The 72089-nt window shown below is 45.6% G+C and overlaps 1 pseudogene; it reads left to right on the top strand.

Annotated features, from left to right (window-relative positions):
• Positions 1 to 25891: 25891 nt before the first annotated feature.
• On the top strand, positions 25892 to 44475 carry LOC138467236 (transformer-2 protein homolog beta-like; annotated as a pseudogene).
• The last annotated feature ends 27614 nt before the right edge of the window (positions 44476 to 72089 follow it).

Below are 72089 nucleotides of genomic sequence, written 5' to 3'. Positions count from 1 at the left end.
ATGTCCGAGAAGGTATGTGGCAGTGTTGGGGTAGGCTTGGCTTGGGGGGAAGAGAGGGAGAGATGAGATGAGAGGAGGGAGTGATCACTCCAGGAGAGAGGAGTGGTCAGAGGGATGGAGAGGGAGAGGTCAGAGGAGATCAAGACATCGAGTGTGTGCCCTGCAGAGTGAGTCGGCCAGAGAGGAGGATGGACAGGGAGAGGGAGTCGCAGAGGTCACGGAAGAGTACAGAGGAGGAGCAAGGAGAGTCTAAATGTATATTTAGGTCACAGAGGAGGAGGAGTTGAGTGGTAGAGGCCAGGAGGGAGGAGGAGAGGTCTGCCCACTAAGAGAGAAATGAGGTGATTTGACCAGGAGCCCGGTAGATGGTAACCACAGTAAGAGAATGGGTAGGTGAGAGAGAAAGCCTACAGACAAGGCATTCAAAAGAGGAGTAGGTCTTTGTGGGAATGATAGAGTCAGGAATCCATTCAGGAAAGATCAGGGCTACCCCCCCACTGGACCGGGAGGATCTGGGTTCTGAGAGGATCTTGTAGCCATCAGGGAGGAGAGTGTCCGAAGGGCTCTACAAGGAAGGTATCTAGTGAGAGAGAGTTGGATGTAGCGGGGTGCCAGGCCCCAGAAAGCCTTGTAGATGATGCAGAGGGTTTTGAACTTGATTCTTGCAGCAACTGGGAGCCAGTGGAGAGATTTTAATGCTGGAGAGATGCAGTCCTGGGCTTGAGAGCAAGGATAAGTCTTGCAGTCCTATTCTGGATTAGTTGTAGGGGGCGAAGGGGGGAGTTAGGCAGATTGAGTAAGAGGCTGTTGCAGAAGTCCATCCTGGCTCGGGATCAGAGCTCTGGAGGCATTGAGTTTCCAGGGAAGATGAGTAAATAGAGAATGCCTCTGAGGAGGTGCAGCTGAAAGTGGGCCTTCTTGGCAAGGTCTGTGATCTGAGGCGAGGAGTCGAAGATGACACAAGGGTTTTTTGCCTCACAGGAGGGTGAGGGGAGGGGGCACATGGAGGGCAGCCAGAGTGTGGAGGGAAAGAGGGAGCAGGGATCCCATGAGGTGGATCTCTGTCTTTCCTGCATTAAGACAGAGATCATTAGCCGTGCACCATGCCTGAATAGCACACAGACCATCAGGAATGAGAGAGGCAGAGGGGGGAAGCTTGAAGGAGAGCTGCGTGCGGTTCATCCTCATAACACTGGAAAGTTAGGAGAGTAGGTGGAGGGCTAATGGGCTGAAGGGGCCATGTAGATGTTGAAAAACCAAGGGGAGAAGATAGAGCCCAGAGGGACTCCGCAGGTGGAGAGTGAGATGGTGGAAAGAAAAGGGCCCAGTTGAACCTGGGAAGGTCAGGCCAAGAGGAAGGAGGTCAACCAGTCCAGACTCAGGTCTCTGATGCCAAGGGTATCATGGAGACGATTTATTAGGGTTGCATCATTGACCTATCAAAGCCAGAGGAAAGGTCAAGAAGGATGAGAACGGAAGGAGAGCTGGACTCAAGATTAGAGGTTAGGTTTTCACAGGTGTTCAGGAGAGCAGTGTATGTGCCTCTGGCAGCTCTGAAGCCAGAATGGTGGTTATGGAGACAAGCAATAGATGTGGTGTGCTGAACAAGGTGGGAGATGGCCAGCTCCTCCTAGAGTTTGCCCAGGAAGGGGGTAATGTGGATAGGGCAGTAGTTGCCGCAGAGGAAGGGTCGGCAGAAGGCTTTTTGAGGAGAGTATGCACAAGGGAGTGCTTGAGGAGTGAGGGGATGGATCCAGTGGCAAAGGAGTGATTGCAGAAATCGGCCAAGGCTGGAGCAAGGGAGACAATCTTGTCCTTGAAGGGTTTATTTAGTTCCAACATCTAAAGGGCTGCAGTCTCCCCTCATCCTCTGCCAGCCTCTAACTGTCAGACTTCATAACATAGCATTCCACACATGATCACATTCTGTGACCCCACTCCTTAAAGCAATGGTGAATTATGTACAATGTATGTGAGTATTTACAATATATAACACAAAAAATCGATATAGGAGGTCATTTCCAAGAGAAAATGGGGGATACCATGTCTCACCAGATGAAGCTATGACATCTCCCCTGAGGTTGTCTCCCTCCTTTTTGATCCTCCCTTATATAGTCACCCACAGGGTCAGGATCAGGTAGCGGCTGCTGTCCCCTAGCCACATGGGAGGAGATACTGCCTGGGAATTAGCGATGACTCCATCGGAATCATCACATCGCATTTTCATGGGTACATGACCTGTGGGTGCCTTCTTTAATATTATGGGTGGCCATAACACTACACATAAAACCTCTCTGCACACACGCTTCACCAGATTCAAGAGTAAGGACATCGGAAAATGCTTTCCCTCTATTGTAGTAGATTGAGTTGACAATGGAGGTGGTTATTGGTCTTTACTTTCTCTGCCATGGAGTAGTGCATTCAGTGTTCGAGGCATGGAATAGCTTTTGATTCTCACTCTGTAGACTATTCTATGTTTTGCAGATCAACCCATTTGTTGGCTATTGCAGCTGAGTCTTCAATGGTTCAAACAGAATGGCAAAAGAGAAAAAACAGTAGCAAGCTCACCTTCAGACCCCGGGCCAGGCACAACAGGCTTAATCCCGTCATCTACAATATTAAAATTCATAAAGCCCCAGGTGTTTCATCTTAGTGGGAAGACAAAAGTAGAAATAAGTTTAACCAGCATTAACCATGGAGTCAAGAGAGGGACATTTATTTATTTATTTTGGATGTATTTCAGCGCTCAAAGCCCTCAGGCATCTAGGACCTAGTTACAGTAAGTGTTTGTTATAGTTTGAAGGTACAAGGACACGCATTAGAATTATGTTGTAGTGGTGGTCAGTGGGTGCATACTCTTGACATGTCCCACCTCATGTTACAGGGGGTTACGTCAGGTATGCATGCATCAAAGGACAAAGTAGGTGCAAGTAAGCAGACTGGCAAAGCCTCACCTCATGTTACGGGGGGGCTACATCAAGGATGCATACATGAAAATGGCAGGATTGGTGCAGTATGCAGATTGTCAAGGTCTAACGTTGTGGTTCGTAGTATAGATGCAGAAGTGCTCGATGAACAGGTTTGGAAACATGGCTAGATTCCACTTTTTAGCAAAGCACAGGAAGGCGGCAGAGAGGAGAACATTCAACATTAAAGGAATAGTGCACTCAAAAATATTATTGTCCCGAGAGTTCGGGCATGTGTTTTTAAGCATACGTTGATCAATCGTGCAAACATTTCATATGCAGCTTACTGTAGTTTTCCTCACTTTCACACTTGCAAAATCAGGCAGCAGGGCACGGCCATCTTGTGCTAATCTTATCCGTTGCTGCATCGCCCTAATGTGTACTGCCTTGGTGGCACTAAATCATATCCCCACCCCTGAGGCTGACATCACTAGACACGTACGGCCCATTTCGCAATGCCAATGCACGTCTTGTGTCAACATTCTCTTTGCTCCAGCTAATGACGTGTCTCCATGGAAATGGCAGGACGCCTCTTTTCTCAATAAGTATAAACAGACTGCTTCTCATCAGACAACATCAGATTTGCTTTTCCAATCGTTTCACCATCTTTTTTTGTGTATCCTGTGGCTCGTTTCTGCTCTGTTCAGCTATCTTTGTTGCTCGCAGCCCGTACGAACAGATACTAGTACTATCATTACTATCTATTTTAATTTTGTCGCATTATGGCAACAATACAGCCCTACCAGTATGAGCCGGAGTATTCCGAGGCAGAATTACTCGAAAGAGAAAGATGTGGAAACGATGGGGCTTCGGACGACAGTTGGGAGGACGAATCACCAGATCAAGAGCCTGAGCCTAGTCGCATGGACGATGTCTCCACCTGGTGTACCTGCAATCGGTGCAAGGTAATGCCAACTGAGGAGGAGAACTGCTGCTGCCAAGAAAACTCTGGATGCTTGTCCTACATATCGGAAGACGAGACACGGCCTCAATGTGTTACCGAGCTGCATGACTTCAGGGCACCCTGCCTCACACTGTCCGTGTTGAGGATTATGATGGTGCTTATGCACGACCTTCGCGCAACAGTTCGCCCTCGCAATCCAAGTAACGAGTAAGTGCACTCTAGATGTGATGTCACCACTAGAGTTCAAGAGAGTGGACTCTATGAACCAAACAGTCTCCAAGTGGGAAGATTCCACTGGTGGATTGGCTGTCGGGCCGGTGGGTAGGCCTGTGGTACCCAGGGCCCTGATTGCTTCAGAACTTACTGGGGCAATGATGGCTATTAATACACTAAAGGATGGATTTAAATCACCTTCCTCCAAGAGAATGGTTGTACCACCCCCACCTTTAATCCCTACTATGGTTGGGAGGGAAGTGTATCCCCCTCTGGGAATTATTGAACCAATTGAGTCTGTCTGGGGACCCTGCAAGGGGGCCTCCACTTCGGCCGAAGCCCAGTACAATCATGGGATGGGTAGGTCCATGACTCTAGTCCAAAGTGAGGAGTCGGAGGGGCTCCCCCAGGTTTCAGGTATTGTTGGTGCACGTGAGGTTTGGTCACTCAAATCAAGTGAGGGATGTGGTGGGGGTAAACCAAGGTTCTTGGAGGTTGAGGCAGAGATTCCAGAGGCAGTATCACAGCCCCGAATCTTGGCCGTGGTAAAGGATATTCTACAATGACTCTACCACCCCTCTAAATATGTCCCCCTGCCCTAACAGGCAAACACGGGCAGATCAAAGAGGTTACCTGCTAACAGGGGTCGAGCAGGTATGGGGGCTTTAATCGGATGAGAACAAAAGTATGCCATATCGAATTCCAGATTAGCAGTAACCTGGATCCGACCATTAACCTATGTTTGAATTGTTCTAATATTCTGACCATCTTCTTAGAAGTCCCCCCACTTCCCTTGATGGTATTTAATGACATCCAAAGAGTCTCATTCCCAGTGAAGAGCCAACTGGGTTTTAGTATCATTGACCTGGCCTTTTCTCTAGTGGGGGTACTCATTCTTACCCAGACGGAGGCCTTATCTGCAATTGGGATTGATGTCCAGAGGGTAGAGGAAGAGAAGAGGGAAACTGCCCACCTTCCTATAAAGTCTATTCCATGCATCCCTGGTAAATCGGGGCTATCAAATAACATGGTAATGGGTGAAATGAAAGATGCAGACTGGGCAACGATAATCTCCTCCCTGTGGCAAAAATGGGTACCGTGATCAGAGTATTTTTGTGACAGCTGCCTGGGATGAGATCCACTTTATGGTAAAATCCTGGAACACCTGAGGTAATTTGCATATTTTCACTAATCAGATATGTGTGGATAACTTAAGATCAGCCAACTGCGTCTGTCTCCAGGAGACATGGCTTACCTCTGCCCCTATTCTAGATGGCTTCACGGTTTTTGTGCAACTAGGGAAAGAAAGTATAGGGGGTAGACCCTCAGGGGGATTGCTGACTGCAATTGACAGGGCTTAAGTGGGGAAAAAGTTGAAAACCTCCACATTGAGGCACTGGGAATTGAACTTTGCTCCTGTGATCACAAGGTTGCACTTTTGATTATTAATATATACTGGCACAAGGGGATTGCATCTTTAGATTACTTCCTTAGCAGTATAGGTGATACCATTGACATCTGGAGTGAGAAATATCTGAATGGCAAAGTCATTGTGCTAGCTGATTTCAATGCAGACTGTGACCCGCAGGATCCTTTATGGAACTTGGAAGATCTAACTGGTGGGGATTCAGCTAAGAGATCCCGGGGCAGTAAGTGGAGGCCAGGGCTTGAGGGTCATGGCCTTCAACCACTAGTAGGATGATAATCCAACAAAACTCTCCCATCAGACTGGCATACGTGGCATAGAGGCTTAAGCTCCTCCTTGATTGATTACATCTTTGTTGACTCTTTTCTTATGAACCACTGCCTGTCTTTTGAGGTACTGAAAACTGATTGAAGTGATCACTCTATTTTGACAACCTCATTCGATTTGCTGTTAAATACCAGGGAATTTTTCACTCATCCACTAGTAACAGCCAATGTAGCGCGGAATGTCGTTAAATGCACTAATCAGAATATCCTTTTGCTGAATGCAAGGGTAAGGAAGGCTCTTGACTAATCTTCCTATGACTGGAAGATTAGATGTTTTAACACTAATGAGTTCCAAAAACTTGTTGGGGGAATAGTGACAGGCATTAGGGCAGGTCAGGGGAGTAGATGTAATCAGCCACCTAGACATATCCATGGCTTCAGCAGTGAATCAGCTGAAGCAAAAAGAGACCTGAGAAGGGAAATCCACAGTATTAGGTCTAATAAACTTCATCAAGCTATCTGTAATGAACTTATTAGAAAAGCAAGACAGTCCTATAGGAATTTCTGGAAATCTCGCAAACATACTATCCTCCAGCAAGATGCAGAATTGATGCTTGGCATCTTGATCAAAGCTGATGTTAGTGCATTTTGGTACCTTATTAATGAGCAAGAACCTAACTAGAGAAGACTGCAGTCATTGGCAGTCAGTATACGAGGATATGAGAGGAGAGTCTTTTTTCACTGGGCGGAACATTTAAAACATTCAACTCCCGCGGAGCGGACGTGAAGTTGACTGCGGAGAAGACTGCAGTCATTGGCAGTCAGTATACGAGGATACGAGAGGAGAGTCTTTTTTCACTGTCTTCTGTTTTCACTGGGCGGAACATTTAAAACATTCAACTCCCCGGAGCAGACGGGGAGTTGACTGCGGAGAAGACTGCAGTTATTGGCAGTCGATGGCAGTGGGGGCAGAGTCTACAAACTGGGCAGAACAGTTGTCCGGACATTTACTAAGAAGTGCTGTACTGCGGTGTCCGGGACCCCGCTCAACCCAAGCCGGTGACACAACTTCAACGAAAGACGACTCGGTGATGCCACACTCCCCGAGTTGTACAAGTACAGGTAAGAGAAACTGGCTTAATTCCTGCACAATAGCTCCTATCTGTAAGCACAAAAATGATGGGTGGAAGGTTTTGAATGATTCTGAACCACTGGCATTGCTCTGGGCAACCTTCCACACCACCGTTTTTTAGCCCGTCTGTTGCAAAAGGGGTCCAGCCATATGCAAATCAGTGAGGTACTGCCACCAATGGTAGCAGCCCAGCCCAAACTGCTAGGCCAGGTCCCCTCTGCTCGGAAACACAAGCAACCCCAGACATGTTTCGGCCTTGTTGGGCTTCCTCAGTGAGGTGCAGCTTGGTTCCCTATGGCGCAGCGAGCAAGGGACCCATGTCTGGGCAAACCCTCTCTCACATAGTGAGACAAACTGTAAGCACAAAAATGATGGGGGGAAGGTTTTGAATGAATCTGAACCACTGGCATTGCTCTGGGCAACCTTCCACACCACCGTTTTTTAGCCCGTCTGTGCCATTGCACAAGGGGTCCAGCCATATGCAAATCAGTGAGGTACTGCCACCAATGGTAGCAGCCCAGCCCGAACTGCTAGGCAGGTCCCCTCTGCTCGGAAACACAAACAACCCCAGACATGTTTCGGCCTTGTTGGTCCTCTTCAGTGAGGTGCAGCTTGGTTCCCTATGGCGCAGCGAGCAAGGGGCCCACGTCTGGGGCATACCCTCTCTCACGTAGTGAGACAAACTCTAAGCACAAAAATGATGGGGGGAAGGTTTTGAATGAAAACCATTGGAGGCGGTACCAGACTGATTTGCATATGGCTGGACCCCTTTTGTAATGGCGCAGACGGGCTAAAAAAAGGTGCTGTGGAAGGTTGCCCAGAGCAACACCAGTGGTATAGATTCATTCAAAACCTTCCACCCATCACTTTTGTGGTCACAATAGCTCCTATCACCAGCACAATTTCATCAAAAATGGAGCGGTCCTCAAAATCTGGGGGGACTTTCCGCCCCCCAATGAAATTTCCTTTTACAGCTTAAACAACTGCCAGCGCCCCCGCGCTCACAGAACAGAACACAGTTTCCAACAGCTCGCACGTGTCCAAACCGACAGCATCCAACCCGGGCCATGCAGAGTGTCTGCGATCCAACAAATCTTTATGCAGACCTCATGGCCTTGCAAAATCATGAAAAATTCATCTTACCTGCTACCACGATCGAAAATCAACTTCTCACTGAGGCGGGGGCTCACCCTTCGAACACGACAAATCCTTTGATCTCTAGTTCTGCAATTCCGAATCCCCAACTAACCTCACAGGCTGAAATCCATCAAAACGCTGTTGACGACCCGGCCGACCTTGAATCGGAAGATGAGGTATCACATCTGTATCCCTCTGCATGGGAACATCTCCAAGAAATCCTTCAGATTGGCCCGATCAACACCGATCCCAACTGGGATCCCAAAGTATGCGTCGGGTGGATCATGGACAAATTAATTGAAGAGCTTCCACTCGATCCTCCAGAGGTTCTTTCAACTGATTTGTGTGAGTCAGATTCCAGATTGGGAAAACTCCCCAAAAAAAAGGCAGTAAAGCCAAATGGCAAAAAAACCTCTCTCACCCATAGACATTACATTAATGAAACGGCTAAAGTAATAAAATAAACAAAACAAGAACATAAAAAAGATAGATTATATCTAACTCAAAAAGAAGAAACAATATCTTGCAAATCACTCTTAAATTTATTTTTACAAAAAGGCCAAACATCTAGCAATCCTGCGGGTGAACTTTCAGATGTTGAAATTCTGGAAGGTCTCAATGTTCCAGCTAATCAGACTGAACTAAACTGTTCTGTAGGGATTTCCAAAGAAGGACCGTTTGACTCTCTGATCGGCACAATTATAAATAAACCTCAACAATCTCTCAGATGGCACTATGGAAGCCCAAGGCCTCCAATTCAAAAACATCATTCACAACATCAAGTTTTTGTATCGCAAGCCCCTCCCAAAACCTGTAAGGCAACAAAGGCAACCTCCTCACACATAAGTGATGAATCCACTATGAACACTGACCATTGGAGGTCTATTGACAGCGTGATTAATCTACTCGGTCAACAGGAAAAAATGTATAATGAAGAACCCACAATTTTCGGAGCTCCGGAGGGCTTTCTGGATATTCTTCAATGCCAACCAGAAGATTTGCAAAGAGACAAAAGATCACAAGTCCTTCCTCCTACAGAGACAAGATCCTCAAAACCTATTAATGCAACTCCGAGGACAGATTTATCCTTTTTTAGTCCTCCCCACAGCAGACGACTGTCAGAACTTCAACATTCCAAATCTAGAGATTCCCCAGGAAAAATAAACGGACCTCTTAACGATTATGTCATCTATCACAATTGCACTAGCTCCATTTTGCAAGGTGTACGGGACAATGGCTGAAACGCTAAAGGATCACACAAATTTAACAGAAACAATTAATTCTAAACTTTCGATGTTGGAAGGCTTTATTCTGCCTAAATCAAAAGAACCTTTGAACATGAAGGATCAATCGAGAGAAACCCGTTCTGTAAACATTCAGCCAATTCCTCAAAAAGCCAGTCAAAAAAACAATACCACATCGGTCAAGTCAGTAAGTTCACTGGGAACTCAAATTAACAAGTGCCCTAAAGATTCCTACATTCCCATTTTGGACTTAGACAACCGAAAAATAGACCTGACTGGTGATGGAGGTGAACGAAAACGACAAGCAACAAGATAAAAGGTAACTGCTCCTGTAATAACGCTACCTATTGATGAAAAAGGACAAAACAACAACACAAACAAACCCTCTTAGGGAGTTCCATTAAGGGATTGCTATATACACCAGTTCACCAGCTCAGAGATAAGACCTGAGCCTGACACAGAAAGGGACCCCACTGCAAAAATCTCTTCGAAAGGCCATTGGGTGAGGTGGCGTCCTTTGGCATCTTTTCAAAAAATGCTCTGAGAATCACAGACACTCGGCAGCAAATTCAATTATAAGTAAACAAACCATCGATAAAGCTCAAAAGAGCAACGGTAAGAGAGTAGTGCTCTGCTGAATATACAATAACCTAACTCTGCCTATCACAAACAAAAAAAAAGCTATGATAGGATCATTGGCGCCAACCTTCCTCACGATGGAAGATAAAAGAAAAATCCTAACTATCAACAAATCAAGAATCACTTTAAAGGAATTCAAATCAGACAAATCAAACGACCAAACCATAAGTCACAGATCAGGAAGATACCAAGAAACCTTGAACAAAAACGCTTATTCAAAATCTGAAACCAGCCACAATATACATCCCCATAAAAGGACCATTCAAAGGGCAAAGGGACTAGAGGATCATGGATCGAGACAATCACTACAAGAAAGGACTCCGTCTTCAGCAAAGCTCCATTCGCACGATCTTGAGCAAAATCACAATCGACCGCCGCCGCAAGTGAGAATAAAAAAGGTTGAGAAAACTTTTAAACTTGGACGAGTGTCGTCCAAAAGGGACAATCTGATTTTAAACAGAAGGACAGTGATGGAACTGTTCTCAAAAATTCTGCGTCTAAAACGGATGAGATTGGACGATTTAAAAATTGTAGAACCTGGCATCGATGGGCGAAACGACGCCGCTTTCCTGTTTATCGAATCGGCCTCTGTAAAGACATGGATAAGAAATGCTGCCGATGACCTATACGCTTGGGTCTACGTGCTTGAAAAACTCAGTAGTGGGAACAGAGAATGACCTCACACAAACATCTATGAAGGGAGATCATCCCAGAGACACTTCAGGTCACAATCCCACCCCAAGAACATTGAAAGAAAAAGGTCCTCTCCTCGCAAAACTGCTTCTTCTTCTGACTATCAAAATGACAAACGCAGCAGATTTGAAAAAAAAAATAAAAATAAGGACATCTCCTTTCACGAATCCGCGAGCATGCAAAGAAAATAATTTGTAAGAACCTCTGACCACTAGAAAAACAGACGGCAATTATCGCTCATATATTGGCGATCATGGTTCCTCAATAGAAGAAAGAGATATCGACCACTTTCCCAAAGGTCCCATCCCAACCATGAAAATTAAATTCAACCAAACCACAATTACATCCAACATTGGAATGAAAGTTGTGACGGAACCGGAACTAGATGGCGGACAGAGCGTGGGGAAGTGGTCTTGGTTGTCATCAGCCTTGGCAAACAACAACGTTTAGCAACCAAAAGACAAGACTCCAGAGCCCCATTTCAAGGAACCATCGAGAACTGAGAGCCAGGACCACATATTCATTATTTCTTGGAACACCAGAGGCTTTGTTCACCTGACCAAGGAAAGTGACGTCAATTTGGGGGACTATGACGTGATCATGTTACAAGAAACATGGCTCCTAAATAAACCATCTCTAGACGGATTTGATGTACATCTTTCACCGGCCTACAGAGGCCTCAAAGGTCGTCCAATTTCAGGCTTGTTAACAACCTTCCGCTCCAGCAGTGGTTTCCACCTGATTGCATCACTGCTCTCTACAAAATGTATACAAGCATCACTAGTTCGTGGAACTGTCAAACAACCTCATATGCACAACCGATAAAAAGAAAACTGAACTTCATTAACATATACTGGAACACAAACGCTATTAGCGATACAGATTTCTTAAATGAACTTGAAAATTTGATTGAAATGACAATGGAGAATAACGAAGCAGAACACATTCTGATCGGAAGTGACCTAAATGTAATCTGCAAAAGGGTAGGGGATCCTAAACCCCATAACATGCAATTTGCAGAATCATTAAAAAGAGGGAGGTTGTGGGACAAGCTGATGAAGAACTATGATCTCCACAATCTTCACCTAACATCAGACACGCCACTTAACAACATACCAACTTGGGAGAGAGATAACCAAGTTGGGACTATTAATCACATTTATGTCTCCAAAAACCTGCTCCCTGAAATAAAAACTTTTTAAGTAATCCAAACAATTCACAGTTATCGCAATTTACTGTTGACTTTATGGAAATCTCCAAAGCCACAGACACAAATCATCAATTTTGAAATAGAGGCAGGCTGCGGTGATATTCGCCTCAAATTGACAGAAGCAGGAATTGCCCAATTGACAAAAAGGTACGACAACATTGGCTGCGGAGATCTCAGAAATGGCAAAAAGACAATAGATTACTGCCCTCTTCTATTGGCTTTTAAGAAAACGGACTTAAGATCAGCCAAACCCGCTAAGCCAACCGCCCACAGTTATGATCAAGAGCTCGTCTGCAAATGAAGAAGGGTACGAAAACTGAAAAGACTAGCATATAAGTCAACTATAGTTGCGATAAAAATGAACGCTATTTAAGCAGAAAAGGAGTACAAAAATTGTGTAAGAAACCATAGAACCAAAATGCACAAAGAAGACTCTCAAGAAATGTTACAAACTATCAGCGGTAGAATACACGAACCTTCCGGGCCTTAATAAAATCTACTGCGAATTCAACAAACAAAGCTTTACAGAACAGCGTGGCTGAAGAAAAGTGGATCGACCACTTTGAATCATTGTACAAAACTCCAAAAAACAACTGTCCAAATAACATTGTGTTGGACGATGATCCATGGGACATTCCACACAATCCAAATCTAATATTAGCCAAAATGAAGACGCTAAACCATTTGCGTGCCCCAGGGCCGGACGGGGTGACAAACTTTGAACTGAAAAAAGAAGCAGTGGCCTGGTCTCTATTTATCAGCAAAGTTTTCTTAAACTGTCAGAGAACAAGATCAATTCCCGCATCGTGGAAATGTGGCAACATTGTGCCTATATTCAAGAAAGGAGCAAGGGACAAGCATTATCGTCCAATTGCATTACTCGACACCATAGGGAAGATTTTCGCCTCTTTTGTTCTGGATAAATTCCAGGACTGGACAACTACTGCTAAAGTTAATGATCCCTTCCAGACAGGCTTTGTTAAATCAACGGAGATAATTGCAAATATATTACTCCTTAGCATACTTAAAAACAAAGTTCTGGAAGGTAAACCGAGAGTCTTCTTGGGATTCGTTGACCTGGTCCAAGTCTTTGACCGGTCAACCGAACCAAACTGTGCAATAAACCGGCTTCCTGGAACTGTCCACCGCCAATATTGGCTCAGATAAAAGCTTTATACTCAGAAACATCAATTCAAGTGTGTCTCAGCCGAGCAGGACATCAGACGAAACCTATCCCCACTGCTCGGGGAGTAAAACAAGGTTGCCCCTTGGCCCCAGTGTTATACAATGCCTATATTGCAGACAATAAGACTTGTGACCTCGATGTAACAGCCTTTTCTCCGACCTTCGGCGGGAACCACTTTCTCGAATAATCTATGTGGACAACATCATCATTATAGATCAAACGCAAGTTGGCCTCCAGAGGAAATTAAACAACTTGTCTCAATTCATCAAGGAAAACGACCTGGAGATTAACAACTCAAAGACGAAAATAATGTCTTTTGAGATCAATTTAAAGAAAAACGAAAATCCAAAGTGGTTCATCGACGGAACTAGACTAGAAAAAGTCAAAAGCTTTAAATATCTCGGGGTCATTCTGAGGTCAAACCGAAGAGAATTACCGATGTAAGAAGCTCTACAGGAAAAATTAAAGTCGCTGATCACACAGACTAAAGCTGTAAACAGGAAATACAGAAGATTTTCCTTCATACCCGTGCTGAACTTCTATAAGGCTAAGGTTATACCTAGTCTAACATACGGGGTGAAAGCAATGCCTAACCTACCAAAATCCTTATGGGACAAGCTTGAAGGAAAGGTTTGGCGAAAGGTCCTGGTACTTCCCCAATCAACACCGATAGCGTCCATTCGGAGGGAACATCAGTCAATTTCATCAATCGTGACCCGTAATAAAATCATGCTATACAAGAAGGTAATCGACCAAACAAGTCCTCATATCTTTGGTCTTATCAGAAAGGAGCTGTAGGGAAAAAGCACAAAGATCATGTCAAGATGGATTGCTGATATCCACCGTTCACTGGAGTTGATCTGTTGCACAGCGGAAGACCTTCTAACCAATCCAATTAAAGTCAAGAATAAATTGCTGGTGCAAGACTGGATAACCACACAAGATCTGGCCAACAAAAACAAATTGACAAACAACATTCCTCCACTGATAAACAAAATAAACCAACCGCCAAAATACATCCAAAAATGTCCAAACAAAAGTTTGAGAGAAAACTTCATGATGACCAGACTAAACCTCTTAAGGACCAAGGAGCTGGTCGCAATAAGGAGCAAATCAAGCGACAATCAGTGTCGCTTCTGTAAAGTCAATGAATCAATTGAGACCTTAAAACATCTACTATTAAGGTGTCAAGTTCTAACCAGACAACGCCAGATCTACCTATGGCACATTCTTTCAGATCTTAACTTTTACGACGAAGATGAATGGTGGTCATGCCTGTTGAGTGGGGACAGGACCACATCGGTCATCGTGTCACAAAATGTTTTGAGAATCTGGAACTAGATCCTTTCAAGAAACAGTAGACAAATCTGAAAACTGTCCTATTCGTAACCGAATCAAAGGGGGGAGAAGGAGAAGGAGAACTGAATTTACAAGACTCGTGCATCAAGAAGATAAGTGGTCACGATGGAGTCCGGAATACAAGAACCGCTTAACAACAACTAGCCTCAGCCTAAGGCTCCCCCTTCTCGAAGATCCTGATTTTGATTTAAACCTCCACAGCTTTTAAGGAAAAAGAGTGAAACAAGTAATAATAAAAAAAATAATAATAATAGTGCCTAAATTGATCTGTGGCCTAGAATTAAGATCAGATAATCTCTGTAATGTCCTGAATAGAATTAAGGGGAAAATTTGGAGGCGTATTCTGGGTGTGCCTAATGCGATCCCGATCTCAGCTATTCGTTTTGAGCTGGGAGCGGTGTCGCTGTGGGCTCGGGTCCAATGGGCCTCGCTTGTCCTTTATTCAAAAATCATCTCCCCCATCCCTAACTCACTTTACCAACGAATGAGTCGAAACTTGGACAATTCATCTGTACTAAAGGCCTTCAGAGCCCGGGCAGAGCTCATCTTTAATGAGATAGGGATGACGGTGGAAACTTTGATATCAAACCCTGTGAGAACAAAGTGAGCCCTGTTTGACTACGATTGGTCGCAGAATACTGATGTATTTCATTCCTACTCGTCGATGAGCCATTTGGCTCATGAGCACAGACGAAGAGGAAGTTTGACTAAAATCTTGCTCCAATTCCCTAACCGCAACTACAGAGGTATACACTTGAGGGCGAGGTGGAATCTGCTTCCTACTAGAGAAATACAACTCAGTAGATCCCTTATTCTGGCGGAACAAGACTCATGTAGGTTCTGTATGATGAAATTGTAAACTCTAAGGCATCTGGTTCTTGAATGCCCCTCCTTACAGGGCCTTAGATGTAAGTTCCTGAAACCACTAGCAATGAATCCATATCTCTACAATGAAGATCTAATATGGAAAGACTGTCTTGCAAACTTTAATATTCGAGAAGGGCTGGCGCTGGCTGGTTTTATTAATTCCTTGCATTTGTAGGCTGGACTAATTCATATGCAGATTTTGGATATGCTACACCTATATGCGATATCTGGATGGTTTGTTACATTGTTCTCCTCTATGTTTTTTTCCTTTTCTTAAAACCTAATTAGATAGCTTGGGAGAAATTCTTTGTAGAACTTCTGAAAGTATTTTACCTGAATTATCACCGGTTTTATTTCCTAATTTTTTCTTTTATTTTGTTCCTTTATTACTGGTGGTATTCTTTTATTTGAAGTGAATGTATATGCAGTTTTTTTAATGTATTTTGACAATGTGGAATTTCTTTTGGTAAAGATTTTTGTAAAGGTTTGAATGAACCAAATACAAATAAAAATAAAAATAAATAAAAAAAAGATGTCACTTATGCAACTAACATTTCGTGTTGTTTCTCCTATATTGTCTTAACTTTGATCTATCACTGCCAAATGAACTTATCTGGCAATTCAATACAACTCTCGTGATTTGGGGAAATCATAGTGGTCATCTGATGTGTCTTTCACGTACAACCAAGAAACAATAAATGACGTACACATTTTACGAGGGTATTATGTAAGCGATGTGTGCCAGGAAAGAATTTGATTTGAAAAATGATTTCCTTTTTTTTAATGAATATTCTATTCAAGGGATGTATACAAGGTCGGGAATTGGAAGAGGAGGCACATGGATCAGAGGTGGCAGACCAACTTGCTGATGCGGTTGTTACAGTGAAGAACACGGTTTCACAGAAAATCAAGAAAACAAGGGTAACTAACAAACCATTTTGTTTACAAACAGTGGTTTGGGCTGGTGTTGTCTTCATAACATGTTTATCTAAAGTGCTATATACTGTATGTTGGATTTACATTGAATATGTTTTTACAACCCATCTCCTAGAGGCCCAGAAGAAAACGAAGTATGAAGACACAGACAACAAATGAAACCAAAGATGCTGCTTGCCAAACAGATATCACCATGGAGCAACTACTACTTGAGACGCGGCATAGTCCAATCAATAAACAGACTCCAGATGCTTATGCCCAATGGTCAGAAAATGAATGGAAGGTATCCGGCGAAGCAAGCAAAGTGTTTTTGGACCATTGCTACAATGTGAGAACTCGACAAGATGAAAAAGAAACTGAATATAAGGGAGATGCTTTTGAATTACACAGTGACCACTTCACACAATTTACACCCGCAAAAAAGGGCCACCCAATAGACAATTGACATTGATGATTTCTCCAATTTGTGTGCAAATAAGACAAGCTGAAATAACAGACTCTGAAGCCTCAATTCAATTGACTGAGGAAATAGCCAAAAATCTCGACTTCAGTGTGTCCTGTTCGGCCAATATGTCCACCACAGTTGAGTCACAAACCACATTCATGCAGGACGATCGTCTAATAAAGGAACAAAAATACATTGTTTTCGACAGCTGCCTGGTACAGATTATACTGATGCTGAAATGTGACCATCCAGTGAGGGGGAAAGTATGCGGGGAGCCATTAGTGAATGTGACTCGTGTATCACAAGGCACTAACCTGAAAATCCAAGCAACCTGTGCCCTGCTCCATGCTACATTTTCATGGTCAGCTCAACCGTCAGCCAAAATGCCAGCTGGAAATCTATCGTGTGCATCAGCTTTACTTTTCAGTGGCTCTACTTTTAGTAAGTTGTCCAGCTTCTGTCAATAAAACGCAGTACTACAAATATCAACGAGATTTTTTATTCCCTGCTATTAGTGAAGCCTGGAAAATTGAACAAATGTCAATTGAAAGGACATTCTCTGACAAACGGTTCAGGCTAGCGGGCGATGGACAGTGTGACAGCCCTGGATATTCAGCAAAGTACTGCACATACCACTTTCAGGACATGGAAACTAAAAGAATTGTGAGTTTGGTGGTCGTGCAGGTGTCTGAATTTAAATCCTCATTGGCCATGGAGAAACATGCTTTTATAAAATCCCTCAGAGATCTCCAATCAAGGGGAATGCAAATAGACCTCATAGCAACCGACAGACATGTTTCAATAGCCAAGGCCATGCGAGAGCAGTTTCCAAACATTCACCATCAATTTGATGTATGGCACGTTCCCAGATCAATCAATTAAAAAATCACACCTGCTGGTAAAAAAAAGGTTTGGAAAATATTTTACAGTGGTTCCAGTCTTTGAGCAACCATCTTTGGTGGAGCTCCAAAACTTGTGGTGGGTCTGTGGAAATTCTACTTGAAAAATGGTGCTCATTGATGCACCAGTGCTCCAACGTTCACTCATGGACAGAGAACCAACATTTTCACCAATGTGCACATGGACCTTTATCGGAGGAGCAGGAACGCAAGAAGAAGTGGTTGGTTCCATCTTCACCTCCACACAAAGCTCTTGAGAAGATCGTGTTTGATAAAACTCTATCAAGAAATCTGAAGGGACTCACAGAATTCTGTCACACAGGAGATTTGGAGGTGTTCCACAATATGTGCCTAAAGTACAGGCCCAAGAGATTGCATTTCTGCATAGACGGGATACAATATTGGACTTTAATAGCGGTCTTAGCGCATAACGAGAACGTGGGGAGAGAACAATCGAGGACTGCAGGAAACTTTGGGATGCTTCATTACACAATGTCCTTTTTTACGAAAAGAAGCAAAAAATGGGTGGTAAAGCCAATATACCAGGAAATGGAATTCTATTTTGTGAAAGATCTCACTTTGACTGTGTTGGACATACACATTCATGGAACTGCTCATGCTTTTGTTCCTAAAACTCATACATTGCCACATACATTGCCACAAAACATTGCAAACGTGCCTTGTCCACCGAAAGTCAACCCCGTGGAACAGTTCACTTCCCGGTACAAATGATTAGCAACTATTTATTTGTTCAACAATGTTTATATAAAGTGTCTAAATAAAGCATCAAATTTGTCTTTTGAAATGTATCCTCTCTGTCAATAGTTTTTGCAAGAAGTGCCTTTTGGAGGATGCCATACAGTGTAACGCTGTGCTTTCACACTTCCCGCTTTCGTCGAGCTCTTGTGGGTCCTTCATTGATCAGGGGACGGTCAGATGGATATCAGCATGAAACCAACTTTGGGGTTCTGCAGTTGCCTTACCATGCACGTGCCCAAATAGCTGAATAAATACTCGTCCCACAAAGGAATGAGACCTCGGCTACATAAGAAACTTGCAACGCAAAAACTACAGACTGTAAGCAAAACAACACATCAAAGGGGGTTGTTGGTGAGAAATAGGTGCATTCTGACCTATATTTTTATGGGGCATGTGTTAGGGGTTGTTGCTAGCGGATGCCTTATCAGAGGGGCCGATCTATGATTTGCAGCCCTCGAACTCTTACGATTTCAAACACAGTGGGGATACGTGTCAGGGTTACTAAAATATAGGATCACTCCTGATTAGGTATATGGGAAGTGAAGTTGAGGTGGTGCAGGGGTAGGGTCTAGGGACCAGATGCGTTCAAAGGGAACAGGGGCCATGGGTTCAGTGGACTGCAGCCTGGCAGGAGGGGGTTGGAGATGGCATGAGTCAGTGAGCAGAGACAGATTATGCACTAGGGTTGGAGCAGAGCCTGCTCTGACATTATCGTACTAGCACAATTTGTCAGGGCTCGAGACTCGCTACTTGCAAAAATGATTAGCGGATTTGCTTTGAGAACAGGAGACGGGCTGAGCTGACAGGTGTTTGGTGCTTGCTGTGCCAGGCGCTGTTCACCAGACGGACACTAAAAATAAGGCATTTGGAAGCAACATCCACATTGCAGCAGCACCTTGAGTGAGAAAAGGGCTGGAGCCCCTCTTCCACGCTCCACACAGCAACCCCTCAGGGTAAGAGTGTCATGGTTCACACTGAAAGCCCCTCGGATCTGGTGAGCCCCTCCCAGTCATCGACTCCCATGAGGGCCTTTCAAGCCCCCAGAGCCTCTTGGACTCAGTCCTGGCGCCTATGGCGCCAGGCTCATGATATGGGATGATTCATGTAGAAATACTTGCCCAGTCTAGGCAGGACTGGACCTTTCTGTTTCCTCAGGGTGTGGCTGAGGGACTATTTTGTTCAAGGACAGGGAGTGGTAAAGGGACTACTTTACCTGGGACTACTTGCGAGGCTATTTAAGCCACGCCCTGCATAAAGAACACGCTTCGCGTTAGTCTGCTCTTCTGCAGTGTAACGCTCACTGTGTCTGTTCTGTTCTTGAACTTCTACAGCCACGCCTGTCCTGGACTCCAACCATCGGCATCTGGAAGGGAAAAAGACAGAGAAAATACGAGACAGCACGGCGGCGAAACCTTACCTGCAGCATCCTTCAACCGGCAGCATCTTCGGCTTCTTTGGCCGCTCCCGGGCCCTCGCATCAGCTGACTCACTTCGTTCTGGCTGAAGAGCCATCAGCTGACTCACTTCGTTCTGGCTGAAGAGCCCTCTCGGGCCCAGTATCCTTCCGGAGCATCTTCGGAGTGTTCCTCCATTCTTCATTCCAGCGCTGCACCGCCTCTGCAAAAGAAGAATAGTGACAGGTTAGTCACGCACGGAAGGGAAAAGACTGCACTTCAGATAACAGCGCTTCATTCTTGAGCTACCACTTACCTGTAATACATCTGCTCGGCGTGCCAAATCCATCTGACTCCCCATGCATAATCCATTCGCAGCCGCGCCTGAAAAGAGAGAAAGACACTGATTAAAGGAGTTGGTGCAAAATAAAAACTCAGGGACTTTATAACAAGCAGTCATTGGCATAGAGACTTACCTGTTCGTCCAAGCTCTCCGCGACTCCGCATTCGCTCTTCGGATCAGTGAAGTAACTCGATCCTGAAAGACATTTTCGTGCCCCTGCCAGATTGCAGGACGGAGGGCCTGCCTTACAAAACTACAAGACAACACCTTGGGAGGGTGGTAACCAGGGAAAAGCCGCAGCAACATCACCAATCACGCATTACCACACCAGCGCAGACATCCTTCGTGCAAGCCACGAGCTACGCCCCCGTGGAGATCAGGTGAGCGTGACAAAGAGCCCATCCGCATTATACTATCTGTTAGGGAGAATTCTCAAGAATGGCTAATTTCCCTTACCTACTGCTGGATTTCTAGGATTTATTTTTTTCACCTGTTAAGAGTGTGAGCCCTTTTTCCCACTCTTACATGTGTTTTGCTGTGTGTGTTTAACATTTTTGTGTTCATACACTATGGAGCATCACCTACTCCACAGGCATCATCTTTTTATTGTGTGTTACGCAGCACCTTCAGTGCAGTGACACAGCATTGTCTTTTAGACTTCCCAACTCAGACTCCATTTTCTGGGACTGATTCCTGTCTCCCAGAACATATAAAGTTGCCATTGACTTTATTAGTCTTTTAAAACCACAGACCCAGTACAAACCATCTTCCATGGAGTACTGGAAAGGGTTAATACTTATCCCTTTTTGTCTGTTTCTCTTGGAACATTGTTTCGCTCCCTTTTCATCAAGACTTGGCTGGTGGCAGTGGTAACTACCCTATTTTTCCTACCGTGGTTATCTTAAATAACCTTGGTATTGTTTTAGGCTATCTTGGTAGCCGCGAACTTAAACCCGCTTGACCATATTGTTTTTAATATTGTTCCGGCTGGGTTTATTCGCCATTTCTTTTTGAAAATGTCTTTCTCGTGTTTTTCTCTGTGCGCCAAATAAGGTTTGGTTTCTTTGTTCACCGTCTTTTTGCGCAGAAGCCCTCCTTAGGTGCCTGTATGTCTGTATGTCTGGAGGGAGACAGGATGTGAGGGAGGGGTTTAGGACTCCCTGCAGAGGGTCTCCTTGGAGACCCATGTAGCACTCTGAAATGATTGGCTGTGGTGACTGTCCCGGCGGGACAGCCACCCTGCTGTGTGATTGACAGCCAGACTGTCTGAATGGGGGAAAACTGCATAAAAGGCAGGTCTCTGGGTCTGGAAAGGCAGAGTCGCCACTGGAACGAAAGAACCGACGAGGAGCTGACAGAAAAGGACCCATACCACGACTGAACCGCCCAGTGAAGCCCTGCTGCAGGTCTGAATCCTCGAACTCCAACAACAGAGAAGATCCTCCAGGAATCTTCTTCCCCTGAGCTTGTGGGACCAACCAGTTCACCCAAACTGCAAGCCAGTACTCCCTCCTCTGGTCAAATTCGTTGTACAGAGCTACAGTGGGCCGGATAGCCAGGAAGGTTGGACCCTGCTTGGCTTTTAAGGAGCGCACCTTTTATTTGTTGCTTTGCTCTGCTGCTGGTTTCTTCCCTGGGCAGTGCAGGACCCTCCAGTCTTCCTATTTCGTGTCATTCCAACAGTCGCTTCAGGAACCAGGAGCTTCTTCTTCTCCATTTAAAGGTAGTGTGCAAATCCAGTTGTACGTTTCGTTCAGCTGTGGTGAAAGTGTGCGGAATCTTTCTCCAATCCGAGGGCTTGTCCTTCTGTTCTCTATAAACAAACTTATCTGCCGACCAACTTCGTCCGGAACTCTTGGCAAAGACTTAACCGCGAACTACCCTGAACTGTGTGATCATGAGCAAAAGACTTTTGTCCTATTGACTTTGGCCTCAAGCCTTTTTTATTTGATTCCCTCACTGTAGTTCCTCTTAAATTGCCTTGCATACTTACCTGTTGGTGCTGCTCAATTTCTGCCCAACTTTGACTTTCCCTCCCTTTTTAATTAACAGAGTGCCATTTTGCTCCCACTTCATTTTGTGAGCTTAACTTGTCTGGAAACTATTGGCAGTGGTTTGGTGTATTAAGAGTGTGATTTTTAAACTGCTTTACTTTAGTGAAATGTTATACAAATGATGTTTAAATAAATGTATATTCTTTTACTCAGAAACCTTGAGTCAGTGTTTGTTTGAATCATATTAATTGCTGTCCTTTGTGTAACTATTGCTACTGCTCACTAGCTCTTGAGATAAGTCTGGCTGCTCAGCCATCGCTGCCACTTTACTGTGTAGTACAGGCTTGTACCAAAGGTGAATTTGTACTGTCACTTGTAGTCTGAATTGTGTGTGGTGTTGCCAAAGGGTACTGCATATAATTCTGCCTAACACTGGTGTACAGCGGTGAGGATCAAGTATAGTAATTACATTTAGAGTGCTGCTATTACCTTGGATCAACTAACCACAAGTCTAACATCACTAAAAAGCAATATTAATCATGTCTGATATGGAAAGCTACAGTCAGGAGACCCAAATTACACTGTGGATTATTTAAAACATCTGTGTAGAGATAGGAATCTCTCTGTTAAAGGCAAAAAGTCTGAAATGATTGAAAGGTTGTTAGAGAAACAAACTCTGGAGGGTGAGTCTGAAATACCTGACCCCTCAGCAAATGTGGAAAATAATGAGGATGATAATGTGTCTGTTATTGATGAGTTACAGGAAATAGATGTGTCCCCAAATGTAGGCCTCACTGCTCCCTTGTCTGCTCAGCAACCTCAACCTTTGTCCACTGAGACCCCATCAGGTCCTACACTCAGTCCTGAATTCATTGCTCTAGAGAAAATGAGGCTTGACCTGGAATTCAAACGTTTAAATGCTCAAACTGAACAAAAGCAGTTGAATCATGAACTAGAAATGAAAAGGTTATCTCTTGAAAATGCTTCTCTCCCAGAGTCTTCTAGGTCTTCCAGTCCTAAGAGACCCCGCATGCCTAAATACATTGTGGGTATGTATGAGGTTAAGCTTGATATTTTGGATTGGTTGGCAATGTTTGACTATAACCATGGGCTTCAAGGTCTCACAGGGAATCAGTTACTTCCCTGGCTCTTCTCTAGGCTACCCACTGTTGCATCTGATGTTGTAATGGAGTTGGGTGGAGGTGGATAGGATGGATTATGAGTGCGTGAAGCTAGCTTTAATTGCTAGATTTGGAAAGACCCCTTCCCAGTACCTTAAGAGGTTTAGGACCCTCAGAAAGCATTATGGTAACCCTTGGGCTACCTGGGTATGTGAATGTTTGAAAAACTTAGATGGTTGGATTAAGGATTACAGAATGAACACTTATGAAGGTATGAGACATCTTGTTATGTTGGAGTCAATTTATGATGCCTGCTGCCCTGAGCTCAGACAGCACTTGGCTGATTCTAAGGAGATAGATCCCAAGAACTTACCTAAGGCTGCTGACTTGTGAGTTGCCAACAGGACTACTCACAAGGATTCTGGGGCAACTCAGAAGAAGGATGAGGGGAAGCAGCCAAAGACAGATAACCAGGAGAAATATAATACCTCCCATCCAGAAGAGGGCCCCAAACATAACCAGGGTAAGCCACATGGGAAACCAAATAGGGCTAGTGAATCCTCTGGTGCCCAACCAGAGGGAGGTCAGCAGAAGCCCCCATTCCAGAGAGCATTTGGAAAATGCTGTGTTTGTGGGTCAACTGACCATATCAAATGAGATCCCAGGTGCAAGGGTAAACCTGCAGGGATCAGCACTGCCTCCTTAGCCTTCTCTCTAGAGGAAGAAGTACAAATGGTCAGTGCCCACTTTGAACTATTTGCTGAAGCACTCTTGGGTCTTCAAGCCACTGTATCCTTAGAGTCCATGGGTCTGGGTAAGAATCAGAATATGGATGTGTACAGCTCCATTCCAGAAAACTCTAGAGGGCATTATATGGGCATTATCTGCTGGCCCCAGTGTGACACTGGGCTTCTTCAAGCCTGAGGATGTTGCTAAGACACCCAAAGGTCCCACTAAATTTTCTGGAGGCCCTGTCCAGTTGGTTCCAATTCTACCAGCTCTCATTAAGTGTAATAATATGACAGTGAGGATTCCTATCGGTGTTCTTGTTCTTGCAGGAGCTGAGCGCAGAAGGAAGATGCAGGCCTACTGTAGACCGATCCAAACACAGTGAGTGTCACGATGCAGGTGCAGAAAACACAAAGCATGTTTCTCAGCCTGGGCATGGCTTAAATAGTCTCTGGATATCCCAGGTGTCTCTGGGCTGAACCACACCCAAAAGACTAGACTGCACATGCAGTTCTGGGAACCGAAATATGTGGGGGCATCCATCTTGTCCCCATCGATGCACTACAAATCCAATCCCCAATGTTATCCTATGGGAGTGAGTGAGTCTGGTGCCACAAGCGCCAAGTCTGACTCCAAGTGGGTCTTTGGTGGGATGGAGAGGCCCTTGAGGGCCATGTAGGTTGTTGCCGGCCACCAATGGTGATGCCCAAGCCTCATCTATGGGCAACACAGGCAACCCCAAACAAGACACCAATGAACTCGTCACAGCCATACAGCCCCCTCATCAAGGCGACAGATACCATACAGAGCACAAGCTATGCAGGTTCCACGCCAACAGAGACAATGCTACCGCTGTGGGATGTCCTTCCCACACTCTGGGTCATGCCCAGCTCTATCCCAACGATGCACAAACTGCGGAAGAGAGGGATATTTTCACTCTGTATGTAGAGAAGGCATACCATTTCCTCCAATGCGCCCCCAAGCGCCCGCCAGGACGCCTCTCCGCTCGCTGTCCCCACAATACAATCCACTCAGATACTACCAGCAAGGGCAAGGACAGAGGCGATACGTCAGAGCCATTGATGAGTACCAAGCACAGGGGTACCCACCACAGCTGGACCAGGTAGACCAAACCAGATATTTCACGGATGAGTATGATTACCCGCCGGCAGAATATAGGCCTGAAACATTCTACCATGACGAGCAGGAAGGAGCATACAACACGCCATATGATCAGTATGACCAGGACGAGTACGTCAATCTCATACTTGACAATGAGGAGGCCAGGGAGGCCCCCACATGCCGATCAAAATGGGGAACTGCCAATTCCAATTCATGGTCGACTCAGGCGCTACTGTTAATATCATGGGCGAACAGGACTACGCTAAATACCAAACCCACCGACGCTTGAACCATCACACTCGAGAATTTTTCAATGGGGAGCTGCGACCCCCCTGCAGACAGTGGGGCATTTCACACAACGTCTCCTCCTGAATGGTCGGCAAGTGGACACAACCATTCACATCATCCGTTCACTTGCCAGAAGCCGATGCCTACTCAGCTATCATACGGCATCCTGTCTAGGATTGATTGAGATACACGTGGAGGCGGGAGAGACCATTACCGCAACCTCGAACAGACTGAATCCGAGAGACTCTGTCGGCACTATAGCATGCTACCAATCACAAAATCTCATCACACAAGATGATATCACAAGAAAATTCCCCAACCTATGCACAGGGCTGGGTAAACTCAAGGCCCTCCCATCAGACTCCACATCGACCGCTTAGTGAGACAGGTGCCACAACACCCCAGAAGTGTTGGGTTCCACACGCAAGCGGCAGTGTCTGAAGCCCTCCAACAACTGCTTTCCGATGGTATCATCGAACCGGCAACAGGGCCAACGCCATGGGTATCCCATCTCGTGGTCGTGCCCAAGGAAGGAGGCAAGATCCGGTTGTGTGTGGACATGAGGGTAGCAAACACTGCCATTCAACGGGAGAGGCATCCGGGTCCGTGCATTGAGGACATGATTGTGCAACTAAACAATGCGCGGATGTTCTCGAAGCTCGACCTAATCCAAGGCTACCTTCAGCTGGAGCTGCATCCTGACTCCAGGCCCATCACAACGTTTGCGACGCACGACGGACTCTTCAGATACCGGAGACTGAATTTTGGTATCTCGTCCGCCGCTGAGATTTTCCAGGAAGCCATACGCCAGGTCATCAGAGCCATAAGGGGCACTCTGAACTACAGTGACGACATCCTCGTTTTTGGGTCTTCAAAGGAGTCCCACGACAAAGCCCTACACGCCACTTGTGCAGCGCTTCAGGTGGCGGGCCTCGCACTCAACATCACCAAGTGCCGATTCAGCAAGACAAAACTAAAATTCTTTGGACACATCTTCTCCAGTGAAGGGATGATGCCAGACCCCGACAAGGTCGACACAATCACCAACCACAGCAGGTCGCGGATGTCCGCTCCTTCCTCGGCATGGCGGGATACTGTGCGAGGTACATACCCCATTATGTCTCTCCCACTGACCCGTTGAGGAAGCTACTGCAAAAAGACTCAACTTTGAGTGGACCCCCGCATGCCGTCAGGCTTTTACCAGCATCAAACATGCCCTAACGGAAGCACACCGCCTTGCGTACTTTAATCCCTTGTGGCACACAGAAGTGGTGGCAGACGCGAGCCCAGTTGGCCTTGGCGCCATTTTAGCCCAAACTAGCGGCGCAGACATCAACCCCAGACACGTGGTTGCTTATGCAAGCAGGGCATTGTCAACCCCAGAACTGGCCTATTCCCAGGCGGAGAAGGAGAGTTTGGCAGCGGTCTGGGCATGTGAGCATTTTCACAACTTCCTCATTGGAAAACAGTTCAATTTGATCACTGACCACCAGGCGCTGCTGTTGTTGTTCGGGAACCTGCACACCAAGATGCCCCCAAGGATTGAGCGGTGGGGCATCCGTCTACAGGAATACAACTATGACATTATACATCGCCCCGGGGGTGACCTCAACCCCGCTGACTATCTGTCGCGACATCCAGTCGGATCCCCAATGACCCGGAAAGGTGATGTTGCCTATGTGCAGTATGTAGCATCCAACTCGTTACCACCGGATCTATCCCTTGAGATGGTTGCCACCGCATCAGCTGCTGACCCTACGACAGCCCTCGCTATCAGCCTCACGTCGACCAATAAGTGGAAAGACCATCACAGAGCAATGCTGGCACACCCGGGAGTGAGCAGACAGGAAATCCAAAGACTGTCAAGGGTGCACAAGGAACTGGCTGTCAAGGACAACAATATTCTTCTCAGAGGGTGCAGGATTGTCATCCCTGCCACATTAAGGAGCGAGGTTGTCCGAACGGCCCATGAGGGGCACAGAGGGGCCGAAAACACCAAAAAACAGTTGAGGTGCCATGTCTGGTTCCCTTTCTTAGATGCAGCAGTAGAGGAATGGGTGAAGAACTGTCATGCCTGCCAGTGCACGGCCCCGGCTGAAAACCCACTCCCACTACAGCATACGCAGATATCCGATCGCCCGTGGGAGCGAGTAACCATGGACTTCTATGGGCCCACGGAAGCGGGTGACTGTCACAACTGAATTTAAGGGAGGAGGATTTCAATCCCCTCTCCCGAACCACAGAAGCCCAATGGATCGACCCCTCCCACCGTGGTTGGCACGGGCACCTGGATGTTCGAATTACAGGTAGCCACGTGGCAGCCAATGGGGGGAAGAAGGAGTTAGGGCAAGGGGATGGACCAATAAGGGGAAGGAAGGGAAGACAAGACATAAAACGACAAAAGACCTCTACAATTCCTGACTAGATAGCTTAATACTCCTGCAACCTGACCTGACCCTATCTTTAGTAATTAATTAACACATAACACACCACCCTACGCAACTCGTGAGCAAACATGGATTAGCACAACATAATGCACATAGAAAGGCGCTTTTCTCCATTTGGGAAAAGCGAATAACTAGAAATGACTTAAAACCATAATACATTGATAATGAACAGAGAACATTGAGACGTTCACATGCCTCACAAAACATGGATTAACATAATACACTGCACATAGAACTTAATACCTGGAAATGCGGATTTGAAGAGTGGAATTTTCCCTGGTGCTTAGAACGTGAGGTAAGCAATGTGCCAGCTACCAGACGGGCATTTATCTTGCCCAAAAATCAAGGATTTATGTGCCTGCACTTAACTTTTGGTCCGGACACTTTCCTCAGACATCCGGACATAATTACTTGAAGCTTTTGATTTACTCCATGTAAATGCCGTAAACCGGCCAAGTAAATAAACATAGAAACACTTAACTGATGGTCCGGGAGCCTACTGCGGCTGACCCGGACCTGTAGCTCTGGAGCAGATTAAGGAGCGTGTGCCGCCGCACCCTGGGATATAAAGATGCCTTGCGACATAACCGGCGTGATTCCTTCCCGCCACTCGCTTACACCTTCAGCGTTCTTGCTTCGCTCCTGCCGCCGTCGCTGCCGCCGCCCATGCTCTCCAGCATTAATCAACAGCACATGAGTACGGGCGGGCGGCCGTTAAGAGCCCAATCCCTAATTGCAAAGTGCCGGCAGCTGAGTACCGACAGGCCCAAGGAACTACACATTTCCCCATGCTTGCTGGGAATTGTAGTTTTTAGATATGCCGTACCTGTTTCCTCCTGCACCACAGGCCCTTATTCCTGACATTACCTCCCCTTCCAGGGCTCTTCCCAGGACCTGCCTTTTCCGGGTACTTTGCATGAAACATTCTTACCAGACGAGGTGCATGCACTGCACTAGCAGGTTCCCAGGAGCAATCTTCCAGTCCATAACCAGCCCACCGGATCAAATACCATAACACTTGTCTCCTTCTTTTTGAGTCCAAGATCTGCTTTACTTCATATTCCGCATGACCCTCTTTGTGGATAGCTGGAGGTCTCTGCACGCGTGTTCCAGGCGCTGCGGGTTTAAGCAGACACACATGGAATACCGGGTGGATTCTCAGAGATTTAGGCAAACACAATTTCACAGTAACTTCTGACACAATTTTTACTATTTCATAGGGTCCAATAAATTTGGGAGCAAATTTTCGAGATCCAATTAGAGGCAAATTGCGTGTGGATAGCCATACCTTATCCCCCACCTTGTACTGCGGAGCCTCCCTTCTCTTTCTGTCTGCGTACAACTTATATTGAGTTTTTGCATATTCCAAATTATCTCGCGCCTTTTGTCTGATGGTTAGAAGCAATTGTTTTCTGTTTTGGAGTGTTGGAAAATTCTCAACATTTGGTAGCTGTTCTGGTAACATTTCCTGTACCTGCCCATACAAGCACTCATTGGGAGCCATTCCCAGGGAAGCATGTTCTGCGTTATTATAAGTGAATTCCGCTAACCATAAGGCTTGAACCCACAACTCCATTCCTTCATGTAAATAACAGCGCAAATATTGCTCCAGCGTCTGGTTAACTCTTTCAGTTTGTCCATCCGTCTGGGGATGGTAACTAGTAGACAGGGCACAATTGATTCCTAACATCTGACAGAAAGCGCGCCAAAACCTTGATGTAAACTGCGGTCCCCTATCAGAAACAATAGTACGTGGTAGTCCGTGCAGGCGAACCACATGCAGCAAAAACAATTCTGCCAATTCCCCTGCTCCTGGAATACCTCTACAAGGCACAAAGTGAGCCTCTTTAGACAAGTAATCTACTACCACCCAAATCGTATCATACTGATCATCCGGTGGTAAGTCTGTGATAAAGTCCATTGATATGTGTGTCCATATTTTGGTGGGAGTGGGCAAGGGTTTAAGTAACCCTGACTTCTTGGTGTGATCAGCTTTACTTCGTACGCATGTTTCACATTCCTGCACGTACTTGATTACCTCTTGTTTCAAATTGGGCCACCAAAATTATCTTTCCACTAAAGTCTGTGTCTTTTTACTCCCTGAATGTCCAGCCAGAGGGGAATTATGGCACCAATGCATAGCCTTCGTTTGGAGTTCCAAAGTGGGCAAATATAATCTGCCATCATAATAAGGGAGATTCTCTTTAAATGTTTCCAAAGGGTTATTCACTCCCCAACTCTGATTCTTTTGATTCCTCATTGCATGTTTCACCTGCTTCATCAACTTAGATACTACGGCTCCTACCACCTTCTCTGCCGGAATTATAGATTTAGTTTCCGATACCATGTTGTCCATGTTTTGTTGGCGTGATAAGGCATCTGCTTTTCCATTTCTTTTTCCCGGGCGGAAGGTCACCACAAAATCAAATTCGTTGAAAAATTGAGACCACTGTAGTTGTCTAGGACTCAATGTGTGAGCCGTTTTAAAGTACTGTAGGTTTTTATGGTCTGTCACTACCACCACCTGATGTTTAGCCCCCAGTAAATAATGTCTCCATTCCAAGAAAGCTGCCCTGATAGCTAACAATTCTTTATCAGTGATGGAATAATTTTGTTCACATTGAGTGAGCTTTCGTGAATAATAAGCTACTGGATGCCAACTCCCTTCTGGATCCTTCTGAGATAATACTGCTCCTATGGCCACATTGGACGCATCAGTTTCTACTTGAAACATCCTATCCAAATCTGGATGTCGTAATACTGGAGCTGTGGTAAATGCCATTTTTAGTTCTTGAAAAGCCTTTTCCGCCCCCACATCCCAACAAAAACTTGTTGCTTTTCTTAATAACCTTGTTATCGGTGCCACAATCTGAGAAAAATTAGTAATGAATCGTCTATAGAAATTGGCGAACCCCAAAAAAGATTGAATATTTTTGACACACTGGGGTTTGGGCCAGTCCAGGACTGCTTGCACCTTGCTTTTGTCCATAATTATCCCTTCCGCGGTCAGAATGAAACCCAAAAACTCCACTCTTTTCACATGAAAGGCACATTTTTCCAATTTCACATATAACTGATGTTCTTGCAATTTCTTTAACACTGCTCTTACATGGTTCACATGCTGTTCTTGTGAATTAGAATAAATTAGAATGTCATCAATATATACAATAACAAAAATGTCCAAAAGCTCACTCAAAACCTCCTGCATAAAAAATTGAAATGCCGCAGGAGCATTACACAAACCAAAAGGCATAACCAAACAGTCCAAACTTAGTTCTAAATGCAGTTTTCCACTCATCACCTTTTTTGACACGAATCAAATGATAAGCTCCACGTAAATCAAGTTTTGTGTATACCACTGCTGTTTTCACTTGATCCAGCAATCCAGAAATTAAAGGGAGTGGATATCTGTTTTTTACTGTCACTTTGTTCAAGGCACGATAATCAATACATGTCCTCAACGTACCTTCTTTTTTAGGCACAAAAAACAATGGAGATGAGACTGGTGATGTGGAATGTCGAATGAATCCTTTCTTTAACATATCATCCAAATACTCTCTCAGATGTTGGTTTTCGGTTTCCGTTAATGCATAGATTCTGCTACATGGCAGTTTAGCCCCGGGTTCTAACTCTATAACACAGTCATATAGTCTATGGGGAGGCAATTGTTCCGCTCCTCCTTTGTCAAACACATTTGCAAACTCTTGATATTGAGCCGGAACCTGTAACCCCACAGCCCCTACCACTTGCACTGCCCGTGGCTGATCTGCCAAAAACAATGCAGGACTCACCTCCTCCTCAATGTGACCAATGCATTCTGGATTCTCAAAAAAAATCTCTCTAGCTACCCAATCAATTCTTGGATTATGCTGAGTCAACCAAGGAATTCCTAAAATAAGACCAAATTGGGGAGCTGCAATTAGATCCAGTACAATGTCCTCTACATGTCCAGACTGACACCTCATTTCTATGGGTTGAGTTTGTTGACAAATGGGTCCTGAAATTAAAGGCGACCCATCCACCGACTGCACCCCTTCCACCTGAGTCTTTTCTCGCAATGGTAACCCCAGTCTTTTGGCCAAATCAATGTGAATAAAGTTTCCAGTTGCCCCTGAATCTATCATGGCTGACACCATCTGTTTTGTACAAGCAAAAAATAAAGTTACCAAGATATACAAATGAGAATTACCTTTTCGTGAAGTATTTGCTACCCAAGTGGGGAACTTTTCAACCACTGAGCCTGACACCTGTGTTCCCCCTAAGGCCTGCCCAATACTTTTCCCGACTCGCTTTTGCTCTTATCTCCACCACCTATCTTTTTGGGGGTATTTGGACAAGTACGAATATAATGTCCAGGTTGACCACAGTACAAACACAAATTATTAACCTTCCTCTGCTCCTTTTCTATAGCCGATAAAGGTCCCCTCACCCCTCCAATCTGCATAGGTTCCCCTTCACCGTTTCTGTTCACCCTTCCTCTATCCAATCGTACAAAAGGTACCACCTCTGTTTTTTTCTTATCTCCTTTTCGTTCATTCATCCTATGGTCCAACCTTAATGCCAAATCAATCATAGCTGTACATGTGTTGGGCTGAGTCTCCACCTGTGCCATAGCGTCTTTTAATTCTTCTTTCAATCCCTGATAGAATAAAACTGTCTGTTTATTTTCTGGCCAATCTGTTTCAATTACCAGTCTATTGAAGTGTGTCACATAAGCAACCAAATCCCTGGTACCCTGTTTTAGTGCCAATAACTCCTTGTCTTGTGCCAATGACACTTCCCTTCGGTCAAATAATCAACCAAATTCTGCCAGAAAATTATCCCAATTATACAATAATGGATCATCTTTCTGTACCAATGGCATTGCCCAGGCGGCTGCATCTCCTGTTAGATATGAAATCACAAAGGCAGTTCTTGCTTGCATAGTCTCAAAGGCCGAGGGTTTACACAGGAAATGTAACCTACACTGGGTCAAGAACGTCATGTATTTTTTTGGATCCCCAGAAAATCTTTCAGGCGCAGCCAATGGTACACTACTGGGAGCTTGAACCACCACAGTGGGCGTTCTTGTTCCTGCTCTACTGGTAGAAGACCCTGCTTCCTCCAAAGGAGTCTCTTGTGCTACCAATCCTTGTACTTGATTCTTCAGAGTACTAGATTCCTGTCTGACATGTATCAATTCCACCTGAATCTCCTGAAGTGCCTTTAGCACTTCCTCTAACGAGGGAGGGTTATCCATTTGGCCTGGGTGGTTCAGTAATCCCGAAATCAGGGGCTGTTGATTTTGTCACAACTGAACTTAAGGGAGGAGGATTTCAATCCCCTCTCCCGAACCACAGAAGCCAAATGGATCGACCCCTCCCACCGTGGTTGGCACGGGCGCCTGGATGTTCGAAATACAGGTTGCCATGAGGCAGCCAATGGGGGGAAGAAGGAGTTAGGGAAAGGGGATGGACCAATAAGGGGAAGGAAGGTAAGACAACAAGACATAAAACGACAAAAGACCTCTACAATTCCTGACTAGATAGCTTAATACTCCTGCAACCTGACCTGACCCTATCTTTAGTAATTAACACATAACACGCCACCCTACACATCTCGTGAGCAAACATGGATTAGCACAACATAATGCACATAGAAAGGCGCTTTTCTCCATTTGGGAAAAGCGAATAACTAGAAATGACTTAAAACCATAATACATTGATAATGAACAGAGAACATTGAGACGTTCACATGCCTCACAAAACATGGATTAACAAAATACACTGCACATAGAACTTAATAACTGGAAATGCGGATTTGAAGAGTTGAATTTTCCCTGGTGCTTAGAACGTGAGGTAAGCAATGTGCCAGCTACCAGACTGGCATTTATCTTGCCCAAAAATCAAGGATTTATGTGCCTGCACTTAACTTTTGGTCCGGACGCTTTCCTCAGACGTCCGGACATAATTACTTGAAGCTTTTGATTTACTCCATGTTAATGCCGTAAACCGGCCAAGTAAATAAACATAGAAACACTTAACTGATGGTCCCGGAGCCTACTGCGGCTGACCCGGACCTGTAGCTCTGGAGCAGATTAAGGAGCGTGTGCCGCCGCACCCCGGGATATAAAGATGCCTTGCGATTTAACCAGCGTGATTCCTTCCCGCCACTCGCTTACACCTTCAGCGTTCTTGCTTCGCTCTTGCCGCCGTCGCCGCCGCCGCCCATGCTCTCCAACATTAATCAACAGCACATGAGCACGGGCGGGCGGCCGTTAAGAGCCCAATCCCTAATTGCAAAGTGCCGGCAGCTGAGTACCGACAGGCCCAAGGAACTACACATTTCCCCATGCTTGCTGGGAATTGTAGTTTTTAGATATGCCGTACCTGCTTCCTCCTGCACCACAGGCCCTTATTCCTGACAGTGACTATGTCCTGCTGCTAATAGACGAACATTCAAGATTCCCGATTGTCAAACTGGTTACCACCACAGCGTTTCCCCAAGTAGCAGCGGCATTGGAGGAAGTATTCAGCGAGTGGGGAATCCCCAAAAAAGTCAAATCTGACAATGGACCACCGTTCTGTGGCCACGAGTTCGGGGCACTGGCGAAGCATCTAGGTTTCACACACATGAAGATAACTCCCCGCCACCCGCAAGCGAACGGAATGGCAAACGCTTCATGGCGTCAATTAAAAAGACGATACAGAGGGCCAGAGTCGAAGCAGTCAATCCCCACCAGGCACTGTGTCGACTCCTACGAGACTAAAGAAACACACCCCATGAAGCCACGAACAAGATACCCGCCAAGCTAATGCTCCGCTACGAAGTGCAAACCCGCATACCACGCAACCCGTCAAGCGATGAGCCGCCGGACATGGACATACTCCAAAAGGATGCAGAAGCCAAAGAGAGAGCAAGACGAGACACTGACACTCGCCGACATGTAGTCACAAAAGATTTTCACATAGGAGATGAAGTTCTCGTCCAACAGCCAACGCCCAGAAAGACAGATCCGCGGTTTGCCCCAAGTCCCATGAGGGTAACCGCAGTGAAAGGTACGATGGTGACAGCTGAAGATCAAAACAGAGCTGTCACCAGGAACTGTCAGCAATTCAGACACTATGTCAGGCGAGAGGGAATGGAGCTACCTCAGAGACCGTTGTCCCCAGAACCGCGAGAGCCGCAAGACGACCTGTGGACCCCTCCGGTAGCAGATCCTGGAGGGACAAGCCATGAAGCAGGAACTCAGGAAATGTTAGGGCCAGTTGCCCAAGATGAGAGACCACGGCGAACCATCAAGAAACCTGTGAGGCTTGTTGAAGAATGTGGAGTTGATGTTTGGACATATTGTTTGGGGGTGGTGTTGCCGGCCACCAATGGGTTAACTTGGCTAGCCCCCGCCGTTGGAGAGGCGGAGTTTATAACGGGGAGTTGGGGAACGAAGGGAGTTCTGGGTAAGGCTCGAGAAGCGCCAGTTACTGTTTGTGAAAGGGAAATAAAGACGTGTTGAGAAACCCCTCTGAGTGCGCGTCCTCCTTTCAGGCCTCGTAGAAGGCAACATAGGTGATCGTGGCCTGGCTCCAGCCTGACATCTTGGAGGGCTGGGGACATGAGGGGCAGGAATCATGACAGCAGCATTTACCTTGCTTGACCACAGCCCCTCCAACCAAGATACCTGAGACCCAACATACTCTTGTGAGAGAGGTGGTGAGGAACCATGGAGGCCCCTCTAGATCTAAGGGATTCCTTTCTAAGGACCCCTTGAAAAAGCTCATTATAGGTTCAGAAGTTGATACAACTTCTGAGGGACTGTTAGATCAGACCCCCTATACATTAAAAAAGAGTGATGTACCTCAACAGGTTTTTAGGTCATTTAGTCTTCAAATAAAGAATGTCACCACCAAAATGCTGATGGTCTCTCTAGGATGTTTTTAACCGACTAGAGGTAGAGATTCATCCAGGAGTGGATTAAATCCTCCTGTCCCTTAGTCTGGGGAGGCGAGTGTTGGGGAGAATTCTCAAGAATGGCCAATTTCCCTTACCTACTGAGTCCCTCAGCAGCTTTGATGGATTTCTAGGATTTATATTTTTCACCTGGTAAGAGTGTGAGCCCTTTTTCCCACTCTTACATGTGTTTTGCTGTGTGTGTTTAACATTTTTGTGTTCATAGACTGTGGAGCCTCACCTACTCCACAGGCATCATCTTTTTATTGAGTGTTACGCAGCACCTTCAGTGCAGTGACACAGGGTTGTCTTTTAGACTTCCCAACTCAGACTCCATTTTCTGGGCCGGATTCCTGTCTCCCAGAACATGTAAAGCTGCCATTGACTTTATTAGCTTTTTAAAACCACAGACCCAGTACAAACCATCTTCCATGGAGTACTGGAAAGGGTTAATACTTATCCTATTTCGTCTGTTTCTCTTGGAGCATTGTTTCGCTCCCTTTTCATCAAGACTTGGCTGGTGGCAGTGTTAACTACCCTATTTTTCCTACCGCGGTTATCTTAAATAACCTTGGAATTGTTTTAGGCTATCTTGGTAGCCTCGAACTTAAACCACCGCCATTTCTTTTTGAAAATGTCTTTCTCGTGTTTTTCTCTGTGCACCAAACCAGGTTTGGTTCCTTTGTTCACTGTCTTTTCACAGGCTTCTACGCAGAAGCCCTCCTTAGGTGCCTGTATGTCTGGAGGGGGACAGGATGTGAGGGAGGGGTTTAGGACTCCCTATACAGGGTCTCCTTGGAGACCCATGTCGCACTCTGAAATGACTAGCTGTGCTGACTGTCCCGGCGGGACAGCCGCCCTGCTGTGTGATTGACAGCCAGGCTTTGTGAATGGGGGAAAACTGCATAAAAAGCAGGTCTCTGGGTCTGGAAAGGCAGAGTCGCCACTGGACCGAAAGAACTGACGAGGAGCTGACGCAAGAGGACCTCTACCATGACTGAACCGCCCAGTGAAGCCCTGCTGCAGGTCCGAATCCTCAAACTCCAACGATAGAGAAGATCCTCCAGGAATCTTCTTCCCCTGAGCTTGTGGGACCAACCAGTTTGCCCATACTGCAAGACAGACTCCCTCCTCTGGTCAAATTCACTGTACAGAGCTACAGTTGGCCGGATAGCCAGGAAGGTCGGACCCTGCTTGGGTTTTAAGGAGTGCACCTTTTATTTGTTGCTTTTCTCTGCTGCTGGTTTCTTCCCTGGGCAGTGCAGGACCCTCCATTCTTCCTACTTCGCGTCAGTCCGACAGTCGCTTTAGGAACCGGAGCCTGCAGGAACTGCCAAGAACATCTGCCTCAGCTACAGCTTCTTTTCCATTAAAGGTACTGTGCAAATCCGGTTGTTCGTTTCGTTCAGCCACAGTGAAAGTGTGTGAAATCTTTCTCCAATCCGAGGGCTTGTCCTTCTCTTCTCTTTGAACAAACTTTTCTGCTGACCAACTTCGTCCGAAACTCTTGGCAAAGACTTAACCGCGAACTACCCTGAACTGTGTGATCTTGAGCAAAAGACTTTTGTCCTATTGACTTTGGCCTTAAGCCTTTTTTATTTGATTCCCTCACTGTAGTTCCTCTTTCTAAATTGCCTTGCATACTTACCTGTTGGTGCTGCTCAATTTCTGCCTAACTTTGACTTTCCCTCCCTTTTTAATTAACAGAGTGCCATTTTGCTCCCACTTCATTTTGTGAGCTTAACTTGTCTGGAAACTATTGGGAGTGGTGTGGTTTATTAAGAGTGTGATTTTTAAACTGCTTTACTTTAGTGAAATGTTATACAACTGATGTGTAAATAAATGTATATTCTTTTACTCAGAAACCTTGAGTCAGTGTTTGTTTGAATCATAGTAATTGCTGTCCTTTGTGTAACTATTGATACTGCTCACTTGCTCTTGAGATAAGTCTGGCTGCTCAGCCATCGCTACCACTTTACTGTGTAGTACAGGCTTGTACCAAAGGTGAATTTGTACTGTCACTTGTAGTATTAATTGTGTGTGGTACTGCATATAATTCTGCCTAACACTATCATTTCCCCCGATCCGGCCCGCTCCAAGAACGAGTGCTGTGCTTGGCACTTCCACTAACTAAGGATCCTCCAACCTCCGTGAGGCCCCCGTTGGACCCAGGTTGCGGCTAGCTTGTGTTTTTGGCCCAACACCCATCCGCCGCCATTACTACCAATACGATTAATGGCCGACACAAGATTTGCTTACATCTGCAAGCACATATGCTGAGCCCAGCCTCCCGAATCGCAGCATCAGATTGGCTGCTGATCCTCTCTTGAAGGACCCGCCTCAACCCATAGGCGTAAGCCGGGCGCCGAAGTTCCAGTCCATCAAGGGCCATCAAAAGGGCCTGTCTGCGCCTGTCTGCGCAGGGGCGTGGTCGGTGGAGGTGCCTCAATGCTCTCCTACGAGCACTGTAAGTACTCTGAACAATCGCCCAAATCGCTGTACCTGCTCTTATGTACCTTTCCACGCAGTCGACTAACACAGCCTGCATATCAGGTGCATCTCCCCACGATCTTGTTCAGTGCCGTCTAACCACCATTTCAAGCCCATAAGCGGCGCCTCCCAGGCTCCAGCGGACTAGACCACATTTAACCTCATCCACATGACCAGCACACAGACTCGCCGGAACTTTGAACTAGCCATAAGTGGCCATGTGCCTAACATGTGTACAACCTGCTATTTATCTACCCCTTACATATCTACCCCTACATTCCCTAGACCAATCCATACCTATGTGAAACTCTCATGTGTAGCCTATAATTGTGTCTAACCTGCTCCCAGCCCCCGGACCAGCCCACAATCGTCTTACCTCCTATGACTAGCCTACGACTAGCCTAGAAGTGTCTTTGCCTTGTTGCCTGCATATTCCTTGATCTACTGTGATTTTGGACTAGCCTACAATTTGTTTTATTTCCTGTGACTAGCCCACAAATGATGTTGATGCACCTGCCAGTATAATTCTGATGTACTGTAACCTTGGACTAGTCTACAATCTTGTCATGCTTCCTATGCCTAGCCTACGACTAGCCTAGAAGTGTTTTTGCCTTGTTTGCCTGCATATTCCTTGATCTACTGTTATTTCCGATCAGCCTAAAATCCGTTTATGCTTCTTATGCCTAGCCTGTAACTAGCATACTACTTACCTAAAGCCCATCGCAGGAACATGTCAACGCCACTCCCGTGCTCCCACAAGGTACCACCCACTCCTTTCCTACCAGCATTGGACATGAGTACAGCCAACCCTACACGCTCTGACTCCCTGCCGAACCACACCACCATCCCCACTAAACCACCCTTCAGTACACAAACCAACACCAACCCTATGCCTCCCCACCTGTGAAATCAGAGACTAGGCTGCCGTACCACCCGCCTCTCAGCTTCCCCTAATACCGGCATCACTAAGCACTCCCAGCACTCACCATCACCGACCATCACTCCCACCCCTAAATCATCCAGCAAAACCAACACACCCAATATCATCCCTACTACAACTAAACATAAAGACAACCAGAGAACACAGTTTCAATGTGCACTCATCAGCGCTCGCTCCCTCCCATCACACTCCTAGAGATTCATGATCTCATCACAGACCTAAACCTAGACCTACTAGCCATCACTGAGACCTGGTTACATGAAGCCTCCAGACCAGCCATATGCCAAACATTACCTCCAGGGTACACCATTCTACGCCAAGACAGAATGTCCAGTAAAGGAGGAGGGGTCACCCTAATTCTCAGAGAAACCCTCAAAGCTAGGCAATTAAAAACCTCTGAGGCTGACAACTTTGACTAGCTATCAGTAAAAATATCACCCTCACCAAATGACACCATAACAATACACATCGCCTACCGACCACCAGGCCCTACTCTCAACTTCCAGTCCAACATCACTCACATTTTAGGTGACAACCTTAAAACAAACTCAAGAGCCATCCTCTTAGGGGACCTCAACCTGGGCTTCAAAGATCCAAAAGATAAGAAAAGCAAATCCCTCGCCAAAGCTCTCCATGACCTAGGATTCACTCAACGAGTGAACAAACTGACTCACAATAAAGGTTGTATCCTGAACTGGATTGCAGACCATAACTGTGCAGCTGACATGAGCTCTAACACCCCTTGCCCTCGCCCTTGGAATGACCACCACCTACTTCACTTCTTCATACCTTCTAATTTAGAAGGGAGCTCAAACATACCCGCACCAGCCACAATGGCTCGATCAGAAAAACTGCTCACTGTGGACAGGCTTTTCCCTCTCCTGGAAACTTCGGTACTGGCGCATCCCACATCCAACGACCCCACAACACTAGTGGAGATCTACAACACCACTCTCACATTTATAATAGATGTTGTAGCCCACTGGAAATGAAAAAAGCAAAACCCAGACTCCATGCAAACTTCTGGTTCATCCAAGAACTCCAAGACGCCCGAACCGCTAAAAGAACAGCACTAACCTCCTGGAAAACAAATCCCTCCACTACCACAAGAGACACCTACCTCACAGCTGCTAAACTATATAGAAAAGCCATCTCTAGAGCTAAAGCTGCCACTTACAACACCAGAATTGAGAAAGCTAACTCTCAATCTAAAGAGCTATTCGCCATCTATAACAAACTGACCATCCCCCCCACATCCGCACATCCTACTGAAAAAGACGCAACATGGTGCAACAACATCCAACATGCCATGTTAGATGAAATCACAAAAATCCAGAAAAAAATCAAATCCCAATTCGACAAACTGCCCAAAACCAATCCAACACTACCACCCAAGCCTCCCACCAGCATACCAAATGATAACGCTGCACACAGCACAAACCCACCAATACCCTTCTCATTCAGGGAAGTCACAGTTCCTGAAGTCCTACTAATCATGAAGCAGACCAAACCATCTGTATACAAAGGAGACACTTGCCCAGCCAACATAATCCAAGACTGTTCCACAGCTTTGGCCCCTTTTATAACCCCTTTCATCAATACCTCATTCGCCACCAGCACCGCCCCACTCACCTCAAGGAAGCATGGGTTTGGCCGCTATTAAAAAAACCTACCCTGTACCCCGACTCCCCAAACAACTACCGTCCAATTACCACTGTGCCGTTCCTGCTTAAGATCTTAGATAAGGTTGCATATTGAAGATCCAGTCATGTCTGGAAACGCACAACATTCTTGGAAAAAGGCAATCAGGATTCCACCCTCGCCATGGCACAGAGTCAGCCCTACTTGACCTCAAGAACCAACTACTTGAAACAATGGACAAAGGCAAGACCTCACTCCTCCTACTTCTAAATCTCTCAGCGGCCTTTGACTTGGTTGACCATAAGATCCTGTGTAAACACCTCACTGACACATCGCACTTCTCCCAAAAAGCCACCGCCTGGATCACATCCTTCCTGACCGGTCGAGCGATGAGAGGCTTCTCGGACCAAGCATCCGCCCTGACATCACCCATCAGTTGTAGAGTCCCACAAGGCTCATGCACCTCCCCCACCCTCTATAACCTCTTCACTCTCACCGTATTCAGTGACCTAGAAGGCTTCGGCATAGCTTTTACAAACTATGCCAATGACACCCAAATTCTCCTACCCCTAACAGGCAACTATGAACAAGACCTTAAGACCCTCCAAGACCCATATGCACGTATCCAGGCCTGGATGGCGGCTAATGGTCTATGCCTAAACGGGGAAAAAACAGAGATTCTGCTGGAAGGCCCCAAAAAGGGCTTAAAAAGACTAGACGCCAACTATAGTTCCTTCAGCATCAAGGAAACTGTCATAAAAACCTAAGACACAGTCAAAACTCTCTGAGTTTATCTTGACTCCACCTTATCAATGAACAGGCAAGTCAGTGCCATCTCCTCAACAGCAGCACTCACATCAAAAATCATAAATGCTGTCAAAACCTACCTTTCCACAAATAACTGCCTCAACATAGCGAGAGCCACAACTGCCGCAAAACTTGACTACTGCAACATCCTACTCCTAGGTATCTCCAATAACAACATCAACAGATTGCAAATCACACAAAACAGTGCCCTCAGAGCTGCGCTCAGCATACCCAAGAGAGAGCACATTTCCTAGGCAAGGAAAGATGCTCAATGGCTCCCGGTCAAAGAGCGCATAACATTGAAAGCCCTCACAATCACACACAGATGCATCGCTCAGACGGCCCCAGCATACATAGTGGAAAGGATACACCAATCACCAGACCACAGACCTAAAGGTGACCAATACTCACACCAACTCTCATTCCCGGCATTCAATAGAGCTAAAGCAGGCGGCTCCAGCTTAGAGTTACTAGCTCCCAAAGCCTGGAACTCACTTCCACTCAGTCGAAGAAAGGAAGAATGCCTTGCAACTTTCAGAAAAGCTCTATAGACAAAGCTCTTCAACTAGACCGCTTTATATCTTGCACTGCCTCCAACATTGTTCTTCTGTAACTTTCGAACACATCTCCACAATGTCATCTAATGTCTATTCTGTTTCTGTAACCAATGTATAACTTGCAACAAGTGAATATCCTGTAACAGCGCCACGATGCCTACAGGCCGCTGGGTGCTTTATAAATCCAAATAAATAAACGAACTGTAACTTTTTTCATAAAAAAAGTAAATCACTATAAATTTCGCGCAGCATTGGTGGATGCCAGCAAACAATTTGTTTGTTTTTCAAAAATATTTTAGATGCCACTGTGGTCTGCAAGGCTATTCGCTCACATTGGAAGTGAAGGTCACAGCTTTTGAATTTTGCTTGTGAGCTGTGCACACCCACGCGTCCTACACAGTCTAAGGTTTGATTGTTTTTCATCCTTGGAAGAAAGGGAGGATTCCGAATGGAATGAATGAAGGGAGGTGTGTAATACCGTGAAATATGATAAGGTTCACCATTCCAAAACTGGACAAAGGAACATGTAATTTTATTTTATGAAAATGTGTTGATCTGAACGGAGTCTATGTGTTACGCCGAGAGAATGCAAATGCCAAATATTATGTAAGTTTTACTATAGATGATTTAATGGACGAACGAGTAAAGGTTTCATTATCTGACCGTTATTGCTGGCTTACATTGTAATGGGTTGTTGTTTATGGAATATTGCAACAACATTCAAAAACAACCTGTGTGTGTACTTGTCTTTGTCCCAGGCAAATGGGCAGTCCAGCACCGAAATGCACGGAGTCCACATCTGGGTTCCCCCAGGTTCCACCACCGCCAAATTCTACACTAATATTCTGTTAAAATGCTATCTATGTGTTCTTCGAATTCTTCCATCAACTTCTGCTTCCCATTGCGAGCTAAACATACCCCATAGCACTATCCTCTCAAGCACATCGTAGACTCCAACTTTCCAAAATGTTTTCTCTGTGTTTCCATTGTTTCACATTTTTGTTCATCATTAGTCACACGGTGCAGAATTAATGGGTAAATTGATACATTTGAATAAAGAACGGCCACTGAGACACATTTCTGTTATGTTTTCTACACAGCTACATCCTGCCTTTCTGCAAATGTCATCGATTCCACATACCAATTGATGGCTTCTTTAGCCAGCAGCTGCAGATACACTTAAATGGCTGGATTAGAATGACGCTGTTTTGGGATGATCGCCCCGGGCCGATATGCCCTTCGCGGTCCCAGCAATAAGGAGCAACTTGACATCACAACCTGAGTAGCGCCAAGCTAATGCCAAAGCCTTGCAATTCACAGATGTGTCCAATGCGCTTCTTATACCCAAAAGGAACACCGTGTGACTCACGATAAACATTTGTGGATCGAGAACAAAGAAAGAAATTACCAATGTGGTTGAATATGACAATCGCCGGATGTCCTTGGAGTGTTTATTGTGAAATAAAAGCACATTATAAATTGCATAGTATTGCGGTTTCCTTTAAAAATAATATTTTGTATTCAAAATTGAGACACACTGTGTTGTGAGAGGATGTGTGTTGATATTCTGGGTTCTGCGTCAACTGATGTCAACACGTTTGGCTACGCTGCCCAGTAATGTCATTGAGGCGGAGAATATCGCTAGGAATGGTGATGTCAGCTTCAGGGACGGGGGATGTGATTTAGTGCCGCCAGGGCAGTTCACCTTCGGGCGATGCGGCAACAGATAAGATTAGCACAAGATAAGATGGCTGCACCCTGCTGCCTGATTTTGCATGTGTAAAAGTGAGGAAAACTACAGTAATGTGCATAGGAAATGTTTGTATGATCAATCAACGTATGCTTAAAAACACATGCCCAAACTCTCGGGACAATAATATTTTTGAGCACACTATTCCTTTAATTGTTGCTTGGGGGTGATTGGCTTGAGCCTCTATACCGCTGAACGAGACCTCCGGTAGGTTTTTTCAAAGTATGGGCCACTTGCGATGTGTCCATTGTTTATGATCAACAATCGCACAAGAACTTCGAGGGTTCCAAGGAGGCCAAACAGCGTGCAAATGGCATGGAATTGGATGGCCAAAGGATTTGTGTAGATTTGTCGATTACTAAAAGACCTCACACACCCACAGCTGGTATATACATGGGGAGACCAACATATGGCAGCAATCGTCGCAGAGATTACTATTACTGTGGATATGAACGAGGAGGAGGATACGATGACCGTGACTTTTACAGCAGCAGATCATCCTACAGAGGAGCCAGAGGAGGGTGGCGAGGTGGCCAAGACAGAGATTAGTATTCTAGCAGAAGACGCTCCCCATCTCCATACTACAGCGGGGGTGGCTACAGGTCTCGCTCCAGGTTCTGTTCCTATTCGCCTCATCGCTATTGAAGCGTGAATTAAGAAGATTCCTCAATTTAGCCCTAAATTCGGGTTGCATTTGTAGACAACACCTTTTTTTTTCTTCTGTCAACCGTGCCTAATGATAGGTGGCTTTTACGCCTTTTATGATGTTTGGAATATACATTGCTGTTGCATATTTGTCTAGTTGGTGGTTTGTTAAAACTTGTGTACAACCATTTTGCATGGGTTTTTTTTTACAGTCCGTTCCAACTGCTACGGTAACAATTGTACCATAACTTGTTTAAAACCTTCTGACTATTGGCTCTGGTGTTAGAAAATGGATGCAATAAAACTACCTTTTCTTTAAAAAAAAGTTTAAAAAAAATAAAAAATACCTAACTTCTTAGGTGGGTAGGTGTCAGAGATTGAAATTGGGATTCAACACAAAGATGGGGGGATGACAAAATCGTCATCTTCCTTCCCCGCCATGCAGCACTGAGTTTAAGCAAGGCCAATGTAGCAGTTCTAGTGAACATCTTACATGGCAATGCTCCTGAGCTGTAGCACTTACGCTTTAATGAGGAATATCCAAAATCTACGTGCCTTAAGCTTTAAATAGAACAACCATCAACCTTTTGAAGGGGAACACATATCTGAATATTCCTCTGTCACGTGGCGGTTTGGTTGAGTTCGCAAACCTGCTTTTTCGTTATTTCCAGCCAGCATCAGGCATTGCGCCATGTGAAGGGGAGAGGATATGTGCCACCTCAGTGTGAGGGTCTGTGGAACCGGGAGAGAGGGATCACATGCTTTTAAAGAACATCTCTTTCCCCTATGTAAAAAGGTTCTTCTCAGTGAACATTTTAGTAAACGTTTGTAGGAGATCTTTTTGAAAATGTTTCACGGTTAATTTGAAATCTAACGATCAGAACATTAAGCGGTTGTTCGTGATTTTGGGATGAAATGTATTGGTTGTGTTTTCTGATGTGTACCTGTTTTTTGTTATTTCTTTATCAAACGTGACATTCGGTGGAAGTGCCTGGACAGACGGTACCGAAGCTCAGGACAGTGAACTTGACGTAAGGAACGAAGGACAAAAGAAGGAAGCGAGGGGGAAGGATAGGAGGGACTAAAGGCTGGAGTAAACAAGGGAAGGAAGGAAGGAAGGAAGGAAGGAAGGAAGGAAGGAAGGAAGGAAGGAAGGAAGGAAGGAAGGAAGGAAGGAAGGAAGGAAGGAAGGAAGGAAGGAAGGAAGGAAGGAAGGAAGGAAGGAAGGAAGGAAGGAAGGAAGGAAGGAAGGAAGGAAGGAAGGAAGGAAGGAAGGAAGGAAGGAAGGAAGGAAGGGAGGGAGGGAGGGAGGGAGGGAGGGAAGGAGGCGAAGGAGGTTTTGGCTCAGGGAGGAGTGAGGGATAGAGGGAAGGAGGGAGGTAGGGAAGGAGGATAGGAGGGACTTAAGGCTGGAGTAAACAAGGGAAGGAAGGAAGGAAGGAAGGAAGGAAGGAAGGAAGGAAGGAAGGAAGGAAGGAAGGAAGGAAGGAAGGAAGGAAGGAAGGAAGGAAGGAAGGAAGGAAGGAAGGAAGGAAGGAAGGGAGGGTAGGAGGCGAGGGAGGTTTTGGCTCATGGAGGAGTGAGGGATAGAGGGAAGGAGGGAGATAGGGAAGGAGGATAGGAGGGACTAAAGGCTGGAGTAAACAAGGGAAGGAAGGAAGGAAGGAAGGAAGGAAGGAAGGAAGGAAGGAAGGAAGGAAGGAAGGAAGGAAGGAAGGAAGGAAGGAAGGAAGGAAGGGAGGGAGGGAGGGAGGGGGGAAGGTGGTTGGCTCAGGGAGGAGTGAGGGATGGAGGGAAGGAGGGAGGTAGGGAAGGAGGGAAGAAGAAATGAAAAAAGAAGGGAGGGAGGATCTAAGAAGGCAATACGAAAGGAAAAAGGAACGGAGTGAGGGAGGAAGTAAGAAGGAAAGAAGAATGTAAAAGGAAGCGAGTGATGGAGGAAGGACGGAGGGAGGGAGGAAGAAATGAAGGAAGGAAGCAAGGAGAAATTAGGGAATCTGTAATAAATTAATTAATAACTGGTATGCATACACCCTTTTTCACACCCTCTCCTCACCACAGCATACAAACGGCAGTGGAGAAGTGAATTAGGTCAGCCCTCAGACAGGCAGTCGTCTCACCTGGAGATGAGCGTCACTCTTTTCCTCGGGAACAGCGCCGCATTCTTTCCCGCCTAGGCCCACTTGCAGGGCCAAGAGGTTGCATTCAAAGCTTTATCTCTCTGTCTCTCCTATCTCCACTGGACATTGTGCTTCGGGTTAACATCTCAGCAATCATTACCAGTCCCAATGGTATGGCTGCAGTAAGGGGACTATTGAATGCTCTCGTAACATAAACAACAACCCATACATTCACTCTCTCCCATAGAAACATGGGAATTCATGAGCCTATGCTGTTTAGTTCAGTTGGAAGGAGGACTTTGAACTCAGACACCAATCTATACTGACAGTAACCAATCTATACTGACAGTAACATGTCACTCAGTGTTGTAGCCGCTGTCACTGTCAAGCAGGGAGCACACCCAGGGATGACCTCTTGCTTTCTATCGTGTGACCAACATTTCTAGGTGTTGACCTGACAGAAACCTATAACATTCTGCCTCATCCACATGTGCCCGCCACTTCCCTACAATGCTAGCAGCAACCTTGGTAGCCTCCTACTCTAACAGGCCATCCATCTTCAATCCCACAGACACTCCTCATCGCGAGTTTGGTTTGCCTGCCATTGAGCATTTGCTTTCCCATGTCCCAGTGTCATCGCAATCACATTTCCAGGACATACTACCCAGCTTCCAGATCCTTTAGGAACGATTGCCTCTTGGAAGGTCCCGCACTGAGGCTCTTGGGCAGTAGAACAGTAATGAGGAACTCCTCCCTACACTAGAATTTCAGAGCTTCCAAACAAAGCTGGGCCTCTTCTCCATGCTCTCACCTGAGATCACGCCGAGCCACCTAACCCACCCACCCTCTGGCTCTTTTTCCCCATTTCTCTTCCCCTTTAACTAGAGCTTATTCTTTTCATGAGTCCTTCATTTCAAATTACTTCATCATTTGTGTTTAACCATCTATGTTATGTCCAGAACCTCTTCCAAACCGGGGTCACGCGTACACCAAACCTCATCTCTTATCTTATGCTATCTAACCCTCAAGATAAACTGGTCCCTTATAGTATCACCCACAGTTCTCTTCCTTCCGCTCCCCCCTTGCGCACTACACCATGGTGTGGCACGTAGGCGGGGCTGTCCCTGGCATTCTCCTGCTTCTCCACGCGCACCATGCTCTCTATTCCATTGGCTGAGAGCGGGCACGTGGCTGTTCCAGTATCCCACTCCTGGGTAGCAGGAGTGTGGGCATAAAGCTTTGTAAACGATCCCCAGCAGCGCTCACCTGTTTTTCTTTTGTCCTCAACACCGAGTTACGTCTGCGGGCCTCCAGCGTGTTCCAGGGTGCCTGTCTCTCCACTCCTGCACAGGTGGACTTTCTTATTGTAATCTGATGAGTATTTCTGGCCTGTTCCTTCCTTATCTCTTATTTTTTTATTTTATTTCTGATACAGAGTATTGTTAAGGTTGCGCGTTTATATTTCTCTGGGTGGCCGTGCCTACTCACAATACCAATACAAATACCTTCATCCTTACTGCCCAGTTGCGTGCAGATGCCTCAGAAGGAGCATTCCTGTGTGTTTCCAGGGGGTAAAATGCATTCGGTGCCACCAGTGGATGTATGCATGTGGCCAGTAACAAAAGGACAGGCATTTCCCCTGCATCCTCCGTGACAGCTTTCACGAGGATTCTGAGAGCCTGAAGAGGTGAACATCTAAAGGCATGTTCGAGGATCCCTCATTGGATGGAGCAGATTGCTGGGGCTGTGGGAGCTGCCGAACGTGGCCTAGAAGAGGAAGGACACCTTCATTCTCTTTACAGGAGTTCCACAGACATTTGCTGTTCTGAACAGGACTAGGGATATCACAGTTTTTCCTGATCAGCGAGCACTTTAACCTTTATGGGGGCATGAGGTTTTACAAGAAAACTGAGCATGACATGCACAGGCTCATGGTTTGGCCAGGCTACCAATCTGCATGTCTAAAGCCAGATGTGTTCACCACAGAATGATCCCAGGAAACATAGCCTGGAGGTGTTAGGCAAGCGTGAAAGGGGCTTTCAAGACTCTCTCATTCGGAGACTCTGTTTTATAGACGCCAGGTCAGTGACTGGAGGTGGGACCAAGAATGTGTCATTCTCCACAGTATGACCTCATTGTTAGCGCGGTGCTGCACGTCTGTCCTTGCACATGTTTAAGATTGGCCAGTGTAAGGGATGCAACAGGAAGAGAGAGAGTGGGAGAGAGGGAATGTGTGTGAGAGAGAATGAGAGTGTAAGAGCGACAGAGAGTGAGAATGAAAGAGAGAGAGTGTGAGAGTGTGATTGTGTGTATCACTCTAGGGGATGCTAGCTACCAACAGGTACATGTATGGTCAGTAAATGATAGTGTTCTTATGAGAAGAGAATTAAATGTCACACTGTTGTCAGAAATGTTTTACAACGGAAAGTTGAACACAAGTAGTCTTCTTGGGTCCTTGGGGGTAGAGAAATATTACCTGAAATCCTGCAGATTAGTGAGAGGGAGGCAAGACACCCATGGCCTAAATGTGTTCAGCCCCCCTGGGGTGGGACCTCGGTAAACAGGGACTGCAGTGACCATAATCCCCTTCAGCTTCCCATCTGTGTACCATCCAGCTTTCTCCACGAGTGATCCATTCATACCTGAAGTTCTTGCACTCAGAGAGTGAGCACTCAGGCAAAACCCATGACTAAAGGGCCAGCCAGTCTGAATCAGTCCTGGGTGAGCCAGCGGCAATGGCACTGTTAATGAGTAAGATACTGTGTGTACTCAAGCTGGTATTTAAATTATGTTTCAAGGTTCATAAATCTACATTTTACATACATATTAATTCACTACTTGTGATCTTATTGTTTTTCAGCGTGGTACACATGCTCCTTACACTGGCTGCATGCTACATCAGGAGCTGGTCATTTCATAGTGGCTGTCTTAGGTTATTTTCACAATGTTGGGTCATAGTGACCGTATTTCATGATGGCTAAACAGAAACCCACCTATCCCCGCAGGTTAGTAGCAGAAAAACCTACAAACATCCAGTATTTCAGATGACAATTTTCTCACAGCAGAAGTAGACATACAGGATTGCTTAGGTGACAATGTAGACCTACTCGATTGCTCGGGTGACAATTTTCTCACAGCAGAAGCAGACCTACTGAGTCGCTTGGGTGACATATTTTTCACGGCAGACGTAGACCTACTGAGTTGCTTAGACTGGTTGGGTGAGTGGGAATGTGTCTAAAAGGGCCCCAGAGGAACAGAGGGATGACAGCTAAAAGGCAGCAACAAAGTGGTAATTGCAGGCTACAGAAAAATCAAGGCTTCAGTCATTCCACAAAGGGTGCCTACAATGATGTTAATCCCAATAAGGGTCAAGTAGTCAACCGGAAAGCTTGTTCCAATCACAAATTGTTGGTGCATTCTACGCAAATTTACATCCCGAAAAGAGCCAAGTCCCATTATGTTGTTTCATGCCTGGGTTTGAGAGCTCTAGGCTGTGAGGAGTCTGGTAATGACATTGAATAACCCATTCGAGATAATTCTCCAGAAGAAGACATTAATAACTTAAGGTCACTGACTCCCACTGTTGTCCCTATTCGTCTAAGTGCTGAGAGTCTGAATGGTTTGTTAAAATCCTGCAAGCGGAGCATTCGGGGTGGTGGGGGCAAAACCTTATAAGACCTGCTTAAGTTCCTCATAAAATAGTAGTTCCCCAACCTTTTATAGTCAGTGGCTTATGGAGGGATGCATCAGGAAACACATATATCAGACAAACAAGGTTTGAAGTAGCAGAGGGAATACTTAGTACAAAAGATAGGTGTTCTCCATTACTATTCCTAGATGATGTTACATCTATTGACACTGGTCAACAGCTGAATTCAATTAGGAATCATCTGGGCTCATTAACAGCTGGCTGAGGGCAGCCCAGTGGAGAATGGAAATTCTCTCACTGGCTGAAGATGCAGTCTTGAGGGATTCCAGTTGGAGGAAAGACTGATGTTCTGCAGAGACGAAACACTTAATATTATTGACCTTCTGCTAAGCGTAGATCGTCAGGACCTAGATTTGAAATTGGAAGCCCTATCATTCTAGCCTTAGAGCTGTAGTAATGACATTGAGCAGCATGGATGGGTCTATGGATATAAAACTCATAGCAAAACCTATCGGTTCTCCTTCTAGTACCAATACGCAAAGCGATAAATCAGAACCAAGAAGAGAAGCAAATTCATTCTCTCCGAAATCTGATGCCTCTAACCCTTTCCATGTCAACTATTAACAACTGTAGCTGAACATGCTGCCATCCCCTCACCCCCGCAAGGTGCCTGAACAATACCAAGACACTATTGGCTGCACCCGCTTACTGTCAGGACCCTGACGTATAATCTTTGCAACTGGAGTCCAGCCGTCCCCCCAATGCACCAGGTGGAAGCGAAATACTGTGGATTTGGTGTCGGCTCCCAAGTCAAGGAAGGACGATTGCGAAAAAAGGAAAGCACTTTTGAATAAATACATCTGCTGGCTATGACATTTGCATGATATGCAATTAAAATGTGGATGTCTTTCGCACTCCTGATCACACTTTTCCACCATGAGCAGAAAGACCACCGATTGAAGGGTTGTAGTGGAGAACAGTCAGGGACGGACAATTTGGAAGATGATGGCTGTTGACAATTCAGTCCCGGTTTCACTTGATTGAAAAAATGCCTCCTCCGCTAGTTTGGAGGGATGGGGGGGGATTTCGGCATCCAAGTTGTATAAGTGGGAATCTTAAATTGAGCATTGTCACATGGAATATTGCAAGGTTGATGAGTAAAGTTAATAACAGTGCTTGGTATTCTTTCCTACCTATTTACCAGATTATAGCTTAAAAGTAAGAGTATATCACCTAATTCTCCACTGCAAACAGGGACCCTGTGAATAGGCCTTGTGGTTGTAACTTTAATTATAATTGTTTTTTTACAAAGCACTTATACACAAGTGAAATGCTTCAAAGCGGTTCAAGGCGGGAATGGAACAAGGTAATACAGTCGTCATTCTTAGGCCTTGAAGATTCCGAATGATCTAACAACAATAGCTAGCAGACTAGGCTAGAGGCATAATTACTAGTAAGTGCTTGAAAAAGCGTGAGGGGCGAAGTGGGGTCGGGGGACATACAGATCAATAAACTACAGTACTGGCCTGACAATATTTCAGATTGCTTGTGTGGTTGGTAATCCAATGCGCCTATGCATGAGTATTTCAAGCACGACCAGGCTACTAGGCCACTTGTTGGTTACTAGTCTGGAACTCTGTGGATTTCACTGTCAAACTCGTGGTGAGTAACTCTGAACATAATTATGTCATGATTTTGAATGTGGTGTCACCATGTGGTGTGGTGTATATTTTCCCTGATAAATGTTTATATTAGACCTGGTTCCGTAATTTGAGGTATTTAAGCAAGTTCTTCATAGGCTCGGTTAAGAAGGTAAGGACTGCATGCTTGCACACTTCGAACATCGCTTAGCTTTGAAATGCTTCTCTGGCGAGGAGTAAGAGATATTGAGTATCCTGAAGCGCCAAATGCCCTATTATATATAAGCCTGCTGTCACAATGGCCACTTGCCTTACATGAACTATGTACTACTAATTTAAGGCGTCAAGCTAACATTTCCCCACACCCTAATTTCAGAACTGATGAATACCCTAACCCAATCAGTTATATTGGGCTATGTTCATGGCATTTGATTGATGGTTTTCTGTTGCTGTACGGCTGGGGAATCTCTCGTAACCAGGACTAATGTCTGGCAGAGGGACTCCCAGGACCCTCTGCTTGTTAATTTGCATATTTAAGTAACTTTGGGTCTACCCTAAGTTACTAGGGGAATCCAGACGTGGACCCCTTGCTCACCATTCTTAGAGAGGCACAGCTCCACCCTACTGATGAGGTCCAACCAGACCAAAACACGTGTCTGGAGATGCTGTTGGTACTCTTGTTCAGAGGAGAATTGCCCAGCATTTCGGTGCTGGACTGCCCCAGGGCAGGACAAAGACTGATATGTTTGGAATATTTCTTCTCTGTGAAAGATAGTGAGCTAAAGACTGGGTAAATCTCTCGTAACCAGGACTAATGTCTGGCAGATGGACTCCCAGCCCCCCCCCCCTTGTTAATTCGGCTGGAAAGAGACCATGACCCCCTGTTACTTTGTTTGAAGTTACCATCTTCTAGAACTGATAGGGCTCTGCGTGAGACCAACAAGGTTATAGTTTTAAACTCCAATAATTATCAAAATGTGTTGTGTTCATCCACAGATCAAACAATTGATGTCCCTGAACATTATTTATCCTTTTTACCTGTTACATAGTGTATTTTCTAGTAGTTCACATGATGATTGCATGCGTATTGCTACTCTGTAACACACCAAATAGGAGTAATGAAGGATCAACATTTGAAACAACATTTTGGGTTTGATGGTGAGTGCAGCTGATTTAAAAGTATTTTATTGCAGGCGTTTAAAGATCTGACAGGGCGGAGCCAGGCTAACATAAGCAAGTCAACACACTGCTCATGGGCATGATCATTGATTTGAACGTGAGCAAATGCTGATATACAATAGGAACTTGAAATCAATGCACATTCTGGCAAATAATCTCCAAGGCAGCAGCTGGTCCTTTCAGGCCTCTTTTAGTAAACAAACAGGAAGATGAATGGTTCAGATATTTTTCTGGGCTGTATGGTTCAGATAGGGATCCATTTCTTTATAAATGTGTGCTAGCAGACAGACCAAAGAAGATTCGAGCTACGCCCTTTTTCAGCACAGGAGATTAAAAAATCCTGAATGCACAGAAAGGAGGGAACACTGCAGTCCCAACACATTATCTATAGATCTTTGGAAGTCTGAATTGACTCTTTGGGTCCCGTTAACAGGCACCAGAGGGCACAACGACATTCTCGCCTACCAGGGCGAGCTGGGAGCAGAGGGGATCTGGAGGCACTGGTGTTCGGCATCCCCAGGAAAGATGGGATGGGCTGCAATGAGGAGAAGAAAAGTGACGGCTACCAGTATCCACCAGGAACAGCAGCTAACCTAGCTGGACACCGGTTTTATGTCATCCTTGCTGACCCTCTCTCCATGGGAAACGTCAAGAAGGACTACCCTGGCCCTCAACCTAAATAGCCTGCAGGCCAATGGGTAACAGACATACCGGGAAAGGGGGTTGCCACCATGCCCCCTTCTACGGACAAAGAGCCAGCATACAGCTGAACCGAGCCCAGCAGATCCTGTAGCAACCCAGAGGGCCAACATGAACCATGGGACAGAGAAGAGAACAGATTTACTCGCGGGGAAGGATACAGACATAGCTTCTCCATCAACTCATAGAAAGGGTGTTTTAGAGCCCAAACAGCCAGCATGTAGCCATCTAAAAGGGTTTAAGGGGCCTCCCCAGAGGAAGAGCTTGGAGGTCACACCTGCACATGTTGAGGCAGCCTCCTACTAGGAGGAGGGGACAGCACACCTGAGAGAGAGATGTCATCCTTACTCCAGAGAGGAAGGATTGAAATGAGCAGGAAGAAGGGTACAAAGGGTAAAAGACAAACACCTGCAACCCAACATTAATAAAGAGCAAAGCATACCCATCATAAGCCTCACCACAGTGGTCTTTTCACAAGTGGTAGCAGTAGTGGGATGCTTGACAATTACCATGGAGACCCTGATCAATACCTTAACCTAAGACGAGCAGCAACTACAACAGATCCTCCAGAGCCAGCTGGTGCAGGCCAAGCCTTAGGCCTTTCAGCAGGCCCTTCAACTGCAGGGAACCTGCCCGATCACTGCACAAGAAAAACACCACAGGACCTTAATCCAGTGGTCTTCAAACTTTTTTGGCCGGGGCCCACCTGAGCAAAATTTGGGCAGGTCGGGACCCCCCAGAAATACCAAATGGACAGTATATATTGCACGCCATCACCTGCTCCCATCACAGTTGCTGGGCTCCCTCATCCCACTCCTACCCTGTCCCTGGTCTCTCCCCACCCCATCACACACCCTGGGCTCTCCCCACTCTGCTCCCACCACTATCCCATGGATCCCGCCCATTGTGCTCCCAGCATAGTCCCTGGGTTCCCCCATCCTGTTCCCAACACAGTCTGAGGGCCAGTGGAGGCTGGTGATTTTTTTAAAATGGAGGGGCATAACTATTTCCCCCAAAAATGCCATAGCGACCGAGCATAGTGAGGGAGCCCGAACCAATAAAGTGGGGTTCGGGGGATTTCCCCCTGTGAATTTTTTTTAAATAATGGGTTAAAATGTTGCATTATAGAGCATACTTTTAACACAAAAATGGGAAAATAGCCAAACAGTTTGCAATTGGTGCTGGGGGCCCCCACTGGGCCTAACACAATCAACATGATTATGTGTGTATGCAAAGCTCTGCACATTCATACAGCAATCACTCTATCATTCACACGAGCATCCACCACCATACACTCACTCATAACATAAGCATACACGCATCCATACACATGTTTAAATAAAAACAATGAACATAAACGCACCTTCTGCATAGGCCTGCGTGTGGGTGTTGAAACGCCCTGCTCCAGGCTGCTCTGTCCATATGTGTGAGGAGGCACAGGAGCTCCCCCGTGGACATACAGACATGCAGTGCCCCAGCCAGCATTTCCAATGAGCTATGCAATGCTGGTGAAGCAAAACTCCCCAGCACTTGCATGGCTCAGTGAGCATGTGCGGCTGGGGAACTAAACTGAACTGTCAAAGGGTAACAGTGTTTCCCTTTGACAGTTCAGCCAGCCCATGAGCACTCCATCAGCTGGAAAAAGCAGCTGAGGGAGTGCTAACCGTTTCACTGGGCTGGCTCTTTAGCTGCTCCATAATGGGTGAGGGGCCACTGGGTAGGCGCCCCCTCGCCATTATTGATGAGCCGCCAGGCTCGAACTGGCCTATAGGGCAATGCCTGTACCAAAAATGTAAAATGCTAGTGTGGGCCAGTCAAAATGGGCCACCATTTTGGCCAATGTGGACCAGTTTGATGAGTTACTTAACTAGGCAGTTAGTTATTTTGAACATTGTTGCTGAATATATCACAATTTACTTCCATTTTAACACAAAGCACCCCCTTGGGTACTATTGAAACAGTGGGCCTCATTACAACACTGGCGGTAGCTGTGCTGGTAGAAACGGCATGGCTGCCGCCAGAGTTGCATCTGGGTCCGGCACCCGCGAATGGGCAATTACCGGGTCATGCTGAGTTAGGCGGACCTGATAATTGCCCTTTCGCGGGTGCCGGTATCAGTAGATCCCCATTCCCATTTGAGCCCCTTAGGGCTCAATGGGAATTGGGAGCTCGGATGCACCGGCACTGTTACCGTTAATAACGGTGCCGGTGCATCTGACGAGCTGCGATCGCGGGTGCCGCACGGCCTGCCAGGTCAGACCTGGCAGGCTGTCAGGCACCCGTGAGCACAACTCTTACTATAGCGGTACGGTAGCAACGGTGCCGGTAGCTTACCAGCACCGTTGTTACCGTACCGCCATAGCTGTAATGAGGCCCAGTCTGTGACCAAAGGAATGAATATCCATTTACAACTGCGGGCCACTTTTTCATTGTTGCTTGAGACAGTTTCATGCTTCAGCCCGACCATGTGAGCCACCCCTGCCCATTTCTTCAATCTAAAAAACAAAGAATTAAAAAAAATATATATATATTTCATGCTGAGCTCTCAGGGCCCCCCAGGGAGGCACCCGCGGACCCCTGGCGGGTCGCGCCCCACAGTTTGAATACCGCTGCCTTAATCCAATGCATGGAGATGATGGTACCAACCTGGGTTGATCCTAGGGTCCCTGAGTCAGTTCTACAGAGGTACAACCCTAGGGATGATTCTCCCTATTTCATCATCAATTTTGATTGGCGGGGAATACCCAGTGGCCCCAGGAACAATGGTGCAAATGCATCTCCCCTTATTGACTGGGCACATGCAAACAGCTCATCAGGCCACTAATCCCACTGGAGAGGCACCATATGTGGACGTGAATAAAGCAAAAGTAGAGGGGCTGAGGCTAGACAAGGAGGCCATCACGAATAGTTATGAGATACCTCAATCGGGATGGGGAAACACCCAGATAGCTTTACTACACTATTAAAGATTTGGAGAACACATGGCTACAGCCATCCACCACGATGGAACAAGTAGCAATGGGAAAAGTCATATTAGAGCTGTTCCAGAGGCTCTAACGGCACCCATACATTACCAGGGTACACCAGCACCACACACCAAGCCTCACCAAGGCCAACAACATTGCTTCTGCATATCAGACGACTGAGGCCGGATGGCTTGTGTCCTATGGGAATGGGGGATGTGTCCCCAGCTCTCTGATAGCCCTCAGTCCATGTCCAGTCATCTCTTCACCCATTAGATTTGGAGAAAGAAACACATCCAAAGATGGTGGTGGTACCAAACTATGAGATGATTGAGGTGCCTGGAACCAAACCATTTTTTGATGGTGCAACCCCAAGGCAATCACAATGCTTCATCTGTGGGGAAAGGGGGCATCTTTCATGCTTTTGCTCCAAATACAAGAAATCAGAGCCCAGTAATTTCCCAGGTGCAGCCTGGTATGGAACAACAAGGGCCTAGAGGGAAATATTCATACACGTGTGAAGTACTATTGAATGACGAACCAACTTTCACGATGCTCGATAGTGTAAGCCAGCAAACCAGCATAAAGGGATGCAGTGTGTTCACAGGATGTTGATCCCCAACCCATCTGTATGATGATATGTTTGTGGTTGATGTGCCCCACTGAGTGACCAGTGGATGTTGGTGCTTGAGGTTTACGGAGGAAGATGTATTTTCCTGTATTGTTAAGAGTAAATCATCAAAAGCTCCCGGAACTGATGCTCTCTCAAATTGTACGTTTAAATCAGATCCAACACTATGGGATGCAGTTCTGTTTGATTTGTTCGTAAAGATAATCAGGGACATGAAAATTCAATTTTCTTGGCCTGGGCCCAATATAATACTAATTTTTAAAAAGGGTGATAGATTAGACCCCAAGAACTATCGCCAAATTTCCCTGCTGTATGCAAGTAGCGATTATTATTCTCCTGCCTATTATTAAGAGAACTAGAAACATGGGCCATGAGCAAAAATGTGCTAGATATGTGTCAAGCAGGTTTCAGGAAGGGGGTGGGTACATCCAAAAGTGTTTGTTACTACAGCTTCTATCGAATCAACTAAGACTGCAGGAGACGGCTTTCTACATTGCCTTCCTGAACCTTTGCCAGGCTTTTGATTGCGTCTGTGGAGGGAAGTTGTGGAAGAAAATGTTGGAATGTAATTGCTCCAGACCTTGTCTCAACATATTGATTGCACTGCACATGAATACTCGTGTCCTGGTAAAGCTAGACCAGCAAAGAACCTATAGTAGTTGGATCTCGGCCAGTGGAGGGTTGTGACAAGGGTGAGTTTTAGCCCCCTTTTATTTAATTTTTATATTCATGACATTGGATCAGCTTTTATCAATGTTCGCACCAATCCCCTGGGTACATGGCCTATGATATGATATGATATGATATGATATTTTATTCTACACCGTGTGTTTCAGAGCGCGACCAGGCAAAAGGGGAATAAGCGCAAACAAAAAATATAACAGCAATCTTCCTAGGCCCAGTGACATCTAAGAAAGCGCAAGTGCATGGATAAGGGAAAAATGGGGAAGTGCATAGAAGGGGGGTGACAGTGCAGAGCAGAGGAGAGAAAAACAGAAATAAATATTAAATTATATAAATAAATAAAGGGCAATAAAACCCTGGTAGTGCAACCAGCAAGTGGCAGGTGAAGGCTGGTCAGATAAGGTATATCTGATAAGTGCAGAAGAAAAGTGAGAGGGGACTGTATGGGTACAGATACAGAACCCTAGTGCAGGAGGTGGCCTGGAGGCAGTGCAGAAGGGTGGCAGGGTGAGCAGGTAGGTGGGCCGGGTAACAGAGGATGGCCAGGTGCACAATGCCAAGAGAAGAAACAGATCAAAAGGCGAGAAGGAGGGCAAAGGCAGAGTCAAAGAGGAAGGTCTTGAGGTGCTTCCAGAATCAGAGGTGGTTTTCCTCAAGTTTCAAGGCGGCAGGCAGGGTGTTCCAAAGGGAGGCACCAGCAGAAGATAGAGATCTACCCCCCGCCATTCTTTACAAAACGACTAACCCTGAGGGAGTTAGAAGTAGAGGATATTATCATATATGACCTCACCGCAATAGGGCTGCAGCGGGGGCTGGATGCAGTGCATTAGTATTTAACAGACTCGGGCCCTGATGGAATTATTTGTGTGTACAACAGGGATTTGCGTGCCATTCTGCGCGTAAATCCCTGTTTTACACGCAAATAATTCCATAGATCAGGGCCTTAGACTTGTTTACCACTGCATTTATGTAAACATCCATCTCATGCCTTTAGAGTGAGTCAAATAAGGTTTAAATGAAATCTGTTTCCAACAAATGAAGTGCATGGAGAATGGCTAGGAGTTCCTAGGCAGGAGAGACAGTTTAGGTACTGCAATATGGAGGTGGAGACATTAACGCATTTGGTGATGTTGTGTTCAAGCTTCATAGCCCTGAGAAAGCAAATGTTTACAAGATTCCTTAACCATGATGTATTATTTTCTGAGGAATATTTATGGATTTGGGTTTTAAACTCCAATGAGATTTCTCTTAGTATTACAGTTTTAAACTTGATTGAAATGTTGTAAATGTATTGTATGAATTGTATTAGTATTGTTGAATTGAATTGTATTTATGATGTGTTGTATGTTTGTTCGTTTGCAAAATGATATATATTAACCAGAATGCAATAAAGATATAAACCACAACCCATGAACAGAGTACAACTACAGCTGGTGGAGAAAGGGGTGGTATCTGAAGGCTGCTCTTGTAGCTTGCCTGCTGGTGCCAGTAGTTGGAGGGTCCGACCTCCCTGAGTTCAAGGAGCTCATACGAATAACGGAACAGGTTTGGTGAAAATACACCCCGTTTGCCCAGGAGGAGATATCCAGCTTCCTGGAATGGGTCCCAAAATCCCAAAGAGAGAAAAGAGAAAGCCTGGAAGCATGGCAAATGACAGTGGGAAAGGTTATCCCCAGGGACTGGAATGATAGGAGAAGGGAGCAGGGATTCCTGATGGACCAATTGACCAATCCCTGTTTGAGATATTCCCAGGAGCAAGCAGAGTTGGGAGCCCCACCCCTCTGCCCACAAACACCCTGGTTCTGCAAGGGAATCATACTGTACTACAGTGGCATAAAGGATAAAGAAGGTCAAGAGAGGAAACAGTTGCTGATCCCCCATACCTGAAGGTAGATGATATGCATGGTAACATCAAAGGTGGCATCTAGTTACTGATAAAACTCAACAGAACAAAGGTTATGTCGGCCAGGTATCTATGGCAAAGTGGCAGATGCAGTCAGAAGTGTCTCACCTGTCAATTACAAAACAAAGTGGCCATTCCCAAAGTTTGCCTACAACGGATGCCTCTCATCAAAGTTCTGTTGTAATGGATTCGGATGGACCTAATCTATGTGACTAGAAACCCGGAAGCCTTTCCATGAGAGGTTACTCAGCTCGACACATTTGTGATTTACTCATCGCCTTCTTTTTCAGAGATTGCTTCCCATCTGAAATCATCCCCAACCAAGGTACTAACTTCTTGCTCATGATCATGAAGCAGGTCTCCAGGGCTCCAGGCCCATCACAGCCAAACAACAATATACCACCTATAGACCGATCGCCTTGTGGAGAAGTTCAATCAGATGATCAAACACAAGATCAAAAAAACAACCAGCACTCATGGCAAGAAAGGCAACCAGCTCCTGTCACTGACCTGGCTGGCCCAGTGTAAGGGACTACATATTGTTATTGAATATTGAAGCCATGAGTCCAGTCACATACTGGGTGACCCAGCTGAGATGGCGGCCCCCAGTCCAATTCTCCATATTAACCAACTAAAGAAGTGGCATAACCTGGCATCAACCATAGGTCTACTAGTTCTATAGACCCAAGAACAACCCAAGATGTTTTCAACATGCCAGTCAACCAGATTAGAGAAAGTTAGATTGAGAAATAACTTCATGCTGGAATTAACGAGAGATGATATTGAGCAGACTGTACCCCTATAAGGGAATGTTCTCCAACCTACTTGCCCGAACCTCGCTAATAGAACATGCCATCTCCACTCAAGAAGGGGCCTATGTTCAGCTTCAAACTTACAGAATACCAGAAGGCCACTGAGGGGCGATGAAAACCAAAATTATGCGAAATGTCCCTTTTAGGCATTATTGAGCCATCCAGCAGCCCTTTGTGTTCCCCCATTATAATGGTGCCCAAGCGGGATATAACCATCCAGTTCTGTATGAACTTCAGGCAGCTCAATACTCTATCCTGCATTGATGCCTATTCCATGCCAAGAGGAAAGTTCAGGTCTGCATGATAGATCAGTACCATTGATCTCCCCAAGGGATACTGATAGGGCCCTTTAAGACCAGAAGATAAAGAGAACACCACCTTCTCCAGTCCTCAAGGAATCAATCAGATCACTGTGTTTTTACTTTTTGGGTTAGATGAGGCTCCAGCAACCTTTCCAGCAACCTTTCAATGACAGATGGACATTCTCATCGAACCTCACAACATATTTGCTGTGGCCTAACTGGACAATATCATTGTCTTTAGACCACAACAGGACCATCTAGATAGAGTTGTCTCCACCTTGAAGGACAGTGGCCTGAAAATCAGTCCCCCGAAAATGACATTAGCCACACTAAGGTGGTCATTACGACACAGGCGTTAATGCCGGTATTTTACCGATTGCGCCATGGTAGATGGCGGAATTACCGCCCCATTCCAAGGTTGGCTGGGCGGTAATTCCCCATTCACCATTGGCCCTTCCCCATTCCCATTTTTGCCCCCAAAGGGCTCAATGGGAATGGGACAGGCGGTAATTACGGTACCGCAAATTGCTTTACCGTAATTACATCGAAAGTCCCTTTGCGGGTTCCTTCCTTAACGGCTGGTAAAACCAGCCGTTAAGGTGGGGACCCGCAAAGGGACCTCGTAATTAGGCAGTAAGGGGTTAACAGCGCTGCCACCTTTTACGTGCCATTAACCCCTTACCGCCTGGGTCGTAATGAGTCCCTAAGTGTTTGGTGTCTTTGATTAAAATCGAATTTAGGAGACTTTGACATCTGTAGCCACTTGCGTTAGGATGTGCTTAGTATGCCTCTCCCTGCCACCCCTTTCACGCCCCTCCTCTCCTACTATGTGTCTCTTGCACTTATTTTGCTCTGTTTCGTCTTGCCCTCCCTTCTTCATGTATAGCTCTTGCATTATTGAAACGACCGTCCGGCACGTTTGTTTGTTTGTTTATTTTATTTATATAGCACGTGCAATAATACTGTCATATGTTGTTACAGTTTGTACTCCCCCATGTCCTATGAGGTACCACTAAACGCATAGCACTTGCCCAATCTGAATGTTCCAACACCTTTTATGAATGTCAATTTATTTATTTTTGTTTAACTACTCACCCTCCCTGCGTTGGAGCAGTTTGAAACGCTTGTTTAAGTGTATACGCGCTTTATAAATGACCAATGCATAAATAAGACTACCACAAAAAAGGTCACTGTCGGACCATCTCGGCTGTTAACCAGGCATTCAAAACCCTTAAGAACATGCTGGCAGAGGCCCCTGTGTTGACCTGTCTAGACTTCATAGCCCTATTCTATTTACAAGCGGACATAACCAGAGTCAGTTTGGGGGTGGTCCTATACCAAGGAACTCAAGGGGGGAGCACACACAATTGTACACAATTGTGTACATCAATCAGAAGTTGCATATGCATGAACTTCCATACTCCACTATTGAGAAAGAATTCCTGGCCATCAGATGGATAGTGGAGATATTAAGATATTACTTTCTGGGCCGACCGTTCACCCGCTTAACCGACAGCACACCCCTGATGTGTTTGTGTTTGTCCCAACACCAAGATCCCAACCAGTGTATAATACGATGGTGCATGGTGTTACAACCATTTTCTTTCACAACAGTCCATCGGGTCAGATTGCTCCAGACCTGTGCCGAGCACCTCTCCAGTGAGAATTGCCCGATCTTTGTTGGTTGGGTGGGGATATGTCAACCTGCAGTGGAGGGTGCAATGACTGCAACAGCAACACATTCTCGCATAACATGGAGAAGAAGGATAGCAATGGCTATCTGGCACCACAACAAAACCAGGCAGACACCAGGTATACTTCCCCCACCCCCCGCCCCTGTCCAGAAGGACCATTCCGGCTCCCAACCTAAACAGCTCTGCAGGGCCCATGGGTAACAGACTTACCGGAAATGGGTGTGGCACCACACACCATTATAAGGATAGTGAGTTGGCGTACAGCCAAACTGGGCCCAGCAGTGCCTCCAGCAACTCAAAGTGCCAATAGGAGCCATGAAGGTTGTCGCAAAGAGGAAGAAGTGTCTTTCCCGGGCGGGGGGGGAGACATGCTTGCCCCATAAGCTTTTGGGAGAAGGGTCTTGAGCCCAAACAGCCAGTGAGTAGACAGCAAAAGGGGAGGAAAGGGACATCAAAAGGGGAAAAGGACCTAACCAAGGGGTTTGTTTGTTTCCTTACAGGAGACTCTCACAGAGGAAGAGCTCAGAGGTTACAAATGAGCATATTAAAGCAGCCTCTTACCAGGAGACAAGACAGCACGTTGAGGGAGAGGCATACTCCCTGCTCCAGAGAGAAAGGAAGTGAAAGGAGAAGGGAGATCACGAGAAGGGTTAAAAGAGAAATGCCAGCAACCCAAGATTAATAAAGAGCTCAGCATACCCAGTCTGAGCCTCGGCATAAAGTTTTTCACAGACCGATTCCTTGTAAGTTGGTTCAATGATATGAATACAACTTTCTTGTCCCTACTGCATGGGTTAGTGCTGAGATAATACCCACATTTAAGAAGGGAGATAGGAGTGCTCCTTCTGGCTATAACCCTATCTTCCTAATGCATTGTGTGGCTAAAATCTGTTGGAAAATACTTGTCAATCATTTGAGGACTGGCGTTCCTCTAACAATTGTATTTCCCATGTACAAGCCGGATTTAGCAGAGGGGTTGGTACAATAGATCAAGCCCTCTGACTTAAACTTTTTTTTAAAAAAAAACATGGTGTATTTCAAAAGCAAACCCTGTACAACACCTTTGTGGAGTTAAAAACTGCCTTTGACAGCATACTGAGGGATTCACACCGGGAAGTACTGTGAAATGTAAAGGTCCTGGAGGGGCTGTTGAGCGCAATCAGCTCCATCTATAATGATGATACTGCTAAAGTGAATTGCTGTAATGAGGTGGGGGAAATCCCCAAGGTACTTCTCAGTTGTAGAGGTAATGAGTCAGATGTGCATAGTAGACTTGCTGTTTTTTTCTTCAGACTTCAAGGCCCTTAGGAGGAAATTGAAAAGCAACTGTGCCTATTTTAAAGGGGGAACATATGGGTATTTTCTTTATTAGCAGTTGATGCCTCTTTAATTTAAAACAACAACCTTATGGGTTTCCATTTGCAGGTCAATGCCCTTTATAATTCCTTTTCATGTAAAGGTTTGACTATTATTATAACCTAGACTAAGTGTATTGCCTGCAATGCACATTAACAACCAAATTGAGGTTTTAACTGGGAAATGAATTGTACAGGTTCCCGCCCTTTTACTGTTTAGGAATGTGTTTCACTCAGATATGTTCCCAGGGAAACCAAATTGAAAAAAATGGTATCACCTATGCAGCTATTTCCATATTCTCCAGTCCTTGAAATACACAGTGCCACGGTCATGGCGGTAACCTTGTATGTGGCAGAGATATGGGGTAATTGCAATCCGTATCAATTGCCCATTTGAGAAAACTGTTTCCTGAACCAATACTAAGTGCTCTGGCCAAGCTTTAGAGCTCCTACTAGCTCCCAGCCTTGCACAGGCACTGAGATACTACACAGGATCTCTACTCTGAGCCCTTCACATTGACTAGGCAGAACACTTGATTGGATCGCTGATCTCAACTGCCATACCACTGTCGTAGCCAACTCTGCGAACCTCTGCACTGACCACCACACCATCACCTTCAATGTTCCCATCTGCCTCCCGCAGTCTATTACCAACAACCAGCTCCAACCTACCATACATGCTGTTCCCGCAGCCTCACTAAGGAACGCCTCCTTCCTCACCTACTTGCAGACCAAATTCTTGCAAGTACGTCCCTGCCCTCAGACCCTACTGCACTCCTTAACATCTACAATACTGACGTCATCTCAGCAGGCAACTCCATTGCACCGCTTAATTTGAGGAACACCAAACCCACTACTCACAAAAACACTTTGCTCACTCCCACACTTCAAGCCATGAGAGCCGTGAAATGCACAATGGAAGCCAGATGGCGCAAAGCCTCCACTACGTCCAAAAAACATGACTAGAAAACGTCTCCAAAAACTACAAGCAGGCCATTATCACTGCCAAAGCTATGGCTATCACCAACACTCACTTCCAAGCCCACTCCCACTCACGTGAGGTATTTGCCATCTTACGTGAACTGGAGACCCCTGTCACTCCTCTCACCAACTTTACCAAAGACGATGCCTGCTGTCAAAACATCCACAATGCTCTCAACAACAGAATCTCCACCCTTCAACAAAAAATTCAAGAGAAACAAAAACAAAACTATGCTCCACACCCCTGATCCCATGCCTAACACTGCTTCTGCTCCACTACCAACCACACCCATCGCATTCAGCTTCCTCCCAGTCTCAGTAGAGGGTATTACCAAAATCATGGTTAGCCTTAAACCATTGCGATGCCAAGGGGACACTTGCCCTGCACCGCTCATCAAAGACTGTACAGAAGTCCTCACTCCTATCATCAGAGCCTGGATCTTCCCAATTATCAAGAAATCTTCTCTAGACCCTGCCACACCAAACAAGTACCGCCCTATCACCACAGTCCTACTGCGATTGAAAATTCTCGACTGTGCCGCCTACCTCCAAATTCAGCCCCACCTTGAGAATAATAACATCCTAAAACCCACGTCAATCAGGCTTCCGCCCTAGGCATGGCACTGACTCTGCACATCTAAATCTAAAACATCAACTAGATGACATCTGCGACTCTGGCAACCTAGCGCTCATGCTCTTGCTCGACCTGTCAGCAGCTTTTGACTTGGTCAACCAACACACTCTCTGCCAACACCTCACCATTGCCGCCCATTTCTCCCCTGATGCAACCAAATGGGTTGCCTCATTTCTAGCAGACAGAATAGCAAGGGTCTATGCAGAAACTGCAGCTGCCATCCCCATATCAGTACCTTGTAGGGTCCCGCAAAGCTCCTGGGTTTACCCCACCCTGTACCACAAATAAGCTAAGCCCCTCTTTTACCATTTGGGCACCCGTGGCATATCCTACACCAACCATACCGACGACACCCAGATCCTCCTCCCACTCTCAGGTGACCACATACAAGACACCACCTCCATCAACAGAATCTATGACATCATTTTTTATTTTATTTTATGTGTTTTATTACACACCGATAACCAAGCTGGCATCTGGGCGTGGATCACACAAACAACAAGACATAACAAAGACACAGGTAACAGGACCTTAATAAGCTCAGTGATGAAGCAGCAATGGGGACTTTATTCAAACAGATAGGTTTTCAATCCTTTTCTGAATAACAGTAAATTACTTTCCAGACCAAGTTGGGTGGAAGAGTGTTTCGGGTAGTAGACGCAATGTAAGGAAAAGGTTTGCCTTTTGCTTTCTGTTGTTTTGGGCGAGGACAGTTTAGTAGCATGGTGTTGCTTGAACGTAACCTTTTAATGGGTTGGTAAGTTGTTGTTCTTCTCTTTAGGTATTCTGGGGCAGTACCATAGACTGCTTTGTGGTCAAAGACAGCCATTTTAAATTGGATTATAGCTTTGAAGAGACTTTCAATGTACTGTGATGTGCTCACCTCGTGGGACTTGTTTTATAATGCAAACATCATTATTTTGAACCACTTGAAGGGCGTGCAAGTTCTTTTTCGATGCACCACCCAAAAGAGTATTACAGTAGTCCATTCATTATAGCGCCATAGCCCTACCCAAAGTCTAACAGTTTTTGTCTGAGATCAACGGTCTAAATTTCATCAAGAGTTTTAAGTGGTATTGGGTGTTATGTATGATGCTGTTCACGTGTGCATCTGAGCTGCCATTGCAATCCAAGAAAGTGCCTAATGTTTTCATTTTTTGTCTCAGTTTTAATAACACATTCATCCAGCAAGAAATGTTTGTATCTGTGATCCAATTTCCATCTTTGATGAGGAGAGCTGAAGAGTAGCAATTCTGATTTAGAATCACATAGGCACATCCAGTGCCTTAGCATCCATTGCTTAACAGTTTTGAAGATATCATTTCATTTGGCAATATCTTGATCATAATGGCCCTCCGGTCTCAGCAGGAGCGGAGTGTCATCAATATAGTTGCTAAAGTGGATATTCAGATCTTCTAACATATCACACAGGGGTTTGATGTGCAGATTAAATAAAGCTGGGGACAGACATGCCCCCTGTGGAACTCCAAACAAGATGAAAGTATAGTCCGAAAGGGTCTCAACCCAATAGACAGCTGAGACATTATCCGACAGAAAGGAGTAAATCCACTTTATAGCCCTGAGTGAGCACTTACCCGTTTCATCCAATGCTGTCAAAAGGGTATCATGGCCCATCAAATCGAAGGCCGCTGACAGGTCCAAAAGGACCAATAAGCCACATCCTCCTGAGTCAATAATATCTAACATATCTGACTGCATGTCCAGGAGGGCACTATGGTGAGGTCTAAAGCCTGACAGTTTATGATGGAGGATATTTTTGTCTTCTAGAAAGTCCTAGGACTGTTTTGTAGCTACTTTATCTAAGATTTAGAACAAGAAGGGGTTGTGTTTGTGATGGGTCTGAGGTTAGATATATCATTGGGATATTTGCCAGCTTTTTTGGTAAGCGGGGTGACCATAATTCGCTTAATATTTTCCGGGAGCTCCTTGTTTTCCAAAGAATAATTAATAATGCAAGTAAGGAATGGACCAAAAATAGTTCCATTAGCCAGTATAATCTTTGAAGGAATAATATCCCCTAAACAAGATGTAGGATACATACCATTCATGATTCCCAAAGGTTCTTCCATATTAATATATCGGAACACAAAGTCTGATTCTGTAGCCTCAATCATACAAGCCTGCATGGCCACCCACCAATTGTGCCTTAAAACAGACAAATACTCCTGGTGGGCACCACATCACGGCTGTCCAAACCTGACCCAGCCTCCAAAGCCTTCTGACCCCGCTAAGGTCACTTATATAGCGCTCGGTCATCCGGAGGCATCATGGCGCTGGAGAGGCAAGTAACCAACCTCTAAACAACAAGTCAGCCAATCAGCCACAGTAGCTAAAATAAATATGTTTTTAGAATTTTCCTAAAAGTCCAATGATTTGGTATCTGTTTCATAGCAGTGGGGAGGTCATTCCACAGCTGAGCTGCACCAATGGAAAAGGCACAACTCCAATACGCGCGCAGCAGAAGGGGGACACACATAGTAAGCCAGCTGTAGTTGAACGCAGAGAACGTTTAGGAAAATTATGCACAAACTTGGCGCGGAGATACTCTACTCCCTGAGCATAGAACTGGGGAAATATGGGCCCCATATGGTGACCCCGTTGCAACCCATGTTGCCAGATTTTGCAGATGTTGAAGTCGATAGATCAGACACTTGGGCTGTGCTAGGTATAGAGAATTGCAATAATCAAGCCTGCTCAGTACCATAGCAGCCACAACCGGCGGGCGCAATACTACTCGTATCAAGTGGAGCACCCTTTTCAGAATTTTTTCAGCTGGAAATGCCCAGCCTGACAAATAGCTGAAACTTGGTCATCCATAGACAGATTGGCGGACATGATCACACCCAGGTTCTTCACCTTAACTGAAGGTCCAGGGAGAGAACCAAGAGAAGACGGCCAGAATGAAGAAATCCAGAGTGAGTGGTTAGGGGGAGAACCCACAACCAACACCTCCATCTTGTCCCCATTCAATTTCAACCATTTGTGGCCCATCCACTCCCCCACGGCCGTCAGGCACCTATGAAGGCACGACGACACCTCAGCCACATCAAGATCGAGACAAATCAGTAGCTGGGTGTGGTCAACGTAAGAGTATCACCTGACGCCGAAGGAGCGGATGAGGCGCAACAGCAAACATATTTAAAGATACTGTCACTATCCCAGTCTCCCCACATGTCAAAACTTTGGGTGTCTACCTGGATTCCACCCTCAGTATGACCCACCATATCAATGTGATCGCTTCATCAGCTACCCGTACTACGAAGCGCCTCAACTCAGCCAAACCCTTCCTTACCACACAAGATCGATTAACCATAGACAGAGCAGTAATTGGCTCCCATCTAGATTAGTGTAACTCCCTTCTCGCTGGCACCTCTAAGCGCAACATCAATAAGATCCAGACTATCCAGAAAAATGATATCCAAACAGCCTGGAACCAGACCAAACAGGACCATGTAACTGTCCACAGAAAAGCTGCCCTACATTTCATGCAGAATCATCATACATACTTCCTGAAGATCAACCAGAGCAGCCTACAGCGACCATCTGATCATCCCATGTTTCACGCACTCGAAAGTTGGAAGTGCTAGATGCCTAACCATCGCCGCACGACTCTGGAGCACCTTGCCACACAATTAATGGCCGAAACTGCTTACTCGACTATCAGAAAACAACTTAAAACCAGACTGTTCAACTGACTTGACACTACTCCCTTTGTTCTCTGATACCACACTCCCACACCCCCTCTATGTAACTAGCACCTGGATGCCTGTAGGCTCGGAGCGCTTTATAAATTCATAAATAAATAAATAAATGCTCCCCAAAAAAACAGCAAATACCCCACTCCATATGGAAGTGGGTTGTAGGAGTTTTTCATTGATGGCTGCCTTTTCACACCACAAACCATGGTTTGGCTGACAATCTGGCCATGATTACAGTTATCCTCTACACTAACATGCTCTCCACTTTTAGACCACTAGGCAAGTGGGGTGCTCAATATAAACAACTGATAACATAACATAACATAACATAACATAACATAACATAACATAACATAGCATAACATAAAGGCGTGTGGCAGTCACAGGGATAGTAACAATGACACTGGATATTTAAGACACATCAAAGAGGCACACAAAGGTGCCATAAAAGTGATTAACCCACCCATTATCATCTGCCCTTGAACCCTCATGCCAAGCACTATCTCACTTTCGTGAAGCACTATACTACTGACACTGTTGCTTTAAGAGGCCAGGGTGCTTAGTGCTAATTGTAAAACATAGAGCACATTGCGTGAGGAATGATTGTCCTGTACCAGAGCCCACACAGACATCAGGGGCCCTTTGCAGATTCTTGCTCAAACTCACTGGCTGGCTCCTTTTGTTATGGGAATGCCTCAGAAATTCTCTGTGCAGCACACAGCATGAGTTCACGTAGGGCAGGCAGCATCTGTTCCATGAGAGGAGCAAAGACTTATGTTGCAGGACATGCGAAAATACTTACCCCATGCTTACATGTAATTGTGAATACTGACTTCAGTCAAGCAGTACATCAAACAATGACATATATGCAATCCGAGGTAGTAGAGTAGCCATTTAAAGGCTTAATCCTCCTTCTCAGTCAATTGGTGAGCCAAGGTGAATCGACTGACCGCAGCCAATTCATGTCCTTCACCAATTTGTACTAATAGGTACAGACCGTAAAACAGCGCCCTACCCAGTATGAGAGATTCCCGGCCTATAAAAGCCTAGACTCTCAGTCAAACCATTTGGGGGCTGCTGGTGAGAGTTTGAAAATGGTTCGAGAGGAAAAGGAACAGGAAAAGAAAATGCAGCGTAGAGAGAAAAAGTAGGAGTTTGGATAGTAGGAGGAGGTTGGTACAAAGGAGAAGTTTGGAAAGAAGGCTGGAGATTAGGGGGAAGGAGGGAATAAGGAGGAGGTTTCATAACATCAGAGTGGTCGACAAAAAGCATGAGTAGGATGTTTGTAAACATCAGGTGGTGTTGGAATAAGGAGATGAGGAGACGGATGACAAACATCAGGAGGAAGTTGCAGACGGATTCAAGGAGAAGGTTGGTAAACATCAAGAGGAGGGAATAGAGGAAATTAGGGAGGAGATTGGCAGCCATCAGTTCAAGGAAGGTGATGAATGTACACAGGGTATAGTTTAAACTCCTGAAGAGATGGGCTAAGGAAAGAAGGGGGATATTGGTGAATACCAGAAAGAGGATATAGGAATCAACAAGAAAGGGGATGGACACAATCAAAGAAGGTGCTAGTAAGAGTTAGAGGTTCTTGGAGAATATCAGAAGAAGGTGGCATCAGGAATCAAGAAGAAGGTTGATGAACATCAGGAGGAGATGGTGGAAAGTCAGCTAAGTCTGTGTGAGAATAGTGACAAGAAGCAATGTTTGTCTCGGAGGACTGTAGCGAAGTGGGTCTTTAACATACAAGACCGAAGCCTTGTTTATGTGAAGCACCTTTTATTGATTTCTAGTGTCTTCGGTATTTAGTTTACAGTTTAAGATAAGTCAGAGATATGAACACCCACCAGCCCCATCATCTGATGTTCCTCTCTCACACTCCTCCAACTGTCCGTTTGTCGAGTCCTCACACCGTATCATTCCAGAACTCTGAGCATTCTATACCATGACATCACAGCCAGACATACTAAGTGCTGTGTACTATTCAGTAATATCATTAAAGTATGTTTGTCTTTATAAATACACACTTCAGATCATTACATATCTCCCTGCCTTATAAAACATAAAAGAAGTAAAATTCCTTCAAATCAATTCTACCTGAAGTAAAACTCTTATCTTCTTTCTGAATCACAAAAACGAAATCCTTTAAAATCAATACTACCTAAAGTAAACTCTTTCCTACACAATAGAATGTGATCCTCCTCAACTCCCTCAACAAACTGCGGGCCCTGCAGTAAATTTCTGTATAGAGACCCGCTCTATCCTTCTCCTTCACAATACAAAACCACACAACTGCTTCTGTCCCCACCTTATATAATTATTTCAAACTTGACTAGGTGACAAACCCCAAGGAGAAACTCATATGCCCTCGCACCCCGATTTCCCCCATGTTACTTAAGGGGCACAACGAGATCTGCGGATAACATCCAATGACCCCAGTAACATTTAATTTTCAACCAACACTGTACTCTAAGTGAAATTCACCTCAACATCATTCTGGTTCCAGAATGCTTAATAATACTCTTTGAATCTAATACTGCAACAAATATCAGATGCTACTAAACAGTCTTTAAAATCCTAATAAACTCATTGAAAAGTTCTCCAACTAACAACTAAACCAAATACATACTCTTTATGGCACGTACT

The sequence above is a fragment of the Ambystoma mexicanum genome, chromosome 4q (genome assembly GCF_040938575.1).
Source record: "Ambystoma mexicanum isolate Mex_15411 chromosome 4q, UKY_AmexF1_1, whole genome shotgun sequence".
NCBI classification, from domain to species: Eukaryota; Metazoa; Chordata; class Amphibia; order Caudata; family Ambystomatidae; genus Ambystoma; species Ambystoma mexicanum.
Note: the sequence above shows the minus strand (reverse complement) of the source record. Positions and strands in the feature narration are given on the sequence as shown.